Source organism: Coffea arabica, chromosome 1e, assembly GCF_036785885.1.
Source record: "Coffea arabica cultivar ET-39 chromosome 1e, Coffea Arabica ET-39 HiFi, whole genome shotgun sequence".
Lineage (NCBI taxonomy): Eukaryota > Viridiplantae > Streptophyta > Magnoliopsida > Gentianales > Rubiaceae > Coffea > Coffea arabica.
This window is the reverse complement of record NC_092311.1, coordinates 39,108,877-39,180,965: the sequence shown is the minus strand read 5'-3', so window position 1 is coordinate 39,180,965 and position 72,089 is coordinate 39,108,877. Positions and strand designations below refer to the sequence as shown.

Here is a 72,089-nt window from a genome sequence, read left to right as displayed (position 1 = left end):
ACAGATATATTTGATCCAAAAAATCATTAGATGTAATAAAATTACAAAATATAAAAAATTACACTATAACTCTTGATGCAATTATTTATACATGCTCACGTAAATAGTGACTGAATATAACATCTCTTTGTACAAATGTGTGCAAGTAATTTTTAATCATATATTCCACTGCTTAGGAACAATTGTCCTCACAATTGTTGTTGTACCTGTCGCAGTATTCCTTAACTAAAATAAATTTTCATTTCACGTATATAGTCCCACGGTGGCTTCTAGATTATTCTTAAGGGGAGGTATTCAATTTTGAAACCATAACTCAAAATTGCGAATTTGAATAATGTCGTTTTCATTCATAAATGAAATGTACATGAAAACTTATTTATTCAATTAATGACACTACTCTCCAGCACATTCCTAGTCAGCAATTAAGGAGACGGGGACGAGTAGGCCATTATGGTTTGAATTTTGTGTCCAGCTCAACTGCAACCGATTTGGATATGTTTCGCACGGATGAAGTTACAGCAATTGAGTTGCCTCTGCTGAAAAATTGAAAGTCTCGTACAAAATCATATCAACTTTTTCTGGAAGGTATCGTTTTGTTGAAAAATCGCTGAAGCCAGATCCAATCAGGCAATCACATCTGAGTTCAGCTTGTTTCACCTAAAGGCAGAAGATTTTGTCCCAGAAGAAAAGAATAGTTGTAAAGATAATTTAGAAATTCACCCAATTCTTTATTGTTCCTATTGATCTTCAACTAGTTAGCATCGTCTCCATCTCGAAAACTTCCATTTGGCTGGTTGTTTATGAATAATTTATAAAATGGTTATAGAAGAATGTATTGAACATTCTTTTACAGAATTAATCTTATATATACTGACAATATATACACTGTTACGATTGGATGCATCATATATGAGAGCAAATTTTGGATTCAAATTTAAATTCAAATGAATCGTCATTCATTCAATTATAATGATATATATACTGTAAGTACATAGAAGATTAATTCTTTTTATAACCAACAGATTCAAACACAGCTTTTTTGCCTCCTATTTTTTTTCGTTGTTTTACAATTCAAATGGGTTAGGATACTCGGACGAAATATTCAGGTTAGTGTCCTTGCCAGCTATGGTTACAATTCATTCACAGAATAATGCATTTAAATAAAAATTAAGTGCTACATAGAGAAGATAATTTCGTCATTATCTTCACGGAAGATGTATTCTTTTTTTAACAATCATACATAACCAACTCTTTTGCAGTGGAAATATCTTTCTTTCCTGTCCTTTTCCGTATCCCGACTATTCTTTCTTTATTGTCCTTTTTAGCTGAATACGGTCCCATTCTTGTATAAAATGGTCCAACTCCAAGAATTGGACGAAATTAATAGCATTAGTATGAATTCAAGGACGTCATCAAATTTTCCCAAATGAATAGCATTAATATGAATTGGACCAATTACAGTAGTTATCAGTTCAATATCTCAAAGATTCTGGGCATGTTTTACGTAAAACTGAGAACTATTTTAAAGATAAGGGAAAATGATCGGTTTCATCCTTCACATTTCACACAAATATTCTTTTCGTCCCTCACTTTAAAAACGAAGCAATTTCGTCCTTGACATTTAAAAACTGAAGTTCTTACATCCCTGAACCCAAATTTCAATATGAATCAAACCACCAATCAACCTGATTACAAATTTTGGGGGTGTAATTGGTAGATCACTTGGTTAACTCAACTTGATATTCATGTAAAATTTAATGAACCAAAAATAAAAAATAAAAAATTATAACATAAAAAAGAAAGATTAATCTTTCCTACATTATCATTTTATACACTGACGGTTTTATGTACCGCCATATCATTTCAATTTAAATTTAAACACCAAATTTTATATTTATGATACACATCTAGATTCGCAAGCGGATATACTAATGATGTATAAAAAGATTTATCCAAAAAAAAAAACTCTACTATTCCAAGATAAAGAATGGCCTTTTATGTTATAATTTTTATTTTTTTGATTTACTAAATGTCATGTGAATATGATGAAATTGATCGAGTGATTTATCAATTATATTTCCGAAATTTATTACTAGGTTATTGAATGGTTTGATTCGGATTGAAAATTAGGTTCAGGGATGTAATAGCTTTAATTTTTAAATGTCAGGGACGAATTTGCTTCATTTTAAAAGTGAGGGACGAAAAGAATATTTTTGCGAAATGTGAAGGATGAAATAGGTCATTTTCCCTAAAGATAAACAGGAAAATGTCCTGAATTTGGCATGAAAAGGACTGCTTGACCAAGCATATGAGAAATTAGCCAGCAAATCCTAGAATATGTATAGGACTTTAGGTATGTAGAAACTATGATAGAAAATTTATGTCAAAGAGAATACATACTTTCTTTGTTTTCAATATTTTGTAATCTTCATTAAGGACAAATCAAAATTTTCTCACTAGTGGACCCTAATCATATTATTGATTTTTATTCTTAGCTGTCACGTTTATATTCAATTCAAATCAAGTGAACTTCATTGTTCATAGTTGAAGCAATTTAAAAGAAGTCCTGACGGTAAAAGAGTAAGCAAAAGTAGATATCATTCTTAAAGAATAAAAATTTACTTTGGATATCCTCGAACTTTTAATTAGGAAATTATTTAGTTCTTAAATTACAAGACTTTCGCTTGAAATCGTCTATCCCGGATTTTGTCTGTCCTATCTTTATTTAACTACCATGTGTATTGTAATGTTGGATTTATCTTTCAATAGAATTCTAAGAGTCATTGATTGTTGGATTTATCCACAATAGAATCCAAAAAGTTATTAATCAATGCACGCGATAGTTAAATAAAGACGGGACTAACGGGACAGAGACAAAATCCAGGACAGACGATTTCAAGTGCAAAACATTTTGGTTATATCTTTTGAGCAAGTAAATTCAAGGAAGCAGTAAGGATTCAAGTGCATAACTTTTGAAGTTCAAGGAAGCAGTAAGGATTGAAGCCCTAAAGATAAAGGGAAAATGTTTCAACCCAATTAAGACTACAGAAAAGTATATATCCTTGTATCAACATCCTACTTTATTCTAGTCATACGTTTACTTGAGAACCAGAACAATTCTAGGTTCCGTTTGTACTGACCTATTTTTCAAAAATAAGTTTTTCAAATACATACAAATACAAACAATTCAAAAAACATTTCATCCATACAATATATCAAATATTTTAAAAAATATATGTATTAAAAGTTTTTCATATACACTGCTATAGTAAACTATTTCAAAAATACCCCCAAAAACAGTTATGTGTCTTTGTATTCCGTTTATCTAGGATGATTACTACATTAGCCTTTGATCTAAACTGAACTTTTTAATTTGAAAATGACAAACCTTCACAAAATAGTTAATTTGGATGATAACTAAGTGACAGGTGCCGAACCTGTGCAATAATAATTACTAAAAAGTCCTAATTACCACCTCAATTAAATAATTATAGAACAAATCCAAGTACTGGAGCAGGGACCCTAGGTGTGCAATGGGTTACTTGATTCACCCTGTTCCCGAAGAGTTTGCTTGATCCGATATACCGGATTTGTCTATAAAAATACTAATTTTGCGTACAATGGCAAGTAGGGTCGATTCCACAGGGAGCAGGTAGGAAATTATTTCTTTCCAAATCAGTAGAACAAAATTGGGGGATTTTCAATGGGAGGCAAACAAAAATAGAATAAAATAAAACAAACAAAATTCAAAACTAACTCACAAAGCACAATTCACTAAAAATAGCAATTAATAAAAGTTCTACCCAAAGGATCAACTGCTCAGGCACGGTCCAATTAAATGCTCATCGATGCAAAGATATTTCACCCACTTATCACTAGGTTGGTTATAGCCATCAATAAGCTCTGACAACCAGCTCTTCCTTACTTTTTCGACAGTCAAGGTACGACCATTGACTGCTTCTCTAATCAGATAACAACCCTAGGTACGACCGTAGGAATTTAATTACCCAATTGCATTAAAGCTAGAAGAACCCAACCCTAACCAATAAACACGCTAAGAGGGTTCATTTAAATTAGATCTTGCGTTTCCCCATCATAAAGCCAATTATGGTGGTTACCACGGGGCGCTAACTAAATGAACAATTACGGATTCTATTTAATTAACGTGGCAGTAGGCTATTAAATTAAATCAAATACCCGGCCGTTGATATTCAATTAATCAAATACCCATGAACAATTAATTCAGGAAACGCACGAATAGCAATTAATTGGAGGAAATAATGAAGATTCGGTTAGATCTCACAGATATTATGGACCGCGCCTTCGCGTCAACCTTTGGGTAGAGGAGGAAATTAGTCGCTCCTCATCGTGTCAATCCCGCGTGATTTAGTTGAGTACATTCAATTGATTTCCGAAGAATTGGAAAAACACAAGAGGAATCTCACGGAATTTAGAAGAGTCAAAAGCAAACAGTGAAAAAGGGTTTTCGTTGTACAGAGCCCAGATGCAATCCGCAGAAATATTCAATGTCTGGCCGCTAGCCGCTAGCCGCAGGCGAAACGAAAGTAAAAGAAAGAAAGCAGGAAAAAGCCTCTGACAGAAAGTAGAAAAAAAAGAATTAAAAGCTCCGGTCTTGATTCTTTTTGAATCCTCCTTTATAGCCGCCGCCCACAAAATAAGAGTCAAAGAAGGAAACGTCTGGTGCAAAGCCTAGTGTTGTCTCCAGAGTTCTGATCCCACGTTTCGGGTTCACGTGGACCACGGTCCGTCTTTCGGTTTCGTCCGCCTTCCAAGGCGTGGCCACGCCTTGGAATGGTAAGTCTTCTGGAAATTCATCCCGCAAGATCATTTTTCATGCCTACCACCTACAATTCACACAAATATCGAATATGAGTGAAATTCCAATTCTTAGTACCGTGAATAGCCAAAATTAGGACAAGATAGTAGTGCAGAATACGCCAAATAACCGTTCTATCACTAAGAATATTTTGCTTCTAGTTAAGAATGAATTGTGCAGGGGTAAGTTTAATTGACGTTTATACTGTTCATTGTAATTCTATGGAGCATACGCCTGATTTTGGATATGTTTTTAGCTTATTGGTACATAATATAAGCTTCTCATGCATGATGATACGTCCATTGGATCTTTCAAATGAGTTTCTTTGGGACAATTGATAATACTTAATACACCCAATTGACGATTTTAATGCACACACTTAAATTTTGAAACCCTCTAATTAATTCTAGTCACTGTTGCAACTTAATTTCAATTTCATAACATATTAATGCTTGGGTCTCTAACTAACGAGTGCAATAAAAGATTAGGTTTTGTCTCCGTAAAAGATAGTAATGCTCAAAAATATCTTTTAAGAATAAAAATTTTTGCCCCCTTGAAATCTTTAAAAGCTTCAAGACCATCTACTTAAGTTTCATATGTATAAAGTTCATCATTCTTAAAGCAAATGTTCTGGTTTTGTCTTTGCCCATCTACAGACAACTTTTTTTTTTCCACCTGTTAACTTGAAATTTCCCACTTACACTCCCTCCCCAATGTCATTCTATCCATCCCTCCCCCTCCCCCAATCCATCTACAGACAACTACTCCTTAGCATAAGGACAAAGATTTGAAGAATTCTGAATTTCAATGTTTGTCAAATTCCAATTTTTCCATAAAGAGGAAAATAAGTTTACGTAAAAAGATAGAATACACATGCAGAAATTTAAAGCTTCCAAAAGATCCTCTAATCCAATCCCCATCTAATTGTAGTTATCTCCCTCGGGTTTACTTGCAATAAGCTACTCTTTTGTACTCATATCAACCAAAAAATAGATTAGAAAATTCTAATTTCAGCACTTACAGTCGTAATAAACAATTTTGAGGACAAAAACATTATGGCAGTATAATACGAGTGATATTGGGGAGGACAAACGTGACAAGCAAATTGAGAATGCTAACAAGTAAAAGCACAATATGATGATTTCTGAAGCACAAAATGTTGATTTCTGTAGTTATAACAAAACTTTAAAATGGTGCATGTAATCTAGTCTAGTATAAAAGCATGCATGGATGGGAATGGGTTTGGGACAGGTGCAGCTGTACTTTTGTACATTCACATATTATTTGATTTACAAAGTTTTTTGTATTGGTGTATATGGATAAAAAGAACACAATTTTGTTGTGTGGGTGGAAAAATCATTATATATGGATAAAATGTTTCACGCATATTTGGATACAACAATATAATATAATTGTACGATATATCTTGCAACAGATATAACAACCGAGTAGAATGAAATTATACCTTACCTCAAGTCTGATAGGAATAGAGTAGGCACCACTAGGGGTGCAAACGAGCCGAGTCGAGCCGAATTTTGGCCTAATCGAGTCGAGCCTCCAGTTAATTTTGTGAAGCTCGAACTCGAGCTCAAGCTCGACGAGCTCAAAATGTCAAGTTCGAGCTTAAAAAAACAAATAATAATAAATTTATTTTTTTTAAAAAAAATAATTATTTATTTTTAAAAATGAATAAAATAATAATTTTTTAACAAATAATAAAATATTAGGGATATATGTGTAATTTTACTATTAAAATAAAAAATAAAAAACAAAAAATATATATATAATGTTTTTGAGCTCGAGTTCGACTTAATTAACTCGACTCAACTCGAGCTCGATATTGACCAAGCTCGTACTCGCGGCTCGATTCGTGAACACCCCTAGGCACCACAGAGGTCAAATCAAGATAATTTCTAAGGCTTGGTCCCTGCGGGTATTTTCTAAAGATTGTGGCGGTGAAAAAATGGTTATATGTAAAGTACATCCACCCCTCATATTGATACCGACATATATTTTGTGCAGAATTGTTTTTATAATAGCCAAGATTCTCACTAATCTTTTTTTTTTACTCTTCTCAAGAAAATATAATACTAAAACATCATATAAAACTTGATTATACTTAAAAATTTTAAATGAGAAATAGGAAAGATCAACTACAACTGAGTTCCTTCCCCTTATTGGATCGGGGAAGGAGGAAGGGAAGAGTAAAAGAAAAAATATGAATTCTAAAACTCATTCCATTAGCATAACCAAGCTAAACATTCAATGAGTTTTTACCAAACCCTAATTCTATTAACTTGTTTATAATACCAATTGTAATAGCGATTGTAGATTTCGAACCAAACAGCTCCTAACATTTGAGGAATTTTATGTAAACTACATACTAATTAGACAAATCCTATTTACGTGCTCCTACCAATTAGTATATATCTATAATCTTAAAACGCACAAATACACACTTAATCCACAAATGTGGATGCGGTTGTGTCCTAAGATGAACTCATTAATATCGGATTAACCCAAAGAAATTTTCACGCCAGGGTTATCATCCCATAATGACCTTTAGATAGTCCTTCTAAAAATGGTGGTATTCAATTCTTGGCTCCATAACTCTCATTCATGAAGCAAAACAAGAATCAAATTTATTTATTCAATTAACTACACGATTCTTGTGAGAGTCCCCCGCCTCCTCCGCCTGCCAAATCTCTGATTTCTCGAATTTATCCTATCAGATCTAAATATTATTCTGAAGCCTTAAAATTTTTATATACTAGATTTGCCGGTTAAAAACACGCACAGATCTTAGATCTTTGATCTTAGAGAATTTTTTTATTAAGCTACATTGATTTATATGCACTATAAAAAATTTTAGGGTTTTATAGTGTTATCTTTTATTATTTCTTGAGATTTGAAGGGAATCCCTTTTGTATTTATTGCACGAAATCATTTTATTTATCACAAAAATTAATTACACTATTCCCGTGGACATAACTTGTCACCAATTAAAGAGGCATGAGGACAAGTAGGCCATTCCGGTTTGAATTATTTGTCTAGCTGAGTCGGAACCGACGGGGAAATGTGTCACATCGGTAAAGGACTATTTTTGAGGGAATGGGTAAAGGACTACAACATCAGCATTTGAGGTGCCTGTATACGGTGTGAAGGCTGTGTTGATAGGCTAAAAACTTTCGTAAGCGACTTAAAATCGATCTGCGATGGTGATAGGAATCAAAATCATTCAAAAATTTATCAAAAAAAAAAAATTGAGGTGCCTATGTGGAAAAAGTAAGTCTTATACAAAATCATATCAATGCAAGAACTTTAGAACAAATCAATTTGGTATTCAACTTTTTCATGGAAGTGTTTCAAGTTTGTGTACATTAACCATTTTTGAAGCAAAATCCAATCACGCCTAAATTAAGCTTGTTCTTACTGGTGGCAAAACGGGAAAATTGGTTAGCTTATTTATTCAAAAGTTAGGTAGGTACTCAACAAAAGATTTTCTCTCCCAAATGAAAAGAATAGATTTTAAGATAATTTAGAAATTGCCCTCATTGTTTATGGACCCTATTGATCTTGAACCAGTAGAATTGTTTCACAGACCAAGTTGTTGTTTTTGTCTATCTTTTAACTGTAGGTTATTTTTCAATTATCTTTTAGGTCATCAGGGTTAGTGAATTCGGTCGTGACACTTTAGTGCCAATATCGATGACCTTACCAAATTAAGATGAGAAGACAACTCAACTGGGTAAACCGCATCCCGTGCAATAACCCACCAACCACACGGAGGGATAAGGCGCACCAGACAAACCCTATGCGATGGGCAGATGTCCCAGGAGAGTTTCGAACCCAGATTGATAGGAAGGCATGACATCAGTTCTACCATCTCGGCTAACTCAAGGGACACAGGGAAGCCATTTTAATAACAAAAACAATCAATATCCAAAATTACTTCCCATCCTATTGAGTGATGATTATAATAATTATACAATTGAAGGACGTGACTGAAATTATTCCCCGAGAAAAGTGTTGATACGAATCTAATCAATTACAGCCGTCATTAGCTTGGATTCCTTAAGGATTTGAGGCATGTCTTTTTCATGTAAAATTTGGAACTGCTAAAAAAAGGTAACTAGGAAAAAGTCTTGAATCTGGCCGTTTGATCAAGCATATGACAAATAAGCCACCATTGCCAAAACCCAAAAGTATTTGGCAAACATAGGACATGGTAATAAAGTCAGAACACAGGACTTTAGTTAGAAAGTATGTTACAAAATATATGTTAATGAGAACCAAAAAAAAAAACCAATTCGCAATTTCAAGGATTGGTAGATGCCGAAGTCGCGTTGGCAATAGCTGCTAGAGAGGAGAGGGAATTAGCAAAGAATCTAATAATTCCCAATTGTGTCTTTGAAGATGATGCGTCTTCAGTAATCAACAGGATACAGGACAAGGAGGATGATTACTCGGCTATTGATTTTAAATTTAAATTTAGTTTTGCAACTATGTATTCAATAATATATATACTGTTAGTGAAGTTTTGGAACGGGGACGGTCATGTTTACGGTCATGATTGGCTAAACAAAAAAATTGTAAGACCTAGATCACTGTATGTAGATCAATTTTTAATATCATGTTTGAACCCAAAAAATTTGTTATATATTTACTTTGTATTTACATTTAAAAAGGAAAAAGTTACTTATACCTTGAAAAAATGAATGTACATTCCGTGGAATTGGACAAAACTGGAAAAAAGGGTTAATCTGAAAATTGTTTGTGTTCCAAGTCCTTGTGAGTGAATACAAGATTAATCCTTTTTCTTTTTTCTTCTCACTTTTCTTTTTCTTCCAAGTTACTTCTATTTTTCAACTTCTCATTTTTGAGAAAATAAAAAATTTCTCTGTCCATGAGTTTTCCTTTATAAAATTTGTATTCTTTTTTAGCCTAAAATTTGTATCCTAAATTTGTATCAATTATTTTTTTCTACAATTCTGTATCCATTATTCATATAAGAATCAAATTTTAATTGAATTTGTGGTGTTGTTGTCTCTTTTACAGATAGATATTTGACATTAACTTGTCTATCTTATTTTTTTATTTTTTGAGAAGTTCTGAATTCAGGATCTTTTATTTACAATTCTTCGCATTTTACCACCCAATCCAACCCTCTTCCTCTTTCTTGTATTTGTTATAATGCATCGTAACAAAAAAAAAATTAGGATGTCTATTGTCTAATTTACAAACATGAAGAAATTATATGTACATATTTTTCTTATAATCATTCAATTACAAATCAACTTCATTTTAATTAATTTCATCTATTTTTCAATCGTAGAAGCTAATGGAAAAAATTTTATTCGGTATCCTTATAATTAGACATTTCAAAATAAATTATTTATTTTTTACAATCACGCCTACGTTCCGATTATTTGGGCATTGTTTTGTCCCTTTGTTCTTTGATGGATTTTTACTTATTAGATTCTTTTCTTTACCATTTTTAAAAGCAATCAAATATTAATGTACAAAAGGGTTTTGTTAACGGATGTCCAGTGAAAAGTGTTTATTTTTTATAAGATGAAGTTAATTTAGAAATGTATCTAAATATTGCGGGCACAATATATATGAGTGTGTGCATTTATATAGTAAATTTGTATAATTTATGTGTTCTAGTGGGACATTCGTTATTGATCTAAAAAAATCGAAGTACCAACTTTTAATTCTCAGGATGGGTTAAATGCACACCCCTAATCCATTAATGACTTATACCCCTAATGCATTAATTATACTAGATATTTGGGCTCATTTTATTCCCTAATATATGAAAGGATTAATTTTATATACACTGTCAGTGTATATACATCATTAGATACGTGATACATGCGAAACATTTGAATTTGAAATCCAAAATTTGTTCATGTGTTATCTCTCCAATCGTGAGAGTATATATACTGATAGTATATATAAAATTTACTCTATATGAATACCTGGAAAAAAAAAAAGGTTTGGGTGTGAGGTTGGGTGTTTTCCATTAATCTACAAGCTACTGCCAAATCTTTGATGAAAAACAACAACGGTACAATACCATGTGCACCAGATGTCATGATTGAACCTTTTTTTTTTTTTTTTGAAAGAAGGCGGTTCTTCTCTTTCTCGAACATGGACGTGAAATGAATAATTTGATTCTTGTGTCTTCAACATTGGTTGCCATACCAGAAGCAAATACATGGTTAGCTTGCAATATGACTTGGTTTAAGATCAGACTGCATACTGAAAGATAAAATTCACTTACAACTAATTTAGAAAGAAGTGTACATCTTCCTTTCATGCAAAAAAAAAAAAAAAAAAGGCATAGTTTTTTATTCCTTTTTTCCTCCTTTGCAAACTTTTTAATTGAACTTCCAAAAAATGTATGAATCGAAGAATATCACATATATCTTGATGCAACTAAATCTACATGGTTCGTGTAAATGATAACTGAATAAAACATCTCTTTTTACATGTGTATACAAGTACTTCTTAATCAGTTACGACGCATTAAACATTGTTGTCCGTATCTCTATCCCAGTATTTATTAACTTAAATAAATTTTCATTTCAAATACATTGTCCCATGGTGGTGGCTTTTAGATTAGTTTTTGCATAAACAGAGGCATTAACTTAATTACTCAACTAATTACACTACTCTCCCGTACATAACTGCTTAGAAATTAAGGAGTAAGGGACAAGTAGGCTAGTATCATGGTTTAAATTTTGTGTCTAGCACAAATGGAACCAATTTGGATATGTTTCACATGGATAAAGGACTACAGCAATTGAGTTGGTGGAAGAACTGAAAGTCTTGTATAAAAATGTTAAAAGGTTTTAAAAAAATATGTTTCACAGGGATAAAGGATTCTAGCAATTGAGTGGCCTATGTGGAAAAAATGATAGTCTTGTACAAAATTTTCATATTGGATGGACTGATTCATATCGGATTCACCCAAATAAAGTTTTCAATCCAGAATTATGATCCCATACTGTCCTTTAGATAGTCCTTTGAAAAACGGAGGTAATCGTGAATCAAACTTGCTTATTCAATTTAGCTCAACCATTCCTTGTGAGAGTTTTTTCCTTTTTCCCCTCGTAAATGGGATTCCTCAAATTTATCTTGTCAGATCTAAATTTTATTTTGGAGCTTAGTACGAGATCTGCTTGTTGAAGACATGCATAGACCTTAGATCTTTGATCTTATAGAATTTTTTATTAAGCTGCAGAGATTTATATGTATTTATGAAAAAAAATTAGTGTTTTATAGTGTTATCTTTTATTATTTCTTGAGATTTGAAGGGCACTTTTTTTTATATAAAAAGGGAATTTTATTAACGAAATTGCTGAAAATTTACACATAATAAACATTCACTAAAAAATAGATTTCCAATTTAATAGATGCAAAAACCTGAAAAATTATAAATAGATCTAAAAACTACAAGAAATTTCAAAAAGTCTTCTAATAAAATAAATCAATGTAGGTCTCTTCTATGCGTGCATCTTGCAATCATCAGATTTACAAGTCAACTTCCCTTTGTGTATACTACAATCCTTTCTATGCGTGTTGCAATCGTCATATCTGCTAATCAACTGTTTGAAATCAAATCTTCTAATCAACTGCTTTAAACTCCCATAATAATAATAATAATAATAATTGTTGAAATAGACCCAAAATCTAAAAAAAAAATTAGATCTAATAACCAAATCTAAAATAAATTCATATCTAACAACAAAATAAAAAAAATTATACAAAAATTTCGCTAGGAACTCCAAAGAGAACAGAAAATTCTTACTATAATTTCTTAGGAGAAACAAAAAAACTCTCATTGAGAAATTTTAGAAGAGATTTTATTTTTAAAAAAATTAAAAGCGGAGTCCATGGGAGGGAGATCACCATGGTCTCCCTCCGAAAGAGTAAAGTTTTTTGAAAAGAAATTAAAAAGTAGAGAGATGTTTGAATGGAATTCCTTTTATGTCTATTGCTTGAAATTATTTTTTTTATCAAAAAAATTAATTACACTATTAATAATTAAATAAAGTGGCACAAGGACAAGTAGGCCATTATGGTTTGGATTTTTTGTCTAGCTGAATCGGAACCGATTGGGAATGTAGCATATGGACAAAGGTTTACAGCTTCAGCATTTGAGGTGCCTATGCGGAAAAAAGTGTAAGTCATTTGTACAAAATCATATCAATGCAAGAAACTTTAGATCCAATCAATTTGGTATTCAACTTTTTCATGGAAGTGTTCCAAGTTGTGTACATTAACCATTTTTGGTGCCAAGTCCCATCACTCCTAAATGAAGCTTGTTATGACTAATCACGAAATGGAAAATTGTTTTTTATTTTTAGTTCAAAATTTAGGTAATTACTCGGCGAAAGATTTTCTCTTCCAAGTGAAAAGAATAGTTCTTAAGATCATTCAGAAATTTTCCTAATTGTTTATGGTCCCTATTGATCTTGAACCAGTTAGAATTGATCCACAGACCAAGTTTTCGTTCTTGTCTATCTTTAATCGTAGGTTATTTTTCAATCATCCCCGAGTTCAACCGAGTTTAGTGAATTTCGACGTGACGCTTTTAGCTTCCATGCCGACATCCTTTCTTTGACTGAAAAATGAAAAATTTATTTACGAAACTTGTTAAAAATCGTCCAGCACCATTTGCTTGACAAAAGCAGATGGTGAGCTCCAAAGGGATTCAATCGCCTTCAATGGAGAAGTTGGAATAAGTAATGCCTTCGCATATAGAATAGCTTGTCGAGCAGCTGCAGCCTACCAATTAAGATAAGAAGACAAATCATACTTGAGTTAAAGCATTGGTGAATATAGAAAAATTATCATCCATAGGATTTTAGAATTAAACAATAAGTGCTAGATAAGATGATTTTGACATTAGCTTGGTAGATGATGTGCATTCTTTAATAATCATAGTCCATAGATAATTTCTTTAATAATTCTTTATGCTAATTTCTTGTTTTTTTTTTAAATTTTTTTTTGGTTGAGTGCGGTCCCATTCTTGGATTGGATAGTCCAACTTCAAGATTTATTATTATCGGCTAATGACATGCAATTTTTCTAAGCCCAAGATCTATTTAATTTTCAAGTGAATTATCCATATATGGGCCACTTTATTTTGACTTGAAAAATACATGATATATTTATGATCCAATCGACTAATTAGTTTTCTAAAATTCTAAATTGACCTCTACGGAAGCAATATGGGAAGCCATTGTAACAACAGAAACAACCAATGCCCAAAATTACTTCCCATACAATTGGGAGAGGTTTGCAATAATCATACAATTCAAGGACGTGGTTGCAATTGTTACACAAAACTGTTGATAAGAATCTAATCAATTACGGTCGAGTCATTAGCTTGGATTTATTAAGGATTCGAGGCGTGTCTTTTTCACGAAAAGGTAATTGCTATTTAGGAGCCTTAAAAAAGAAGGTAATTAGGAAAAAGTCTTGAATTTAGTACAAAAGGGCGGCTGGACCAAGCATATGACAAATAAGCCATCAATTCCAAAAGTGACGTGCTAATAAGTCCAAACATAGGTATGTTACAAAACACTCCCTTTGCTCCATTTAAAGTGTCATATTTTTTTTATTTTGAGATATTTCAAAATATTTGTCATCTTATCAAAATTAAAGTTAATTTTGATTTCTTTTTTCAATACTATTTCCAACTTTTTTCAATTTGAAATTTGAATTTTCAAGAGTAATTTTGAAAAGATTGGAATTTCAAAATACGACAAATAATTTGAGACAGAGGGAGTCTACGCTAAACGATAAAATAATTATTCATTCCAATTATTGATTGCTATACGACTCTAACCTAAAGTCCACTTTATGCTTAGCATCACTTTTATATTCGATTCAAATCAAATCAACTTTGTTCTTCCATCAAGCATCTTAAATCAAAGTCTTGATAGTAAAAGAGCAAGCAAAAGTAAGACTACAAAATAAATAAAAGGTTACTTCTGATGTCCTTGAACTTTTAGTTAGGAATTTATTTATTTCTTAAATTACAAAACTCATAGATTTTTTTTTTTTTTGGCTAAATGGATGCAAACTGCAAGGAAGCAACTATAATTCAAGCCCTAGATGGAAAATGACTTTTTAATTACATACAACATGCCACAAAAAAATTAGAATTCAAACCCTGAAAGGATTAAGGAAGACATTTTTTTAAACCTTAAAAAGGAAGATTTTTCAACCCCAAGTTTAATTATAGTATCAAAATGAGTTAAATACCAAAAACACTCCTGTGGTTTGACTAATATTCACTTTACCTCCCTATGGTTTGGAAACCTACAATTTGACTCCCCATCGTTTCAACTAAAGTAAAAGTCTGACGGTTAACATCTAAACTAACTTCTGAAAGAAAAATGTCAAAATTGCCCCTCTCTAAGTCAAATCCTTGGAAGAATGTTGCGTGCATTTGAGAATTGGTAAAATACCAAAAACCCCCTTGTGGTTTGCCAAATGTACACTTTACCTCTCTATGGTTTGGAAATCTATAATTTAACTCCCTGTCGTTTCACCTAAAATGAAAGTCTGATAGAAATACCGTTATTATAGATGTTTTCTGTTAGACTTTCACTTTAATTGAAACGACAGGGAGTTAAATTGTAGGTTTCCAAACCATAAGAAGGTAAAGTCAATATTAGTCAAACCACAGGGGGGTTTTTGATATTTAACCCTATCAAAATCCTACTTTATTCTTCCGCTGCTACGTTTACTTGAGAACTAAAACGGATATATGTGCATCTTCGAACTCTACCCTCTTATATTTCTTTAATCCAGAGTAGCTCAACTGATTACTATATTGAGCTTTTGCCTAAACGAAATCATTGTAGTTGCTAATGACAAAATTTGAGTAAATAATTAATTTCACTGCTAGCTGAGAAACCGCGGCTTCTAGTCAATAACTAGTGAGACGGCCTGCGCGTTGCGCAGGAGCACTAATATTTCCCGTGTTAAGTTGCTTAATTTTTAGCCATTATATATTTTTTATAATATAGAGAGTTATATAATTATTATAAGTCTGATTTGAATTATAAAATAATAGTGCGGTAAATTGATTGGATGAATATAGTGTTAATAGTTTGTGAAGTATGGAGGATATTTTGTAATATAATGGTTAATAAAGTACAATAATTGAGACAATGCAGTGTCGACATTTTGTGTGGTATGATTTGTATAAATTATGTGGTTTGGGTGAGATAATTATAAAGATATCCATCTATATTTATGTATATCTCTATTACTCACTAAGTTCCATAAAGATGGGCCTATTTCCTTTTTTTTTGCACAAATTAAAACATTTAATCAATATAATCACAAAAATTATTTTTCTTTCATATTTTTGTATAATGTCGCTCACTAGTATTAGATCATTAATCTACATTAAGAGCCATGTATTATTACATTGTTTTTGAAATTTACAGTACTTTAATTTTTTTAATGTAAGAAACAATGTAATTAATGTTGCATGTTTGACTAAAAGTATAATAAAAAAATAGCATACAACATTGCTTTTCAATTTAGAGTAATTTAAAGCCATTAGGAAAAATGAATATATACACATTAAATTTAGAGCCATTAGGAAACATTTTATAATAATTATATATATATATATATATTAAATATGGATATTTATCTAACAATATAAAAGTGAGAGTTGCCCCATGAACAATTTTTTTTGTCAAGCAGTTATCCTGCAATTGTTATTGGATGCACGGACTATTAGTAAATAACATACTAATTATTCTTTTTTAAAGAACGAAAAATAAGAATAAAAACAAGGGCATTAAAAATTTGTAATAATTATATAGAGTAATATGGATATATAGACTAATATATCTTTATAATTGTATGTTTTAAAAAGTAGTAGGATTAGAAACCATTTTTAGTCGATGACACCTTAATCGATTTTGGTTAATTGTGATAATAATGTTGGACTTCTTTTCTTTTCCTTTTTTTTTTACTGCTGATAAACTTTTGGGAATCATTTAGTCAAAAGCTACTGCTGAACATGCTAAACAATTACTGCATTCAACAATTTTACAGAGCACTATTTTATTTCATTTTTTTTGCAATATATGCATTCATTTTTTTCCAAACAATTTTATTTCATGTCGCTGTAATAAAATCCATTTTTTAAAGTCACTAAAGCCAATAATAATTTATTAATTATATTCCTCAATAATTGTGTATTTACAAAACACTCAACATTATTTAGATTGTTTCTTACATTAAAAAAATTAAAGTACTGTAAATTTCAAAAACAATGTAATAATACATGGCTCTTAATGTAGATTAATGATCTAATATTAGTGAGCAGCATTTTACAAAAATATGAAAGAAAAATAATTGTTGTGATTATATTGATTAAATGTTTTAATTTGTGCAAAAAAAAAAGGAAAAAGCCAACAAAAGCCAACAAATTTGCCCTCAAAGTTGCCCAAAATTACCTTATAAATGCTTGACAAAAAATTCACTATTCATAAGCCAACTCCCTCCGAAAAATAATTGTTGTGATTATATTGATTAAATGTTTTAATTTGTGCAAAAAAAAAGGAAAAAGCCAACAAATACAAAAGCCAACAAATTTGCCCTCAAAGTTGCCCAAAATTACCTTATAACCGCTTGACAAAAAATTCACTATTCATACGCCAACTCCATCTTTTATTTCCAAAATTGCAGGATAATCGCTTGACAAAAAAAAAAACTATTCATAGGGCAACTCCCCCTTTTATATTGTTAAAGATTAGATTATTTTACCCATGAATTAGTGTGTTTTATTAACTTATTTTGTCCTACAATTTTTTCTTCAAGATAATCCAAACCAAATGCCACAGGAAGTACGTGGCTTGGTGTTGGAAATAATCCCACGGCAAGGCAAGGCACGTGGCTTGGTGTTGGAAATAAATTTGCTTTGAGCCATCTGGTCTGTGGCTAAGGAGGTAAGGCAAAGAATTTTAATGACCAAAACGCCCCTCAAAGTCATCCAATGCCAAAAGCGAATTTCCAGCAAAACCATTGCCATCCAATGCCAAAAGACCAAAACGCCCGTCAAAGTCACAAAAATAGCAGCATAACCGCTTGACCAAAATAGCAGTATTCATTCTCCAACTCCCCCTTTTATTATATATATAGATTGTGCGAAAGGGAAAGATAGATTGACTTTCTTGCAGTTTATTTGTAAGGTTTTTCTAGCGGGTGTCTACTCATCAACACACACTTTTTTTTTTTTTATAACAAACATATTTCATTAATGGATTATTGGAAATCGTCCAGCATAATTGATATATATTACTGTTCTAATGGCAGATAAAACATGCACTAAAATTGTAGATCTGTAATTTAACAGATACAAAAGACTTGAGAAATTAAAAACAGATCTAAAAAGTACCATAAATTTTAAAATCATCTTCTCATAAAATAAATTATTGCAACATACTCTGTGCATGTTGTATCGTCAGATCTGCTGATTAACAGTTGTAAGCTCCAATAAAGATGATAAGATCTACCGATATAGACCCAAATCTGAAATAAATTCAGATCTCAGATCTGAAGTAAATTCAAATTTAAACAATAAAACAAGGAAAAATAATACAAAATCTCACTAGGAACTCCTAGAAGAGCAGAAATTCTCACTAGGAACTCTAGGAGAAACAGATATCTCCCTCCCGAAGAGGAAGGGATTCTCATTAACACACCTAATATTCATCTAATCTAACATATATATACAAATATTAACGATTATTATCCTCTGTTGCTTTTTCTATTTAATTTTGCCTACCCTCCTTTGTATTTATTTACTTTCCCTAATTAATCTCATATTTCCAAAAATATAATACCTGAAATATATCTTACTCAATTTGGCCATGCTTGGTACATAAGTAAGAATATCCTTATGCGTAAATATCTTCACCCCCATAAAACCTTCAAAAGTTTTATAGTAAAGTTAAGATGTGTATAAGATTAATTTGAATTTGAACTTTGGTTTTTTGGACATGTGACATGTATCCAAAGGTGTCAGTATATACACTATCAGTATATACAAAATTAACCGTTAAAGTAAATATTTCGATTTGGTCATTGCCAATTTACTTTCTACCACTCCGCAGCATAAACACAATAAACTGAATAACTGTATATTTCAATTTCTGTCAAATTTTAGATTTTTCTAGAAAGAGGAAAATGCATACTTAAAAAAGATAGAGATGCAGATAAGCAGAAAAAAAAAAAAGCACAGTTTCCAAGGCAGTAGTGCCAAGGATAGAGACTTGAAGCTAATCTATCCAACTGATATTCTAGTCCGATCCCCCTCCAACTAGAGCTATATCTCTGTTGGGTTTAATTTGTAATAGGATTCTCCCATGCCCTATGCAGTTTAATATCAATCCAAAAAAAATTAAAAAAAAAAACTAATCTACAGCACAAATAATCGCAATAGACAACATTGGATCAAAAACATTATGGCAGTATACTATTTGAACAAATAAATCGTAATAGGAAAATTGAGAATGCTAATGAATAAAGGCATAGTATACTTTCTATGATTATAATAAATATTCAAAATGGTGCATGTAATCTAGTTTTATTGTATTGTGTACATAAATAGGAATAGGATAGACACTAGATATGTTAAAGCAAGAATATACACTTAGTCCCCGGATTTTTTTTTTCTTTTATCTATCTTATGGTGCATGTAGTGATCCGATTTTTCTTTGGGTGTCAATTGCAGAAATGTCCTTACAAATGCTCCCCTAATCTTTCAACTACATTAGTTTGCCACCAGTCTTTAACTTTTCCTATTTCAATACAAGTAAACCCTATAAACCTATTACACACTTTTTTTTTGCCTGTTTTAAAATTGTAATCAATCTAACTTGTATATTTCTTTCCCTTTTTCGTTCTAGTGTAGACCATATTTATCACTCTAACTGTACCATTTTTCAGTCTCTACAGAGAAAGAAGCATCGAAAAGCTTATACACATGATTAAATGTGCATAATGATAAAATTTTATGAAAATCTCAGGAGTAAGTCTTAAAGTAGTAGTATTTTTTAATAGGTTAGAAAGATGTGAACATGGGTTTATCTCTATAAGAATGGTACGTGCAAAGCTGTGAAGTATGAGAATGGGAAACCATAATTGGGGTTTGAATAAGATGACCTTTTTATTTTTTTATTTCTTTCATTTTCATATATTGAGAAAATAATGAAAATGTGAGGTCTTACGTCTTTGAGTCAAAAAATCTGGTCGGTCATCGAATTATTAACCTTTACACTTTCAATGCTTTAACTATTATACGCATACTTTAAAATGTATATTTCTAACCATTCTATCAATTTCAATCATTACTCTTAATGAAATAGACCTCAAAATGACGTAAGTTTGATAATTTTCAATCCTCCAATTACATCTAATCACCGTTGCAGCTACTACACGTCGATCAATAGTTCACCATTATTCTAGTGTTATCAAATTTAAATAAAATTATACTTTTAGACTCTTTTTCAACTAAATCCCAAATTTGGACTCGGATTTCTATGAATCATGCTAATTATGAGTAGATTTTTGTTTGTGTATTGTGCATGTTGTAGTTTCCGTTGGTTTTAACAGCTTGAATGGACAAACGGATTAGAAATATACGCTTTTAGGAGTTGAAGGGTTAAAATATACAAATAATAGTTGGAGGGCTAAATGTGTTCTGACTTAGTAGCTTGAGGGCCAACCAGATAATTTGCCCTAAACTCTTTTATCATTCTTGCTAGGAGCATTGTTTGCACCTACCATATAGTATCATAAACGTAATAGAGTTTAACCACCAAGCTCGGAATAGACTAGTTATTTCTGCTTTAGTTGATGCCGATTCGATAATAAAAATGTACTAATCCCAACAATCAAATACTAAAAGGATCATTTGAAAATTACAACTCGAGATTCATGAGAAAAATTATGCTAAGATGTGAAAATGAAAGATAGAAAGAGCACTCTAATACAATTCCGAAAATAATAAAACAACAATATGATGTAAACTTGGATGGTTGTAAGAATCAACCCTTATTTTCTTCTATCTTTTTCATTTGGTAACTGGCCAAAGATTTTTCTCATTATAATGTCCCGATCTGGTTATACTTTTCAAACCATGGTACAAACAAAAAAAGTTTTGGCAAAAATAAAGTATAAACAAAAAAAAGAACAAAAGAGAAAAACAAAGAAAAAAAAGAGATAAGTACATTAGCTAGTACAACAACACATAATGGATAGATACAAGCGACCATAGGTACAGCTGCTGTCACCCCACATGCAAATGAGAGGTTAGGCCGTAGGAGTACGTACGTATCATAATCAATTCATGTGTACCCGTTTAAAGGCGTCTTGTCGTGGACTCGGGGCAGGGACGGTTGCAGGTGCAACCGTCCCTGCCAATTTTAGCTCATTTCAACTGCGCGTAACATTGGTTCAACTGCGCGTAACTTTTTTTTCACAGGATGTATTTTCACAACAGATAGTGGTGGGCCCCATACTTGGCACGAATTTCGAGTTACATGGTGTTATTTCAGCCGCACAAAATTTTGAGGGCCAATTTTCAGCCGCACAAATTTTTAACCGTGCAGGGACGGTCATACTGATGACCGTCCCTGCCCCAAATCCTCTTGTCGCACTGTCCCAACAAAAAGGTACCCCACTTAACCGTACAAAAAACGTGGGCCAGAATTTTGCCTGTATATCTCCTAACTTCCAAGAATTTTCTCAATTTTCCTCCAACACAAGTCCATGCAATTATTGCAGTGAAAGAAATGTTCAAATGAAATTGGATCACTTGTCCAGTCCTGTTTGGATTGTGGTTTTTGGAAATTTTTATAGAAAAATGATTTAATGTGTCGTGTCGTGTGTCTTTACAGCATCGACCACGATTCGACTCTCCTTGAATTATCGTATTGGGCATCCTTGAGAGCTTTGTTCAGCCGCAAGGGATTAATCGAATCGAAAGTCCGAACACTCTTGTATCGAAAAAAAAAGTGTATGAAATAAAAAAAATAATTAAAAAATATGTTTACGAAAAATGTAAAAATTTTTCTACAAAAAATTACAATCCAAACATAGTAAAACGATCGCGATTAGTACTCTTTTTGGCAGAGTATTAGTTGCAAATTGACTTAGAATGCAATGAAAATTAAGACTAAAAAAAGGTATTTGAATAGTATCAAATTAAGGTATGTGCGCATCATTTTCCTTGATTTATATAGGTCAACTTTAGTTCCATTCAATCTTCTTCCTATTTGATAGAGTATTAGACAAGAAGTCCAAAATTTTCCTTTGTTTATGTCTTTTCACTTATGCATGAAAACTTAAAAGCAACAAATCTTATTGTTTAGTCTTCTCATTTAAAAATAAATCAAGCTTGAGGCACATACTCTTTAACTGTTTTCTCTTATGCTTGTACTTAAATTAAAAATTAAAAAATTATTTTTGTATTTGGACTTTCTTAACCTTAAACGAGCTAATCATTTTTGCAGAGTTAGACTATACATTTGTTTAACATCATGAAGGGCAAAAATGACAAAACAAATAATAAACATGTTTTGTAACATCATATAGTAATTCATTAGTAGCCTATAACTTCATAAATATTTGGCCTCAAACTTTAAAAATAGCAGTGTCACAAGTATTAATAGACATTAATGACAAGTGTATAGTTAATTTCTCAGAGAGTGCACAACTTTTGTTTTTTTCACGTGGATTGTTAACTTGAAAGGTAACTGCCAGTTTGCCTTTTATATAGTAATGAATTAGTATATAGCATTATCCTTTCCGTATAAATTGACCATTAAATTAACCGTTCGTAACATCTTCAAAAATCAGCAGCCTTGGACAGCATATGCAGTTTGGTTGGCTGGTGGATATACCGCCCCTTCTGCTTCCAGTGCTTGTTTGTTAGCAGTAAAACTAAAAATGCTTTTATGGTATAACTCCTAGAGTCTGGCCCAAACAACTCTCAAAAGCCACTTTTGTGATCAGAATCAGCAGCAGGCAGCAGCAAGAAGCAAAGTTAAGCTGGCAACAGAGCTCTGTTCTTATCTTGTCCTGTTGATTACAAGTATATAAGCAAGTAAGTCTGCACAGAAATTTTGCTCAAGAATATAGTTTTGAAAGCTTTTGCAGCTGAATTTTGATGGTGGGCTGTTTCTGATTTGCGTAATTCTTGGTGGGATTTGTTCAAGAAATTTGTATAAGCAAGTGAGTTTGCATAGATGCTTTGCTCATTTGTTCAAGATTATAGTTTTAAAAGCTTTTTCAGCTGAATTTTGATGTTGGGCTGGTTCTGATTTGTGTAATTGTGGTGGGATTCGTTCAAGAAATCTTGTGAAAATTCAATTGTTTTGGTTCTGGGTTTTCTGAGTTGGTTCTAAACGATATCAATTGTGAGAAGTTTGGTTTGAATGGGTGTGAGAGATAGGGAGAAGTTAAGTTGAGTGGTTGTTGTTAAGTTAGCTTAAATTTGGTACGCAGTTTTGGATTTGCCATTATTTGTCTTAGATGATGCTTGTGATCTATTGCAGATTTACTGGATTTTAGCTCGGAATTGACGATTGTAAGATTTCTGTCTTTGTTTCTAATTGTTCTCAGTCATTGTTTGTAGGATATTTATTTGTACTATCTTTAATATTCTGTAGTCTTTCCTTACTTATTGACTCTGGTTGTCCTTCATCATTACTTTATAGCTTAAGATAATTCTTAATTGTCTTTCACACGTAAACTCCATTAGTATAGTGCTATTATTCCTTACCAACCAAAAAGAAAAAAAGAAGTGCTATTGTCGCAAACGCCTGTCTCTATCACACAAATCCACCCGCATTCGCCCTCAGAGTGAGACAAGTAATCAAGAGCTGGAAGTTTGTCCATTTTTTATTGGTTAGGGAATTCAATTGGCTGAGGATATGGAATTCCTGAGATGTGCATTCTCCCTCTTTGTTTTCCTTTTACTTTCTTCTTTGTTTTGTCTTGGTTGTTGTTCTTTTCTTTTATCGTGTTAGGAGAGCTTTCTGAAGTCTTCATTTTTTATTTTGTTCTTTTGGGAATGCGGGGTATTAATGAGTCCTAGAATTGGTGTGACTAAAAGTTTCTTGGTTCAATTAATGGCTTCTTTGACTAATTGTGGAATCTACATCTCTTATCTATACATCATATCACTAAATCTCCTTCCCAATATTGGTAAAACAAAAAATTGAACAGAATTTTCTTTGATTCTGTTAGATTGGTTTGTACATTTTGAACGTGAGGCATGTCAAGTACAAGTCTTTGTTAGCCTGGCTACTTTGCTAGTTGGCTGAGGGTCTCTAAGTAATACGCCTTGATCGGTTGAATCTCCAGTAACGGATTACGCTTTTTCAGGAGAGAGATTTTTGTGAGCACTGAGACCTCAAGTTTCACAGGATTTCACTGGTTATTCAAGAATGAATACTCCCAAAATCAAGCGAAGAGTAGGTAAATATGAAGTGGGAAGAACAATTGGTGAAGGGACATTTGCAAAAGTTAAATTTGCAAGGAATTCTGAGACTGGGGAACCTGTAGCTCTCAAGATCCTTGACAAGGATAAGGTCCTCAAGCACAAAATGGCTGAACAGGTTGTTATTCATTTGTCTATATGCTTTTCTTCCTGGTTATACATCATGAAAACCTGTATCTAATTTGGCTTCTTGACCTCCTACTCCCAAATTCTGCCTCCCCCCATGCTGGCATCTTCTCATCGTGACCCAAAGAAACAAGAAAGTAATAAACAAGATTAATTGTATAAACCAAAGCATGCTAGCTGAATAGCTATCTTAACATTTAAGTGCTATACATTTTCATGGCTCCTTTTAGCACTTTTGCAGTTTCTCTGGTAAAATTTCCTCATTCTAACTTCTAATTTTGTATGTTGACTCGTGCAGATAAAACGTGAAGTAGCCACAATGAAGTTGATAAAGCACCCGAATGTTGTTCGCCTGGATGAGGTAGCTTATCTCGCTGTGTATCTGTGTGTGTAATTATGAGATGATGTTCACTTGTATAAGTTAGCTTATTAATCCACGTTTGTGTGCCTATGTGTACTTCCATCTTGATTGATATTGATACAGGTGATGGGGAGCAAGACCAAGATATATATAGTTTTGGAGTTTGTCACTGGCGGGGAGCTATTTGACAAAATAGTAAGTTTGAAGTTCTCCTTTTCTTCTGATATCTAGCATCTTCACCTGGGGAGGAAAAATTAGTAGCAACAAAATGAGTCTTTCTCATCTTGCTTTTGCATATTCCTTGTTTGTTAGGTCTAAATTACACATTTTTTGCTATCTCTCAGTTTGGCAAACATTGTAGGTGCCGTAATTCATTATGCAGGTTCTTTTGCTTTCATGTTTGTCCCTAAAAAGGTGGATACCTAACATATTTTCTGACTACCAGGTAAACCATGGACGTATGCGAGAAGATGAAGCAAGGAAATATTTTCAGCAACTTATTAATGCAGTTGATTATTGTCATAGCCGCGGGGTGTATCATAGAGATCTAAAGGTAGTTCACGTTGGTTTATCCAGCATGTGCTGATAAATGGTTGTACTAAGGATTTATCTTTTCTTTGAGGATCATGGCTTCAGTTTCCCGTGTCCTATGTTTCGTTCTCTTGCAGCCAGAAAATCTGCTCCTGGATGCTTCAGGGAATCTCAAGGTATCTGATTTTGGACTCAGTGCTCTTTCTCAGCAAGTCCAGGTACACATCACAGTACCTTTTACAGTTTTACAGCTTACTACCACCAGAAGATTTTTCCCTCTTTCAACACCTGGCACAGGAAACAGAAGAAAAAGAAACGAATAGCATTAAGTTTCTTTTGTCTTACAGTAAGATTTGGATGATATGAGATGCAATATACTTTCCTATTTAAGCATGTTGAGTTGTCTTCAACATTGATGACTTGAAACTGAAAATTAAACTGGTCCACATGGAAATCATCAGACACAGAAATAAAGTTCTATAATTGTTAGGCCTTCAAATTCCTAAGATGATCTGCATTTTCCAAATCATGATTTTTGGGAGAATCGTGTACACTCTTATACAGGCTGGGTATCCACCTACTAATCAATTCCATGTATTTCTGTTTTAACTTTCTTCTCATTTTAGTCTGATCCTTCTATACCTCACATCAGTGCTTTTAAAATTCGATCTTTTGGATAAAAGACCAGGATTTACAAAATTAACAATACTTGATTGAGTGTGATTCCACAAACTTCTTCCATAACCTCATTTTGTTGGCTATGTCCAGGAATAAGTTTGGTGCCAGCTAGATTATATGCCACTTTTTCCTCTAGGGTTTGAGTGCCAATCAATTTTGGAGCATGGTTTTGGAATTTTCTGACACAGAATAAAGCAGAGCTCAGAAATATTGGAATTTGTATAGATGGAAAGCTTTAATGTACTTTTCATTTCATCTTTTTGACTCTGATAAACAGTTTTTCATTCTCTGGTTTGTCATTTTCAATCTAAACAATTTTTTTGGCTTGCCAGAGTAAGCATGAGAAAAACTATGACTTCATCTATTGGGTTTTTATTGTCTGTTATCACTCACTGCAAGTGAAATCTACCATTTACTTAAAGTAAAAATAAAGGAAATTAGTTTTGTTGGAAAGTTTAAATTACAGTGGAGTAATATAGTTTTTGTTTACTCACAAAAAGTGGTCAATGTATATTTGCAATAATTTGAAGGAGAATAAATTACTTATTAAAGGTTGATATTGCAGGCTGATGGTTTGCTTCATACTGCATGTGGAACTCCAAACTATGTAGCTCCTGAAGTAAGATGGTGGTGAAACTCAACATGGGTCTATTATCTATATGAACATTTCTGTTTCCATTTAACAGAAAATAACTATTCGTCTTCTTAGGTTCTCCAAGATCACGGCTATGATGGGGCAACTGCAGATTTGTGGTCTTGCGGAGTCATATTATTTGTATTGCTTGCAGGTTACTTGCCATTTGATGATTCTAATGTTATCAATCTATATAAAAAAGTGAGCATTTCAGAAATTCTGTTACACATCTGTATCATCCTTTTCACGTAATGCTAGTTTCACCATGTCTAGTTTGGCATGTACAGATCTCTTGTGCGGACTACACTTGCCCGGCTTGGCTTTCATTTAGCGTCAGGAAGCTTATTACCCGAATCCTGGATCCAAACCCAATGACTGTACGCATGTTTAAACCTTCTTGATCAATATTTGTTATTCCTGCTCCCTTTGATACCCTGTTTTGATAAAATGTGTCGAAATGTTATACGCAATCAGTACTTCTTCTTTGTGTACACCATTGAATAATCAATTAGATGATTCAGTGGAACAGTTCTTTGATCTTCGTACCGATATAGATCTAGAAATGGCGAATTAAGAAAGGTGTTAAACCTTCTGGAGATTCCAGTATGCATCAACCAGAAAAATGTTGAGGAGCCATATAGATTTATGAGTAGATAAAGGAAATGGTTGTTTATATGGTAGATCTTTGGATTTTGCAGTGATTCAGTGGCTTGAAAGTTGTGTGCCTAATAAAAAAGGAAGGACTGAGAAAGTTAACGAATGTGACCTAAAATATATCATAAAAAAGGAGTTTGAATTGGAAACAGTTATAAACAGGTCTCTTCCTGCAGTATCCTTATGAAGAGCTAGATATGTGCTGCTTCGTCCCAACCTCTACCCATGCAAAGTTAACCATCTAGGAAGCAAAGGAACTTCTAGGGGGTTAGGCATGCTGGATAGTGGATACTGAAGTTCTTAGATCAGAAAAAGTTCATTTTCTTTTCCTATAGATTTCGATATATGGGGAGATTCCAGGATACAGGAAGGACATTTGAGGATACTTGCAGCAGGAAAAGGAGCGTGGTAAAAACTCAAGTTAAGCGTTCAATAGATGGAAGCATTTTGTTTTTTCCTAAAAGTACAATCTTCTGTGGATGTTGTAGTACTTTGAAAGGACCTCAATGCACTCGTCAAACTTTTTTTGATCTCTGATTCATTCCTGCTTATCGTCGTAAGATAATCTTTGCTTTAAACATTTTATGTTCAATATCTAAACAACATAAGAAGTACTCTTGCATCAATATACCAGCACAATTTGTACAATTAATGATGGGTTTTAGTTGATTAATTTTTGTCTTTTTGTATCTTATGGATGTCTTAAAGTTGACAACAAATTTGAACATATTGGGAATACTATACGATCTGTACATGTTGTGCATATAATTACAATAGAGCATATACAGAAGAGGATATATCTACTTACTATCTCTTTAAAAAGAAATAATTAATATCTTTATACTTCGAAAATACACCTTCTGCCCCATGGTAGTTAGCCTAACTAGTCTAAAGCCTACAGGTATGGCTGTTAATTCTATGGTTAAACTACTCGTGTTGCACATATTCGCTTTTCACCAATTTTCATTTTTTAGTGTCCATCATTTTCTTTTCACACTTTTCACATCTCCTTCTCCATCTGTACCTATAACTTAGCTGCTATGGCAGACATCAAACACCGACCACTTCCTGCCACCACTAATCACCGCCCCAAGTATTATCAAGTCATGCACATATAAAACTCCTTTTTTTTAATATGTAATCTGCAGTTCTCTGTGGGATTAACAATATTTGGATAATTATAAAGCAAACCCAGCCCTATAGCTGCTGCTTCTCCACTACCTTCATTATATCTCCCAGACAAATGATATTCTATTTTAAACTTGGAAACTGTGAAAGTTGGGCATATCTGATCCATTATTTTTTATGCACTCATGGAAAAAAAAGGTACTTGAGAACTTATGCTTGGATTTGATAATTATCGCTGCAGAGATTGTACTTTTCCTGTATATTTTTCAATTGGTTGTAAAACCAGTAAAAACAGCACAGATCTAATCTGTAAGTTGCAAAAGAAAATGGGCCAGATCTCTGAATTAGCTAACCCAAATTCGAAGTTAAGAACATCAGATTATAGTAACATCATGTCAGTTATTTATCTATAAGGTATCCTCATTTCTTAAGACAACCGCTCTAATCACTTTATGTGACACATGATTGCGTGCAGTGTTCTAATCTTGAAGCAGTTCTTGTTAACTGCATCAATTTTGAAGACTTGATGCTTCAAGCTTATAAATATTAAGTGAGAGATTAATAGTTTCAACTGCCAAAATCATCATGAAAAATCTGATATGCACATTAAGTGAGAAACAAGCTATTCTAGGCAAGTGTACACTATTATAATCATATAGCTGAATAAAGCTACGATATGGACTAGTGGACTCCATTGAGTTCGGAATGACACATAGTTACCCGAAACATGGTTAACAAGTTTGTAAGGAGTGACTGTAGTTGGATCTCTAGGAATGAAAATATTCAGTATGGTGTATGTCTTTTATTAAGTGATAAAAATCTTAAACAATGCTGTCCGTTAGATGTTACTCGTTGCTATCTCTAGTGCCTGATACATATTTGAGAACAATCCTTTTATGGCACTTATGAGTGGAGTGGAATGTTAGTCTTTATTCCATGCAAAATATTGCAATATTTAGCAACATGTACTTACAATGATTACCTCCAAGAGACTTGTAGTGCTATCTAACCTGTTGCAATGGAAATTACTGAAGTCTCTCTTTCTTGTATCTTATGCATTAACTAATTTTTCTCTTTTTGGTTCCATTACATGCAATGTGATGCATTAACTATTAGGACTTTTTCGTCCTTGTTAATTGATGATCATAAATGGTGCAGCGCATCACTATATCTGAAATTCTGGAAGATGAGTGGTTTAAGAAAAATTACAGACCACCGGTCTTCAACGAGAAAGAAGATACAAACTTGGATGACGTTGAAGCTGTTTTTAAGGATTCTGAAGTGAGTTTATATGCTGAACATATATTGAAACTTGATATAAATTTAGATGACTATCAGTAGTTTTGGCTGTGGATTGTCTCAGCAAGTGTATGCCCTGTTTTTATGATAGGAACATCATGTAACAGAGAAAACGGAAGAGCAACCAGTCGCCATGAATGCATTTGAGTTGATATCAATGTCGAAAGGTCTCAACCTTGGGAATCTGTTCGATGAGGTTGTGACTTGTGAACCTTTCTATTTTTCACTATTGCCTCTTTGCAAAAGCTTTAATTTTAGCAGGCAAATATGTGCTAACTATGTTTGAGAAAAGATGCACACTTAACTTTAGATTGCTGGACCCAGTTATCTGCACTCTAAAGTAGAGTCGTTTTAGCAGTGCTGTTCAAACTCCAGATACAATTCTGGTTACTCGTCTGTGATTGGCATGAGTTCTGAATGGCAATTGCAATAAGCTGCTTATAAACGAGCACATTTCTAGTGATTTTGGAATTTGGCATTAGCAAAAGTAATGACTTTATACAATTCAGAAATTGTTGTTGTGATTGTTATCAGGCCATTATTATCTGAACTCCCGCCTAATCTGAAATACTGATTGGCTTAGAAAATCGAGGATGTTTTCATTTCTGCCACAGGTGCACTTCATACATATAAAGTTTTCCTATATCAATTCTTATGTTTTTTTTTATTGAGCCATTTCTTACATGTTTTAATAAGAGACATAGTGTGGGTGAGAAGCTAGGTTTCTTGTTATACATCTGTTGGTTTGAATGATTAGTACTATAAGCAAGGAAGGGAATCCGGAAAAGGTATCTGATGGTAAATATCTATTGAACTAAGGGCTGTCTTAGAATCACACCAAGCTTGGATGGCTGCAGATGCCTTCCTTTAAAGTAAATCATTTAACAATATCTATTAATATTTGTATTCATTGACTGCATTGTAATTTAGTTTCGTGTAATGTATTCTAGAGTATATCATCCAACTGTCAAGACACACTTTGACAATTTATATCTATAAGATGAGTTATACCTGTATCATCGTCTGTTGTCAACTAAACTGGGCCAGCAACTGCTTTCAACCTCTAATCAGGCAATTTAATATATAATGCATGTATGTGTCATTGATCAAATTGTGAAGACAGGAGACTCTTGAAAATTTCTGCTGGGAATATATTTCATTCTGTTGCAGAATTGATGTTTTTCTCAATATTTTTTGTTTGGCTACACTTATTACAGGAATTCAAGAGGGAAACGAGGTTTACATCTAAATGCCCTGCCAATGAGATAATCAATAAAATTGAACAAGCTGCGAAGCCCCTTGGCTTTGATGTTCGCAAGAAGAACTACAAGGTGATGGTCACTTTCAAAACTAAAATTGATTCACATTTTTAAAAGTGTGGATGTGAATTTTTGGTAATTTCTTTGATATCTTGTGCTGATGATACATAAAAGGGAAAAGCTGAACTCTTTTGTGCATGGATGTTATGTTTAACCACAGATGAGGCTAGAAAACGTAAAAGCGGGAAGAAAAGGAAACCTTAATGTTGCCACTGAGGTATCTGAATACGTAGTGCCGCTTGGCTAGTTTGAGTTCAGAACCTGAAAGAGCTTTTCAGCTTGGATTCTAACTTATCCATTTTTAAATCAGGTATTTCAAGTTGCTCCTTCTCTTCATATGGTTGAGGTGCGAAAGGCAAAAGGAGACACTTTGGAGTTCCACAAGGTACCTTATTTTACAATTCTTTCCGTCTGCACTCCATTATTGATACCCGCATTGGATGGTGAGTTGGCTAGGATAAATTTGGATTCAAAACTAGAGCAGTGGTCTACACTCCTCTTTGTTAGTGAGGATCAGTTTGGTATTAACTGAGATTAGAGTACCGTGATGAAAGCTGAGAAAATTTGCCATCTCCCAACATTAGCGATGTCAGAAAAATATCTCAACTGGACTACTGAGCGAAATAGCTTGACCAGAGGTTCAAAAATAGTATGAGTTGGAGTTGACAAGAAATAGTTTGTCATGGTTGACATGCTGTAGCAAAGGCAAAATTTTGGATAGTGATAATTCCCAAAAGCGAATTTAAAAAATTAAAACAAAGAAAAGAAGAAAAGGGGGGCATGTAGAAATAGTATTAAAGAAGGAGAATAATCTACCCATGGCTTATAGAATATATATAAGTAGTCTAATGGAATTTCAACATCACGAAAAAATAAAAGAGAGAGAAGAAAAAAGAAAAGGAAACTTTTAACTAAACTGAAGTCTGCTTTCTTAGTTCTCCACAGCCTATAATGACAAGAGCATAATTATCTTTGAGCTAATCCATGTTTCTCCTGCCAAAACACTTGTCAACTATTTGGTCAAAGTTTGAACCATCTTAGAAGGTTATTCTTTTCCCAGATTTGCTAATAAAAAGCTTCTCTGGTTAATGCTTTATGATAGTTTGTAAATTACACATACACTTGTATCAAAGCCAGCTGCTCGAAAAGTTCTTATTACCTAATTACAGAGATTTCTACTATGTCAACTACCTATGTGTCCTTTCAATGCCATCTAACATTCCACTTATTTATTTGTTATTTGCAGTTTTATAAGAACCTTTCAACCAGCCTAGAGGATGTAGTTTGGAAAACAGAGGATGATATGCAAGCAAAGTAGATCCTTGCCAGGATCAAGAGTAGTATTAGCTCTTTTTCTATGCTTCCGACCAATGTTGTGGTTGTCTAGTTGTCATTCTTTGGTAGCTTTCTTTTGTGGGACCTTTTTCTCCCACGAGAGAATCGATGAAGAGGTTTTCTGATTGATTGTGTAGATAAATTTGGAGTGTCTATAGTTCCAATTGAGATGGTGTAATGTGTAGCCTTGAGCTCAAGTCTTAGTTACGAGAATTGTTTAGTGGTGGGATTTGCTGTCATATAGCCCATGAAAAAGAAACATCGAGAAGTTCTTTCTCTTGGTCATTGTGTTTAACTGAAATGCGATTTCTTAATAATCATACTGAATTTTTGTTCTGTCCGACAAAATTTAAGCTTGTCTTTGTTGTTTTATGGACTATAATTTCTCTGGTGTAAGGGTCTCTCAGAGCTTAACTTGACAACGAGACAGCAGGATAAAATATATGAAGAAAAGGATGTAGTCTCTACCAATGTAAGGTTAATGGCCAATCCAATATATTTGTGAATGGATCTTTGTTGTATCGAGGATTCAAATGTATGTGATTGCCAGTCTAGATGCATGCTTAGGTCTTGCAGCTATTAGCTGATAATTTGACATTATTGTCTTAGCTTTAGAAAACTGTATTTGTATGAATGGCATAGTTTGCTTGCCCCTCTGCGAATGATGCCTTATACATAGTAGTCAAAAGTGAATGTGGTTGTGATTTGTGACTAGTTCACATACCAAATTGCAGTTAACTAGTGCATCTACCTTACATCTGTAAACAAGAGCATATCAAACAGAAGACCAAGTTCTGTTTATTTTCTTCACTTCATGTCAAAAATGGGCAATTATATTCTACTTCTAACCATCACAGTTTTTTCAGAAAATAGTAACTGACGCCTCAATCTGAAAAATGGTTACTCTGTCTGGCATAATATTTACACGAATGTGCTTTCAACGAGCAAATCCAACAGCAAACGAAACGAAGACTACAAAAAATGGCAAAACCGCGGAGGTCGGTCAGCATTCATTTACATGTTCTAACAATTTATACACTCAACAGCTGGGAAAATACCAATATCAGGTAACAGAACTTGCTAATATACAAGAAATGGCAATTACGCTCTCTTTCATTTTTTCTTTCCCTTGTGCATTTTCCTCTCAAACCCTTTTTTCATTTCAAGCAGCCTTGCTGTTATGCTAGAGAGTCTCAAATTATACAGGATTTGTACACAAGTTATCGTGGGTGTGAGCTTGCTCTTGCATTCTTCTGAGGATGAGTAGATTTCTCGGCCAAAGTCACATTGGTGTCAAGCTTGGATTGGAGTGGAAGCCTAGGACTATCCTTGGCTGTGAGAAGCACTTCCAGGTTGGTTAGTACCTCGGGCATTGCTGGTCTGAGCTTAGGATCTATGTGGAGACACTGTAATGCAACACCCGCAGCAGCTTGGGCAGCTTTCTTGTTGTATTGACCACCTAACCTTGTGTCCATGATTCGTGTAACTCGCCTGCTATCACCAAGGAATGGCACTGCCCAATCTACCAAAGTTTCATCATTACCTCCAATGTTTTCATCTCCCATCGCTCTTTTTCCTGTTAACAACTCTAGCAGCACCACTCCAAAGCTGTACACATCACTCTTTGGTGTCAAGTGACCTGTGTTGTTAAGGACATCAATAAAATTCAATCCACCTCTGTTACTGAAGTATTGGTTGACAAAGCAAATTGACAAGATATGTTTAGCCTAGGCAGGCAGACATCGCTTCTGATAAAAGAAAATCGGTATATAAAAGATGCCAGAGATTCTGAGATAGTTTGAGTTAAATTCAGTTGTGCATGAGGATAGTGTAACTACTCGCTTGCTTGAGGGATTTTTTCCCCTTTCCTTTTCGTTGGCTCTTTTGAATGAATGGTTTCTTCAGTTCAGAAGTCAGTCTTGCATATCCACTTGTCTTGACCAATTATAAAAGAACAAAGCCATGAACATCCAACATATATAGTTATTCAGCAGGTGAAATTTGTCAATTGTCATGCGGAAATGTTCTGTGAAATAAGAAAGTATTGCACTTCTTATAAGCTTAAAAAACAATGATCTGATCTTTATGGCCAAAATTTTCTCTTATTTTAATGTTGTTAAACATACAATCTTCACACTGATGCAACATGTTTGGTAAGGTTATAATTTTAGGACTTAGGAGACATAATATATCAAAATTGAAAAATGATTGTTTACATTCAAAAAACAGTAAGGTAAAAAGCAGAAGAAACCTGTTGCTACGTATTCTGGTGCAGCATATCCCCGAGTTCCCATTACTCTAGTTGAGACATGAGTTCTATCTCCACTTGGACCATCCCTTGCAAGGCCAAAATCTGAAAGTTTTGCAGTGAAGTCCTGCAGAAGTTAGGCCGCTGAGTCATTTTACCTTGATTTGGTGTATAAAATGTTATGCTACATTTTACCTGAGATCAAACTGGAATCGAATAACTTACTGAGTCAAGTAGAATGTTCGAAGCCTTCATATCACGGTAGATGACATTGGCGCATAAACTATGCAAGTAGGACAACCCTCGCGCGACATCCACTGCAATTTTCATCCGAGTTGCCCAAGCCATAAGTTGAACTCCTTCTGCAAAAAGAGAATTTCTCATCCAGATGATATATCTTTTGGTTTATGAATAATGAATCATATAGAGACTATGGAGATGGTTGAAATGACAGGTTGGTTGGTACAACTATTTGATCAGATGGAAATCCAAAACTAGTCATCTTCAATCTAAATAGTAAAGGACTTATTGACATCAAGCAGATATAATCCTTTCAAAGTCACATTCGACATGCGGAGCAAACCAAAGAGCAAAAGAAATCCTTATCAAGCTGGCAAAAGTGAATTTAAAGACCAAAAAGTGAAGGAAATATACACTCCTACCAAGACTTCAATTTAAAGTCAGTCATAATTGAACTTAAAGTAGATGTAAAATGTTGGAATTATGCAACTTCACTGCAGATTTTCAGTACTAGAATAAATGAATTTATTGTTGAATAAATCTTCTTGTTAGGGAAAGTTTCACATTTAGTGTCTATTGATTTAAACTATTTTGAATTACAAGTATCTTTTGTTGAGATTTTTCAGCAGAAATTATGTTGATTTGCTTTCTGTATGCTCCATCGATAGAGAGCTGAAGATTTTATTACAAGCCTTTTTTTTGCAGCAGCAGCACTAAGTACAAGTGTTGTTCCTTAGTTTATACTCTAAATTCCAACATAAAATCTGAAGATAAGTTTGAGACAGATGACAACCAAAGCTGGTGAAATACATAATGAAAGAGACAGTGTCTACGAGGGGAGAATACTTACTTCTAAACAGATGATTTTCCAAACTTCCCCTAGGCATGAACTCGTAGACTAGAAGTCTCTTGTCTGATTCTGAGCAATACCCTATAAGCTTCACTAAGTTTTGATGGTGAAGCTGACCTAAGTAGTTGACTTCTGCCTGCCAATATAAAAGGACAAAACACCAAACTCAAGGGTGTGAAATCTGTACGGGGTTCTAGCAGAATCACTACAAAAAGCTTTTAAATCAACCAACTTACCAGCCATTCCCTGTGACCTTGAAAGCTTTCTGTCTTAAGCTTTTTAACAGCTACTACCATCCCACTTCCTGGTCTGCTTGCAGCCAAAGTGTGCTCATCAATCCATCCCTTAAAGACATATCCAAACCCTCCCTCACCGAGAATACTATCCGGTCTGAAGTTCTTGGTGGCAGTCTTGAGATCATTAAAATTATAGGACTTGAGATTGCTGGAGATAGATGGATCAGGTTTCGGTACTTGAAGAGGCCTGTTTGTACTGCCTGAAAGACTTTGCTGGTTGGGAGGAGTTGAATCCTGTTTCACATTTCCAGGTTCTGTTTTTGTCTCTGGAAAAGAAAATGTTATCATATTAAGTGCAAATGCACACTAATAATCATCCTCCATGTTGAAATCAAAACTTTCAGCAATGAAACATAAAAATAATCTCTATGCTTCTTCTGATCAACATCTTTGTACAGGGGACTATACAAATTTCAAGAATCATCAACATTGGAAAGAACTTTCATCATCAAATCGAATGTGTACAATTGCACTGTTATCCTGAAAAGAGACTGCTGCAGCATGCAATAGTTGCTCATTATGTATTTAACATGATCACAAGTGATTAATTTATGAGTTGACATACTAAAAATATTTACAGGATACCATTGCTCATCTCCTGGAAAGTTACACTGGTAAATAATTGAACAGAAGCGAAGCCATTCTCTGGAGTCTTTAACGTTCAGATATGACTGCAGCTCAAAGTAAATTACTATATCATCTCGATGGCATAAGTGAAGGGATGAACTGTAAAACTTTATAACTGAGAACAATAAAAAAGCTTTAGCTCCATATAATCCTGCTTTGTGATGACAACCTGGGGTCTCATCAATTTCAATGTCCAAGCTCCTAGTAGAACAGTTGAAAACTTGAAAACCCTTGCTAAAACTGCTCTGTCTTAGACAGTCTTTGAAGCTATATTCACTGAAAGAAACTTAAAGCCATCTGAATATATGTCCAATATTTAGTCTGAATTGGTCCTCAAATTAGTAACTGTAATACGATACCAAGCTAGCTAATTATAAACGCAGGCAGCTCTTCTTCCCTGATACAAATCACCAGTAATTTGACTGGCCGGTATTCATGTACAACTTTTGCAGACGTCAAAGATATGAGGTAAAAATCAGATTAGCTGAATCTTGAAGTGGCAGCTGCCCCTTCATGCCCCCTCTAACTCCGTCAATGCATGCAAAGAAAAGGCAAATGCAAAGCAAAAAAAAAAAAAAGAAGTAATCATGCTTGGAGAGTATCAAGTTCATAATAGTCTTACCTAAAAACTGGCTAGAAGAAGCATTAGCTAACTTTGCAGGCTTTCCTAAGCAAATTCCCATAGTAAAAGGCAATTCTTGGCTTTTGCACCCAATAGCATCAATTCTCTAAGAAGTTGGAAACTGACTGGAGGGAAAGCAATAAAAACAGGTACAAAATGTTGCAAGTTAGAGACTATTAAACTCATTGAATTTGTGTTGGAACTGGGAAGATGCACTCTCATTACTCTTCCTACTCTCCTTTGGTCTTCAGTCAAGATTGAACAAATATTGTAGTTTGAAATTTGTTCACACCAGAATTTGAGTTTGGATGTTTCTCACTTGTAGGCTGTAGCTGGTCCCATTTGAAAATGCATCTATGTCATACTGATATTAATAGATAGACAAGTGTCTGTACTTTGACTTGGAAATGCCTGTAATTCTGACAAATAAAGATGTTTCAAAAGCCAAAAATGCTGACCAACCTTTGCTGTTTACTTTAATGAGTTCAAATTGGCACTAGTTCAATATAGACCAATTTCCCATATTTAAATTAAGTTTTACTCATCCAATGCCGTCTCTAACTTGTTGCTGTGTAAGTCATAATATCACTTTTAAAACTACAAGACAATATTTCTTTAACACAAGGAATCAAAAGAGGTAGGCAGGTAGAGCCTGTAAATCCAATACAGGATAATATCAGAAACCTCCCTTGAAGTTTCTCCTAATATCACTTGGCACCCTGAAGTTTTAAAAATATCACTTATCTCCCCTAACAATTGTAAAAAGACTATATTAACCCTCACTTGATACATAATTTGCATATCAAATAAATGGTGCTCAAAAAATTTTTAAAAAGAAGAAACAAAAGTCGCTTTCTCCTCTTTATCCTTTTTTCAACATTCTATTTTACTCATTTTTTTGGATGACTATGCGATTATTTATTTGTAAATTATAGTAAATTGAATTTCGTTTATTTTTCACTTTTTGTGATTGTGATCGAATGGGGCATGATTTGTAGAACCCAAAAAATTTCACAAAAAAAATATATAGGAGATAAATTTCATAAAACCAATATAGATAGGAGAAGAGAAATAAATCAACTAATCACACACAATAACAGCCTCTCAAATTTTCACTCTTGTCAACTAACAACAATAATAAGAATCCCTATTTATAGACTAGATGACTCGGTAAATAAGTCTCATAACCATAAAAAATGTTCTAATAAATTACCAATTCCTAACTACTATAACTTGACTAAAACATTGCTAAATAAAAAATTTAGAAACTTCTATTTTTAAGTTTGATTTAGTATGCTAACATGATTTTTTTTTTATTTATTTTGAGTTGATTTTCATAATGATCAATACGATTTAAGGGATTGGACACGGGTTGAGAAGAAATTGGAAAAAAAAAGAGTAAGGTTCATAAGAAATTGGTTTTGAGTATTTAAAGTTAAATTGGTGTTATATATTTCTTTGCAAATATCCTTTTTGTTTTTCAAAATTATATTTTTATGAACTATAGCATCGTAACGTGGTAGTATTACTGGAGATTGTTTTTTAGATGATGGTTTTCTTGGAGTAAACAAAGTAGTTCAACAGTATTTTTGTGTATTGTTTTTTAGATGATGGTTTTATTGGAGTAAAGAAAGTAGCTTAGGAGTGTTTTTGTTTAGCGAGCAAAAGGGTAGTTTAGGTTTATCAAAATTTTGTTACACAAATAACAAAAGTAAGGGAAATAAGTGACATTTTTAAAACTTTAGAGGCGCTAGGTGATATTAAGAGAAACATGAGGGGAAGTTTCTGATATTATCCCAATCCAATACTTATAAAGCTAATGATTTTATCCATCTCAAAAAAAAGGGTCCCAGGCACTCCGCCATTTATCATTTGTTCAATACTGTCATAAGCACCCAAAACTTAGATTCTCTTTCCTTTAAAAAAAAAAAAAAGCATAGATTCTCTAACCAATTAAATGCTAAGTTTATTTCCAAGGCCTAATTAATGATCTTTTTGCATAAATTTTAAGATTAATTTTTTATGTACTGATAGTATAATGAGTTTTTACACTAGCAACTTTGGATGTATGCCACATGTGCATGATTTGAATTCATATTATATGTTATGATCTAAACTTGCTAGTATAAAAAACAATTACACACTGACAATATATAAAAAAGCTATCCTTATTTTTATAAATAAACCTTATATATACTGATAATGTATATATTATCATGGTTAGATGCACGACACATATGCAAAATTTGGATTTCAAATTCAAATATATAATAAATATATATTAAAAAGACTCTTAACGTTGTTTAACATTGTAAAACTTCACCTAGAGAATAATGAATAAGTCCAAAAATAATAAACAACCTTGAACCACAAAGGTTATTACTTTAGTCCATGACTGGTAAACAATTCTTACTCACGTGGCATCTGTAAAATCAGCGGTATTAGGGCCTTCATCCATTATTAGTACTATAACAAGTTAAGATTAGTTTAAAGGTAGAAAAAATGAGCTAGTTGAAGATTCAAAGTAGAGAAAGCTAATGGTGAATACATAGACAGATAAATTTTGTCACCTAAAATATTTTATGTCTTTATGTCATTTCATGAAGCCAAAAAGGGTACATTACCTCAAAAATCATTGGCCTTCTTATAAATTATTCTCATTAATTTAAAAATGTGATTTGGTGCAATTGCATTGTCTAAGATTTCAGCCAAGAATAGAATATTGCAATCCATATAAGAGAGTCCAAATTCTTATATGTTTCCCTCTTCTTCTTGTGGTTGTGTTGTCTTTTTCCCTTCTTTTTGAGTCATCACAAAGTTAAAATGTCACATAATGGAGTGAAAAGAAGTACAGTGCCTTAAAAATGAAGGAAAAGAGAAAGAAAGAAAATAAGGGTACATTACTTATTATTCCCAAGTGATTTTACATAATGCTAGATGACCCCCTCTTAAAGTTTTAAAATAGTCATATAACTCCCTTGTGATTTTATGTAAAGTGAAAAATGAATGAAATGCACAATCAATTATGGGGTTCATACCAAATGTATTTTAAAAGTGCGTGTGATCAAATCTCAATATCCATACAATTCCCTTATAATTTATATAAATACCACTTTATCCCTCAATAATTTTTGCATTTATCCGTGTAATCTCTCTATACTTTTTTATAAGGTTGTTAAGTCATTGATTGATTTAACATTGAAGTAAGGACAATATTGATATTTCAACTAACGATGTTACATACACTATCTTCTATCAAATTTTCACTTTACATAAAATTATAGGGGGCGAAGTAAATATTCTGAAACATTAGGAGGGTTATGTGGCAATAATGAAACCACAGGGGGATTGTATGTAATTTACCCACAAAATAATTGGTTAAACTTAGCAAGGAGTCTAAAAAATACTTGTCCATTCTCTAATTCAACTATCATCCGAACAAAAAAAAAAAATTCTTCTGAAACATCAAAAAGTTTTACAGGACAATAACTCTTAGACGTAAAAATTTACCAGAAAAAAAAGTCAAATTTCGACCATTCCCATAGACTAAATAATTTCTTTTATGAAATTAAACTAGTATCCTTCTGAAGACCTCCTTTATAACATATAAGATTAATTGACCTCATAAAGTTATCCTAAGAAATGTAATAGAATATTTTTGAAGATGGATACCCAACGCCGCCATCCTCCTCTATCGCCGATACCCTATCGAATGTATTTTTTTTTTAGTATTTCTCTAAAATTTGTACATATTTTAAAGTGTTATTGAAGATGGTGTGTTTAACTAAAAAAAAAATTTTCCCTTTATGAAACATCCCTAAAACACGGGTGCCAAATGGTATTTATCAATACATAACAAATGAAACTATCAATTAATAAAAATTTTCCTTGAAAAAAAAAAAGAGATAACTTATAATCTGTTATTTGCATTAATTAATCATAAATTTGACTTCATAACACAAGTACCGTACTTCTTACTATCTTCTATGCGTAATGAACACAAGTTACTACGATAGGAGTTGAAAAGGTCGAAATTCTGCAGCTCATCTTTCAACCACCTGTCCTTTTCGTGGAAAAATCAAAAGTCTTCTTGGTAATTGATTAATGCAGGAAAGAAGCTAATCATCCAATTCAATCATTGACCAACCGCGGCATCATATGTTAAGATACCTGAATTCGAATGTTTTCAAGGTGACGTTATTTGATGGGAAACCAAAAGTCATGGGATCACGGTTTCTGTTACGAAGTTTCCTTGTATATGCTTTTCATTTTCGGCGTTGGTATATTTCCCTATTGTGTTGAAAGCGTTAAAGAGTTGGAGAAATTTCCAACTTTGTGAAGAAATTCAAAAATATTCTACTAAGGGGTTGATGTTGATGTGGTATTTCGGCCCAAAAGTCTTTGCATTCATTGAATAAATTTTTTTTAAAAAAAAAATCTTCACGGAAGTAGACTTTGCATTTTGGAAACGTGAAATATGTCAAGGTTTGAATTTAAAAATACTGCACAGAAATAGAACTCGCATTTACTAAATGCGAAGTGTATTAAAATTCAGATTTTAAAAAAGGATTGGATAAAATACACTGTACCCCCCTTGATTTAGTGATTTTTTCATAATTTGGATTAAAGTTTAATGTGACGGAAATGATCCTCTATAAAGAAAGCCAAGGAAATGTTGAGAATATTCTTGTTTAGAAACTAAAATGGGTGAAATGACTAAAATATATAAACTTAATATGCAAGACACTTTAACCTCTTATTATTTTATGTTTTACTACATAACCCTCTCATGATTTAGTGTTTACAACAAAAGCCTCTTATGGTTTTCAAAATATATACATAGCTCCCTTGTGGTTAATTAATAATTTTCAACTTTACAAATGGGTACTTTTAACATTTTAGTTGACTCCTTATGGAATGCAAATTCCGTGACGTTGACACTTTTGTCCAAATTATGAGGGGGTTATATATAATTTTTCAAATCACAAGAAAATCATGTGAAAAAGTGCTAAACCACAACGGGTAAACTGTGTTTACCCTAAAAAATTTCATGGTAACAGACATTGCATTTAGTGCATCCGAACTTTGTCAAGATTCAAATTTTAATAAAAATTCTTAGAATTAGACCTCGCATTTGATAAATGCGAACTCTATCGAAGCGCCATCAATACATCACATATACTAAATAATGCACGTCTAGTTACGCTAATTTTTCATTTTGGTTTTGTTAAAAGACTTCATTCCAAGTTAATCTAAAGCAAAGAGAGTTTTGTCCCTACAGGTATGTGGTTAAATTAGTTTAGTAGACTCCTTAATCCCTTTTTTTTTCTTTACCATGTTGTTAAGTTTTTTTTCCCGTATCTATATGTATTGAGATATGAATGATTGCGTCTGTGAAGCATACAATCCCACTTTCCCTGGGAGGAGAGATGGGTTGATGGGTTGCATGGTACGGAAGAGAGAATGTAAGTGAGATGTTCTAAGTTCGAAACCTCCCATTTACACTAAATAATAATAATATAAAAAAAATCCCACCTTCCCTAAAGAAAGAAAAACATGTATTTAGTGTGTACAAGATATTCATTCATTTATTAAACAAGAAGTCAATCTTGACTTACTATTTATAAGAATCAGAATATTTATTCGTGAAATAATAGTGCCTTAATTCAGTATTTGTAGTATTTCATCTTGAAGCAATAGTTCCACTTTTGCTCAATACCTTTAAAACAACATTGCTTTGCAATATAGATTTAATATATATATATATATATATTTTAGTCAACTAACAATTGCATGATCAATTCTTGAAGAACAGCGCATGTCAGGGCAAAACTGACTGTAATTGGATTTGAATTTATTTATGGTCTGCAGGTGTAAAAACGGATGTTATAGGGTTTAGGTTCTGGGGAGTACTAATGCGTGAAACTACTGGAACAGTATGTTGAAATGGGGATGAAAAGTGAGGCAAGCTCTCTGAGTAAGATTGACACTGCATTGGCTTCGAGCATGCTGGAATTAGAGACATCATTAGACCATTAGCAATTTATACCTTTGGTTCAAATTTAAATCAAATAGAGTAAATTCAAAGGTGTTTACAACTTAATAGATCTCGACAACACGACTTTCTGTATCCACTTATCTTACAGAAAAAATCAAATCCCATAATATCTATGTCAATTTTTGTCTGAACAGATACGAAACAAATCGCTTTTTAGATGATCCCTTTCTTTAGAGGAGAGTGATTATAACAATCTTTATCGTTACTTCGTTCATTAGACCATTAGCAATTTGTCCGACGTTTATTGGAGATGCATGGGAAATTTCTTCCCTCTTGATCTACAACTCTGCAACATAATTGGCAAGTTTCTTAAACATCATTGGACCACTGCATGGGACCACTGCATGGGGTTCGAAGAGTAAATTTTAGTTTGAATTGTCTTTTGACAACCTCCAGGCATTGATGTAGTTTGTTGACTAACTCATCACATCCAATTTTATGCTGAAATCTGAATGTATGATTAGAAATTGGAGGAAAATAACATACTGGCCTGCCCTCAAGCTACATATTTGGCCGCCCCAATGAAGGGAGACACGGAGGGGACAATCTAAAGTCATGTTTCTTCTATTAATCCCTAGTTGCAAAATGGTTGTCTGCGAAAAAAAATTTTACATTTTTTGTGAACATATCTTTTAATTATCTTTTTACTTCACATATATCAGATTGCTACAAAATATTTTTCTATAAAAATTCCTAAAAATAGCAATCCAAGCAGCAAGAATGATGAACTGAACTACTTTAGAGAGTTTTATGAAATGTAATAAATTTATAATTGAAGCAAAACAGGTTATAGACCTTTTTATTTATACCAACAAGATTTTCAGAACCAGAAAAGAAAATGAAGAACCAACAAGACTTTTGTATCAGTCCAAGAAACTCTGCTGACCATTGAACAAATTCGCAAGGGTGGCATTTTCAGTCAGTCACACATTTGACGTAACACCGTGTAACGGAAGGAAAAAACCGAAGTTTGTAGGGCAAAAGAGCAGCCCAAAAGCAATTCAATTACATGAAGTTACCCAACCCCAGTTTCCAGGATCTTACCAACAATTTCCCAATAGCTTTCTAGCCACTGTTGCATCCTCAAATTCATCTTCTTTCCCAACAACCTTATGTCTATTACAAACACCAAAATAAAAAAAATAAAAAAAAGAAAGAAAGAAGAATAAATGTAATAAACTAAAGAAGTAGACATCTGTTATGAAACAATTAAAAGTATGGATGTCCCTTTGTATTCCCAAGAGGATTAATTTATGATTTTATGGCTACATTATGTATAGAAGTTACAATCCATTAATCTATACATGTAGTGGAGAAACCGTTTCATAGGTTTCTTCATATTATTGTAGTAGTGGATGTTTAATAGGATTTATGTACCTTTAATCTTGTAGTACCTATATATAGAGGTACATTGATACCCTTTGGAAGGACTTTTGTATCTTGTTGAAATATAAGGATATCATTCTCCCTTTCTCTACTTCTTTCTCCAATATTTCACTTGATATTATAGTAGCTTATTTTATTAGTTTTACAACACGTTATCAGCACGAGTCTCTACTTTTGAGCAAAAGGTGAAAACGGAGGCTTTACCTTGAGTAAAAGTGAAACACGAGATTTTGTCCATGTTTTTTTTTTCGCCAACATCTGTCTATTTATTGAGGTAAATTTCTAACCTATAATTTTATTTCAATTTATTATGGTTAACCTTTGAATGATTGCAAAATATAAGTGTCTACTACTGAGCAACTACTAAATAAGAACATATACTCTTTGACATCTTTGAGGTAATATTTCATTTTTTAATTCTATTTATTTATCTTTAGAAATATTTGTTATAAATACTTATATTCTGATGCATTGAGTTTTGGAGATGCTATTATAGAAAATCAATTATATTTGAGGATCTACTTGTCCTTTGAAATATTTAAAGAAAAAGATTCGACCACTTGAAGATGGTCGTTCTTTAACGAAAAGATTTGACCACCAGAAGATGGTCATTATTTCAAAGCTTGGTATGATAAATTTACTTATAGTTGCAAGTACATAATTCTGCTATGTTTAGAATTATTTCTTAGTTGAAAATAATATTCTCTACATATTTCTCAAATATGCTCTTGTAGTAGCAATATTAAGAGAAATTTTGAGAAGTATTTTGTGCTTATTGCATACTAGTTCTAATCCATTCCCAGAAGTGAATGCGACTAAATTTCAATTTATTAGTTATGGTTGCTGCCATGACTATGATTTTGGTAAATATATATTTTACCATGACAAGAGAAAAAATTATCACTTGAAGTGGGATAATAATGATGAGAACAAGAAAGTAAGGATCCTGAAGATAAATGTCCCCAAGTACATTTGACGAATCAAAATTATAAAAGCATTTTCACATGAAAAATTTCTTTAAATACCCTGAAAATGTATGATGCTTGATTTAATTTATGATAGTAATTAACTTTTCTTCCTGAAGAAGAAATGGATGTTAAACATTTGGGATCAAAAAAAATTATGGTGATGATATTTGTCCCATAAGAATTATGGTGGCAATGATATGTGTCTCGCTAATAAATGCTACTATATACACTGTTTTTCAACAAAAGAGACAAACACAATCAGTGGTAGTGCTTAAGTGATTGAAAGTTCCGGAAGAGCCACTGCTATATTTCTCCCTATAGGAGAAAGTTTATCATAAATAAAGCACTACTTTTTACCATGTCTCGAATGAATTATTGAATTTGAATATCCGTCAAAATGGATATCAAATTGAGACACTAAATGAGACAATAATAGAGATCGTGTTTAGAAATCAAATGAGATAAAGGTTAATTATATCATAATAACCATTCGAGAGAGAAATGGATATCGCTATAGTTGTCTTCATTCTCATTTGATTTATAATTATCACCTGCAGTAAACTAGAAGTTTACTGATCCCAATGGATATATGATTTGACAAAAGTGAGAATATTTGAGAGTCGACAAGTATTTATACATACCCCCTTTATATTATATATTGCTCCAAAAGAAATTTAAAATTTATGTTGGGTATGAATCACCTTTCACAATTAAATATCGTAAAATATTGATGGGTGATCTATTGAATGATTTATTTATTCTGATGAGTTACGATTCCCGACATTAGGGGGAGGAAGAAATCAACCGAAAGGAAATCATCTAAAAAAATTAGATTTCTTCGATCCTCATACAAAATAACGTGAACTGGAAGTTCAAGAGATTATTCATTTGCAGAAAGTTGCAAACCAATTATCAGTTATATTTATCGACTCCAGAAGAGTCATTAAATCAACTATTCTTGCAGAAAATACTCTGGTTAAAATTGATGTCCCCGAAGGACATACACATGTGCTACAAATAAATTTAAGGCCGGCTTATCTAAATAAGGTGTAAATTGATTTCAAATAGCTCCGGAGATTAAATGAATGTCATGACAAAATTCAATCTCTTGAATGAATGTTATGACAAAATTCAATCTCTTGAAGAGGTTCCCTCCTGAAGAGCCAACTCCTGAAGAGAATGAAATCAAAGAAAATTTAATTAGAGCCTAATAAAATGTAGCACTTGATATTATAGAAGTTGATGAGAATTATGAATCTAAATCGATTGATGAATGTCGGTATAGAAATGATTGGCCAAAATGGAAAGATGTGATCCAATCTGAATTAGACTCACTGGTTAAAAGAAAAGTTTTTGGACCTGTAGTCCAAACACCTGAAGGTGTAAAGCTAGTAGAATATAAATGGGTATTTGTGATAAAGAGAAATGAGAAAAAAGAAATTGTGAGGTATAAAGCAAGACTTGTAGCCCAAGAATTTTCACAAAGGTCTGGATTTGATTATGATAAAACGTATCCACCTGTAGTGGATGCTATCACATTTAAATATCTTATGTGTTTTGCAGTACATGAAAAATTAGATATGCGTCTAATGGACGTCGTTACTGCATATTTATATGGAAATCTTGAAAATGATATTTATATGAGAATCCTCGAAAGATTCAACATGCCTGAAGCATGCAAATCAAATCCTAAAGATATTTATTCTATTAAATTACAAAGGTCTTTGTATGGCCTCAAACAATCTGAACGTATGAGGTATAACCGCCTCAATGAATGTCTAACTAAAGAAGGTTATACCAATGATCCAATATGTCCATGTGTTTTTATCAAGAAAAATGGATCAAATTTTGTGATAATTGCTGTATATGTTGATGATTTAAATTTGATTGGAACTCCTGAAGAGATTCAAAATAATGTTGAATATTTGAAGAAGGATTTTGAGATCAAGAATTTTGGAAAAACAAAATTCTACCTTGATTTACAAATTGAGCATTTGAAAAGTGAAATTTTTGTCCACCAAACTGCTTATACCCGGAAGGTATTAAAGCGATTTTATATAGATAAGACACATACATTAAGTACCTCAATGGTCGTCAGATCATTAAATTCTCCACGAGAGGAAGATGGAGAGATACTTGGTCCTGAAGTACCATATCTCAGTGTAATTGAAGAATATTGGAATGCGACGATTAAAAGATCTCAAATGATGTTTGCATCAGGGGGAGAAATTAATACACAAGAATAGTGTACTCTTTTTCCTTCACTAGGGTTTTTGTCCCGATGGGTTTTTCCCTAATAAGGTTTTAACGAGGCATATTCTTTATGTAATGGACATCCAAGGGGGAGTGTTATGAAACAATTAAAAGTATGGATGTCCCTTTGTATTCCCAAGAGAATTAATTCATGATTTTATGGCTACATTATGTATAGAAGTTACAATCCATTAATCTATACATGTAGTGGAGAAACCGTTTCATAGGTTTCTTCATATTATTGTAGTAGTGGATGTTTAATAGGATTTATGTACTTTTAATCTTGTAGTACCTATATATAGAGGTATATTGATACCCTTTGGAAGGACTTTTGTATCTTGTTGAAATATAAGGATATCATTCTCCCTTTCTCTACTTCTTTCTTCAATATTTCACTTGATATTATAGTAGCTTATTTTATTAGTTTTATAACAACATCAATATTGTCAAGAAGTTATTGCATAATATTAAGTGAAATGCATAATAAATCAAGCACTATCCATCTGGGTTCTTTTCTTGTTCATAGAAGCCATAGCGGTTTGGTAAATAGGTTTCAAATTTAATAATATCCATAAATAATGTTTGTTTATACCTAATTTTACCCATAGTCTTTTACTTTGGAATTTCACGCCGCATGATTCAGATGAGATTAGGCAAGCATTTGAGAACGAGATGCTTGAATTTGTCAGAGTTGCAGTTACGTGCAATCATGTTGATTCAGAAAGTAGGCCATACATGCCAGAATTGAGTTTGAAACCTATTTACCAAACACCACATAAATATGCATTCAATGTTATGTGCCACATCAACAGTATTTATAAGGGAAAAGAGTCTCAATGGTCCTCTAACTCTTACTCAGGTAAAGTTTTGGCCCTCCAACAATTAAATAAACGGTTTTGGCCCTCGATCTAACAAAATGGCATATTCGTGGCCCTTCTGTCAAATCCAGCAGTTAACTATGACGGGAAGCTTCATCTCGTGAGATGCGCGCACAAATATGAAGGGCACTATAGTCTCTTGGCCAAGACAGAGTAAAAACAGTTTCACCAACCATTTTTCCTCCAACAATTTCACCCCCTTTGCTGTAAAACCCTAGTGCGACTTAAATCAGAGTGTTCAATTCGGACGCTGCAGCGAAAGTGGTAATTGCCGGCGTGGGAGGGATTGTAAAGGCAGAAATGAAGTGGCGAATAAGGAGGAAGGATGACTACTTTGATCCGTACCTTGTTTACGGTAATTGAAATTGTTGTTTACTAACCCTTTTGGGTTTAAGATTTGTTTATATGTTTGGGCAATGTGTACTGGAACTTATTTGTTTAGTATATGCATGTGTAATGGGACTTATTTGTGTATATGTTTGGGTAATGGTGATGTTGGGAGGCTAAGTGGTCCAGTTTGTGGTCCAGTTTGTGGTCCTACTTTGTTTGTTGTAAATTGATAATGTCGGACAAAGGAGGTTACTTTGAAAGTGATGTATTTTAATGGCTGAAAAGGGACACTTTATTTGTTTAGGATCTTTTTTTTTTTGCCGAATACTGACCAATTCAGTATTTTATTTGTCAGCCTCTGTTTGTTTTTTGTTGACTGTTTTATCCTAATTGCTATTGTAGAGACTGATTCTGAATGATTTACTATTCGGATGCATCATGGGGGTAGAATTATGTGGGAACAGTATGTCTCGTATGCTAATGGAGAGGTGGACTATGTAGATGTTTGTAATGCCGAAAGAATGTCAACCATTGAACTAAATAAAATGGTGGGGAAAATGGGACATCGTAACGCTGCCATAATGTACTACTACCTTGAACCAAATAAGGATCTAAGAAATGGTTTAAGAGAGTTATGTACCGATGATGACGTTATCAAGTTTTGTGGTTGGACTTATAAGTACAAGGTAATGGAAGTCTATTGCAACCATCTAACAGCTGAAAAAATTAATAGTTGCAAGTCTCCCATAGTGATCCAACCAGCAGAGAAGAAGAAAAGTGGTGTTTTGATAGAAGAGTTGGATGAGGAGGGTAGTGTAGTAGAAGAATCTTTTTTTCACCTAGTTCGTAAGAGGAGGCTGTTCATTAGAGGGTCAACTGGAGGACAGAGTCGAAGTAGAAGAACAGCAAAGAGCCAGCACATTGGTGAGCAAAGTGGTGATGCACAACAGGAACATGAAGGGTCCTCAAGTGAGCAGCAACAGGAGCAGCAACTTGAGCAGCAAACTGAGCAACATGAAGGGTCCTTAAGTGAGCAGCAACTTGAGCAGCAACCTGAGCAGCAACTTGAGCAACAAACTGAGCAACAGGAAGGGTCCTTAAGTGAGCAGCAACCTGAGCAGCAACTTGAGCAGCAACTTGAGCAGCAAACTGAGCAACATGAAGGGTCCTTAAGTGAGCAGCAACCTGAGCAGCAGCATGTAGGTTCTTCAATTGGAGGACCTTCACAGCAGGGAGGAGATGCGGCACAAGAAGGATTGAGGTGTGAACAGGCTAATGAAGATAAAGGAAATGGAGGAGATGATGAAGATTCTGGATCAGAAAATGAATGTGACAGATTCAGTGGTGATGTAGAATACTGTAGAGATGAGGATCTTCTTGGTGATTTGACATTGCAGCCAACTCAGTGTAGAAGCACATTAGAAGAGGTGCAAAGTGGAGGACCTTCACAGCATGAAAAAGAAGCAACTGAGCAGGCTGCAACTGAGCAGGCTACTACTGAACAGGCTACTACTCAACAACTTGAAACACAACAGTCCTCAGAACAACAGCAAGCACAACAGAAAAAAAAACAAGTAAGGCGAAGAAGAAAAACAAAACAGCAGCAGCAGACCAGAGATTCTACACCTGAAGCAGATGCATTGGCAGAAGATACAATCCCAGATCATCTAAGAAGTGATGTTGGTTCATCAGAGGAAGATGAAGAACCTGAGCAGTATGCTGGCAGGTATAAAGATTTTTCTTGGGAAAAATTTAGGATTGATACAATGTTCGAGTTGGGTTTGAAATTCGAATCAAGAGCCCAATTCAAAGCTGCTATCCAAGAATATGAAATTAAGATGGGAAAACCAGTGTACACAAAGAAGAATGAACCAAAGAGGGTGAGAGCCAGGTGTAAAGATCCATGTCCATGGTATGTGTTTGCATCAGTTGAAAAGGCACTTGGCACAACAGATTTGGTGGTGAAGACAATGTATGACAAGCATGAAAACTGTAATCATGCCTGGAAAATCAAAAATTTGAAGGCCAATTGGTTGTCAAATAGATATATGGAGAGAATTAGATCCAATACTCGCATGCCAACTCGGGAGATTAGGCAAACAGTGCATGAGGAGTACCAAACCCAAATTTCTAAATGGGTGGCTTCTAATGCGAGAAAATTGGCTCTGAAAATGATACAGGGGTCGGCCGAAGCACAATATAAGAAACTTTGGGAGTATTGTGCTGAGATAAAGAAAACACATGAAGGGAGTACAATGGAGATAATGTTTACTCCATTTAGAGGATCAGGGGGTAATCCTAAATTCATGAGGTTATACTGCTGTTTAGACCCATTGAAGAAGGGATTCAAGAATGGCTGTAGGCCAATAATAGGCCTAGATGGTTGCCATCTAAAGGGGGTTTATAGAGGACAGTTACTAACTGCCATTGCTGCAGACCCGAATAATGGATGGTGGCCTATTGCCTGGGCTGTTGTGGAGAGAGAAGCAACTGAGCAGTGGACTTGGTTTCTCAAATATTTAAGTGAGGACTTGGAAATCGAAAATCAGTGCCACTATACCTTTATATCATATCAGCAAAAGGTATGCGAGAAAGCTTTGAAATTCAACATTTGATTCAAATGATGGTAGAAACTAACAGTCTATATCATGATTTCATTTTAGGGGCTAGACAGGGCACTTAGTGATGTTCTGCCTGGATGTGAGCACAGGTATCATGATTTCCTTTAAAACTAAGAAATTTTTATCAAGTTTTTTTTTCCACTGAAGTTTTGCAATTGTTTAACAATGACTTAAATAACTTTGTAAAAACAGGTACTGTGTCCAACATATGTATCGCAATTTCAAGAAAAAGCATCCTGGTTTGGCTCTTAAAGACAGGATATGAAACATAGCATGTTGCACAACAGTGGAAATGTACGACAAAGCTATGGAAGAACTTCAAACTTTTGATAAGGATGCATACGAATGGGTCAAGAAAGCTCCTCATCCTCGACATTGGTGCAAAGCATATTTTCCAACTCACGTCAAGAGTGATATGATAGTGAATAACCTATGCGAGTCCTTCAATGCCCACATTAAAGATGCAAGGGACCAACCTATCATCACAATGTTGGAAATTATAAGGGAATATCTTATGGAGAGGATCCAAAGAAGACGCGCTGCAATGGAGAAATGTAAGGGCTCCACTGGACCTTTAATTAATGAGATTGTTCAGACTAGAGTCAAGCATTCAAGTCAGTGGATGCCCATTTGGAATGCACTGCATGGCTATCAAGTCAAAGGTCCAAGAGGGGCCCAATTTGCAGTAGATATGCAAAAAAAATATTGTACTTGCAGATTATGGGAGGTTAGTGGAATTCCCTGCTGTCATGCAATTGCTGCTATCTTCATGCGAGAAGAGGATCTTTACTCTTATCTGGATCGTTCTTATAGCAGAGGCCTCTTCTTCCAGATTTATGAGAATGTTTTGCAGCCAATTAGTGGCGAGGATCATTGGCCCTCATCCACCATGCCTGTGTTGGATCCACCAATACCAGTTACTCAACCTGGTAGGCCTAAAAAGGCTAGGAGAAGGGATGTGACTGAGGGGAGAGATCATGGTAGAAGGTTGAGGAGGAGAGTTGTCATTCATTGTAGAAAATGCGGTGAGGTTGGTCATAATGCAGCTACGTGCAAGAAGCCTTCCAATGAAGAAGCACAACAATGTTCTAACCAGTCATCCGAAGCTCAACCGAGTAATCAGCAGAGGCAGCAATCAGTAGAAAAAGAGAGGACAGTAAGTGCATGCAATTGCTATTAATTTTTCACTATTTTACATCCGTCATGTACTTATTTGTGTCATGTACAATTTTGATAAGAATAAGGAACCAGGTCAGTCTTCTCAAAATGTGCAACAACAAATGCAACAGGCTAACGATGAAACTGGACAGCAACATCCACAACAGAGCCAACAACATCATCATTCGCAGCGAAGAAAAAACTCAGCTACAAAACTACTTACTGATGCCGAAAAAGGAGCTATCAATGCGAACTATGCTTATTTGGGTAAAGAACCCCCATTCGCAGTTGGAAACTGGAGGGGGAGATGGAGTGGAAGAGGCAGAGGCAGAGCAAAAGGAAGAGGAAGAGGAAGACAAGGTGAAAGAGAAATGAGAGGAAAAGCCACTGGAAGAGGAACTCAGCCATGATAGACTTATTTCTGTTTGACAAACTCTTTTTGTCTTATCCTGTGTAAACTGATGATGACAATTCATTTTGTGTCTAGCAGTTCTTCTCTGTTTTTTTTGTCTAGCAGTTGCTTGTTGGTAACATGCTGATTCTGCTTTGTATTATAGCAGTTCCTTTTGATACTCATTGACAAGTGATTAATATGATGTATACATTATGGCTTTATGTACTCCTTCTTACACCATTATTATACCTTCTTTCTAAGCACAATACCAAACCAATTCATTGAGTCGAACAAATGAACTTCAGCACTTTTATTTAATAAAAAGAGATGAGCAGATATTTCATTAGAACCAGCACAAACACAGATTTGATTACAAGGTTTGCGGAAACATCGTACAACTACAAATCAAAAATTTACATTAAAATGAACAATTTGGATCATCTTCTTCCCCTGCAAACTTCAACTTGGTAAGGGCCAGGTGTTTGCAAGCACCTTGTATTTGTCGAAAACTGACAAGATTTCCCTTTTTTTGGCCCCAACTCATCAAAATTAAAAAAATCAATATCCATGTTAAAAAGAGCAATTTCCCTAGCAACTTATTAACCCATTTTTTGCTGCGAATGTCTTTCTCCAATTCTTTAACTTTTTCCTTCAATTTTGTTACCTTTCTTTCATTTCTTCTTGCTATTTCTTCATATTCATCTCTGTCCTTTTCAGTTGCATTAATCTTTCGAAGAAGGCCAGGTATAATTTCTGTAGCCCGTCGGCACATCTCCTCATCGATCCATGCCCAATATCCGCAGCAACCTTCAGCGCACACAGCAAACCTTCGTCCAGGATTTTTTGAAGTCCATGAAGTAATCACTCTAGTCTCTTTCTCACATCTGCACACCGGTAGAGGGGAACTGCTCATTCTTCGCATTTTCAGCTCCAACTTTGAATTGCTGCAGACTTTGTTGCTCTAACTTAAGGTAAGAGAAGAAGCTACCTTTTTACTCTCTCTTTGTTTGGTCAACCATCCTTAAGAGACTATAGTGCCATTCATATTTGTGCGCACATCTCACGAGATGAAGCTTCCCGTCATAGTTAACTGCTGGATTTGACAGAAGGGCCACGAATATGCCATTTTGTTAGATCGAGGGCCAAAACCGTTTTTTTAATTGTTGGAGGGCCAAAACTTTACCTGAGTAAGAGTTAGAGGGCCATTGAGACTCTTTTCCCAATTTATAAATGGAACTACGTAGTTTTGTATTGGACAGGAAAAATAAATATATATAATGGACAGAGGATCTCACCTATTTACCAAACACCCCCTAAATATACATTCAATGTTATGTGTCACATCAGCAATATTAGTAAGTGGAACTACGTAGTTTTGCATTGAACAGGAAAAATGAACAGATATAATAGACAAAGGATCCCGTCTGGAGCCTATAGGGTATTGAAAGAAAATAACTATCTAATTTAATATTAGAGAAATTACTTAGTAGTAATCTGTATTTTTTTGACAGTCCATAACCATAAACAAAGTAAAAGATTGTCACCACTTCCAAATACATATTTTGAGAAACCCAAGTTCAACACTTGAACAAATTATCCTCTAGCAACCTTAGGGTTTATTTTGGAATATATATATATATATATATATTCTGTTAGATAGATGATTTTAACCTGTTAGATGAATGTGAACTCCATATCTTTTTATTAATTCTAAAAAATTCTCAGGCACGAAAGACTTTTATTAATAAATATAAATGGGGAACCTAGCAATTGCTGAATGCAAGCTTGACCAAGTTCACATTCGGCACTAAAGTCAGCCCCATTGTAGAATTTTTTTTTTTTTAATTCCATCACAATCTTAGAATTTTCTCTCCGAGTTGTGATTTGCTTGCATGAAATTATCACTGATTAGCAGTTTGCATCCAAAACTATCAATCCTAGCACTTTAGCACCTTATACTATCAAATTCTAACACGTTGTTCAAATCATTTGAAAACCAATGAATCTTTCTCACTATTTTGTAAATCAAAGATCTTTAGTACTCCTAATTTGCTTTAGGAGAAAAATAACAAAAAAATTACCCATGATTTCATAATTCTCTTATTCATTTAGGGGTAGTAAAGTCTTTTCAATCAAAAGTACCAATAAAAAGCAATTGATTTTCGATCAATTTAAGTAAATAAGTTACTTAATTGCTAAAATTGATAGTTCACGGTGCAAATTGCAAATCAGTAATAGATTGAGGGTGCAAATTGCAATTAGCCCTTTTCTTAATGGATAGTTTGGCTGTAAGTAATAACTCAAGTTTGGGATTTAATACGGCAAGTAATAACTCAGGTTAAGGATTTAATGTCCAAGCAATCTTTACTAAAATGATTCACTTCTTTAAAGTTCCAAAATAATCTTGAGAGCAAAGGACCAATATAGTCCTTCAACTATCTCACTAAAGCAAAAAAATTCTTAAACTTTGTTCTTAGCTAATTTAGTCTGTGAACAATATTTATGTGGCTATTTTGATCCTTATTTGATTGAACCACCAAATTTGTAAACTTTCTCCATCAATTGCTGGTCAACAAAGGGGCAAAATAGGAAAGCCACCCATAATGCTGTTTTAGGCAAACCTTAACACCTAAAATTGGTGCTCCAATCCTTTGTCATATACTTTGCTTTCCAATTGTTGCGTTTGGCAAGAAATCGTGTCAAACTTGGTATATTGCCATTAGGGTATGCTGAAAGGAGCCCTAATTTTTTGCCTGATAAATGTCCATTTTTTTGGAAAAAAAAAATTAAACAGGGTTGTTTAACAATTTAATGAAAAATTGTTGTGACATTGAAATTTGAGTTTTGAAATCAACATCAAAGTGAAAGATAAAAACCTCAACAATGTTTAGCTATAAAAGCTCGGGGAAGAGGCAATACAGGTATTAGAAATTCTGAATATTACGAGATATTACAATTGCAAGGTTCAGGATTCGAAATCCGTGCCTTGCAGTTTGGAAGCGGAAAGAGTGTGAGGAGAGGTGGAATGGTGTGTATATATATATAATATATTGCAAGTGTCTGCGCTTGTATTGCAAAATTTCTTTTTAGTTCATCATTCTGATTATACATACATGGAGACATTAGACTTGGGGGGGAAAATGATAATGCCTACCAGACTTAGTATTCAATTAGAACATTGCTACTACAAATAAGACTTTAGAACACAATGAGATCTGGTAAACGATAGAGCTTTGCTAAAACAAAATTGATTCAATTAGCATTCAAATTTTGACTAATTTTTGTCAAATTGTTGGAGGGCACAATTTGAAGGATATCCTAATACTACTATTTATATTTGTCTTTCGGACCTCACTTAACAAAAATATATTTTTTTTATGTCAAAGTACTTGACATTTGACATATGCACCTAAATTTTTTTTTCTTCTACCAAAATAGTATTCAACTAATTCTGCTGTACATTTTTGGACCAAAAAATGTCTTTCTTTTTTGGGTTACGTGAGTGATAACAAAACGTGTTTTCATTATTTGACTTATTAATAAATGGTTTAGTGACCATTACGGCTAATAAAAAGGTTTAGTGATTGATTTAGAGAATTTTAAATGGTTTAGTGACCATTTATGCCCTTTTCTTCAACAAATGGGAAGACTAAGAAAGGAAGTTGGAAAAGGAGATATAGTGAAAATCAAACATAAATTCTAAGACAAGAAACAAAAATCATCAAGCATTGAATTGTTGTGAAACCATTATTCTACTCACGTCTTTTACCATTTCATCAGCTGTTATTTTGGACTACCATTTCATTCAACCAAAATAAAATACACATGAAACTAAATGATATATCCCTACCATCAGACATATTCAATAAAAATTAAATTCGTCCAATTACAAACCATAATTATTTATTTATTTATTGTGGTCCTAAGGCATACTATTTCAACAGAAGAGTTATTTCACAAATTTTATGTTTGCTTGACAGTTCAGAAAGAGAGGGGCAAGAAGACAATAGATAAGTGAGGAATCACTAGTCCTCTTTTCAGGGGAAAAAATGGTAAGAAGACAGCAATCATCAGCATACTTTTCTTGTCCTTCCAATGTCAATCATCATTCAATCGAAATGAAAGTAGTGCACAAATATACTTTGCTCTTTTCGACCAGCTTGAGGCTAATAAGAAAAAGCCTGCCTCGCCTAGGAAGTAGGGGGAAACCCAAAAAAAGAAAAAATACAAGGGAAAAAATTGAAAGAAAAAAATGAAAGAGGTGGCGAAAACCCACATTACAATCAAAGGTTAAATCTATTTCCTACTGCAAACTCGTATTATACAAAAGACAATGGAAATCAGTATAATTACATCTGCTATAGAACCAGGTACCATTTTCAAGTTGCTGGAGCAGCTCTATCATCTGGCCCGGCAAGCATGATCTGAAAATGAGATATATTCAGGTTTTATTATTCTTGTAATGGAAGCCATCTTTGGAAGAATGTTAGTAACAAGAATTGATCATACAGGTTTTTGGTACTTACATTGCAATCGAAGGCAAAACGCCTGGCAAGCATGATGGCTGCATTTCTCTCTCTTTCCGATTCAAACGCTAATACGAAGGAAAGCCCTACTTTTGCTTGCCAAAAAGCAGCTTGGGCTGCGGCGTTTCCGCCACCTCTAACGCCACAAAGCTGAAAATGCAATGATAATGATTAAACAAACAATCATTAGCACAGTAAAATAGAGCACAGATCACATCTGGGGGAAAAAAAAATGGATTGAAACTCCAAACAAAAATGAAAGAAATGTCGCAACAAATAGTTTTGGAAAGGTGGAACACCTATGCCGCAAAAATGCCATGTATATGGTGTGGATTAAGCACCAGACTGTGCAATTTTAAATGGATAAAACAGAATCTCATGCTGTAATTACAACTTTGCATCTGTACATTATGGAACCCGCTATTCAAACACTGAACCTTTCATAGGATATTTTTATGCTGATATATTGTCTGTGCTAAAATGCCAAAAGATGTTTATGATACCCTCTAAAGAGGGATTATTTATTATCCAATTTAATCTACCACATTCATCTTGATGCAAGAACTGAGAAGACATACAGAGGCTGACAGCCTGGTAACAAAGACCAATATAAAGCCGTCTCCAACAACAGCATCTGATATTTAAAGTCAGTGGCAAAACAAATCCACCAAGGCCAAGTCCCAATCCTTGATAGCCACAGAGAATTTGTATGGCCAGAAATTTAGTGGGTGTAATACACTGTCTTTTGCCTTCTACGACAATTGACAAATGATCTTAGTTTTAAGATACATCTCAATGGGCCCAATTTCTTCAATCAACTCTTCATGCACATTGTGTTTTAGCACATCTACTCCTTCCACGATCTCCTAGCATATTCCCCTAGCACATTACCAGCCTAAAAGCTGTCATATGGCCTACAACCCAGCTTTCTCCTCTTGTTTACGTCTGTGAGCAATGGAGCCAAGATTAAAGGGCGTGCACTCTTATATATCTTGGTCATCAATCTTCACTGCCCTAAGTCGTGCAGAAACAAAAGAGCACGGTCTAAATTCTAACAAGGTTGGAATATAGTCCAAATTTGAACTGATTCTGATTTTCATATTGTTGCTGAGACTTGCTTTTGGACATCTCTAATTTTAGGATTGATCCTCCTTGCTAAGCACTGGGCTTAGCCTTGTGTATAGTTTTAACTTACTTCAAGACTATTTTGCAAATTTTCACTTACCTTTGATAAGGGTAGCAGTTTAAGGCGATTGGAATCTGAGGAGTTTGTTTCAAGTGGTGTTCTACTATTACTACATAATTTCTGGCCTCTTGTCCATTGTTTCATCCAGTGCTTGTACACTTGCAGGATTGTTCGCTTCATTAGACTGCTGCATCATTATCATCTGTTATTTTGAGGTCTTAACATAATCCTTTTTCAGGTCCTTCCTAGTCCAAGTTTCATAGCCACTATCTAATAATTCCTTCCCAAAAGGACCCAAAAAAAGGATTGGACCAAGAGATACTCAGATTTTGCAATGCTTTTTTTTTTTGTGAAAAAATGTCTTCATGATACAACTTTCAAAACCACGGTAATACGAATGGTATCTTCATTAAAATAATGGATAAATAGAATGGATATACCTGCATTGAAGTGGAATAGTATTCTTTTGTCATTGTAGTCTTGCCCTTATGAAGTTTCATTCTCATCTTTCCAATATGAAGCACATGTATCGACTGTGATGAATGATCTAAGCCATTCATCTGCACAATAACTACCTGCAACCAGCACAAATATTTTAACAATGTAAATGTGATAATTGCAGTGACAGGATATAGCAACAAAATTTAACATTAAAATGAAAAAAGAACTAAATTGAAAATGTGTCAGAGTAATAAGAATAGTCCCACAATTGGACAATTACATACAAGTAATAGTGTATAAAGACTAATACAATTTTCAGGCCATTAGAAAATGATATAAATTCTGCATTATCAACAATATCATCAAAGTTAAAATGCATTTTTCCCTAGCTGTGTACAGAGACTGTACCAGCACATCACAAGCTAATCAACAAACCCAGTTTTACGTGTAGGCCATATATTTGCCATATTCTTAGACCATGCTCCATTTTCCATCAACTCTCTAAGACCATGTAGAAAAAAGCCTTGATTTGATATGTAAACAACCATATATCATAGTGTCACATACGCACTAAAATAATGAGAAAAACTGGGAAAGAAAAATGTGGAACCCATATTGTAGCTCGCTACACAAGCAAAATAGCAGAGGCAATAAAGGCATCTAATTTAATTGTATTGAGACAGAGGTGCATGCTATTTTAGTTATGACAACAAAGACTTGAGACGAAAAGTGAATAGAGGTATCATTCATCACACAAAGTGCTTCTATTAATGTCCTAACATGATACATAGTGAAAATAATCCAGCATGCAACAGAATAGATGAAAATGAATGCATTGGGATATTCTTATGCTAAATTATTACAATGTAATGTGAGACTTTTTGACAGGAATTTAGAGTTTCAAGGAAAACAATATTGAGTGTGTGCGTCAAATTAGATAGTTAAAACGAATAAGTAAATACCATTGCAATAGACATAGGCAGCACATAAGATTTAATTTAGCCCCAACTGGATAATTAAATTTAGGCCGTGCATCTACACAAGGAGAATTATAGCCCTAACAACTAGCTCATTGTAATTAAAGAAGTTTGCATAGTATTTCTGTTTCTATAGACGGCAACTAGTAACATTCCAAGCTCTAGAGAACAAGCAGTGCTTATATGCTTATCTTCTTTCCGGAGAGCAAGTAAAACATACAGGTCACTCCACTTCCAATTAATACTTTGACAACCAAGAATTTTGTATAATAAAAATTCAGGAACCAACTAAGTTTTCACTCCCTAGCTAAGACTAAATAACAGGCATTACTTTCTTTTTATTTATATTGAAGTTATGTGACACATGCCTCAGAGAAAATATTACCCACGCATTCTTTATATGAATGGGAATCTTCATACAACAACATTTAGCAATATGTATGAATAAAAGTTAAGTGGTGCATCACCACTTCCTCCATTTTCCTTGACATGGGCAACTAGTCTTTGCATACATGTGAATCATAAGTAACTATATGTATAAACCATAAACATTCTCCAAACTAAACATAATTTCTTGTGTGTTTGCAAGCACTTAAAATGTGTACCAATACATTCTATGACAAAACAAAGTTCTAATCCATACTAGAGTATGAAAAAAATTGAATGGAACAAAGTCTATAATGTCTCACTGCACTATAGTTACCTAAAATTAAATTGAGAAAAACAAGTGTCCACTTTTACATTAGATTAGATGGCACTAATACCCATAGAAAAGGGTTCTTGCTGTATTGATGCAAATACATAGTAAAAAATCAGATCTCCAATATTTCATAACATAGCATCTTCCAAAATTTTCAAGTCCTGGAATTAACTGTATACGCTGGAAATACAATTAGGACGGAGATCCTATTAAGATTAACATGTTGAATTCCCACAGACAGATTGATTCAAGTCATGCCACAGAGTAAAACAAGTAAACTGATCACAACTTTATTGAAATGAAAGAAAGAATAACCTACATTAAATTCGATATCATGCCTCCGGACCAATGCTTCCACATAGTTCCCTAATCCTGGAGCTGTGTTACAAATATTGAATCAGTAATATTGCACACTTGACCTGAACCCTAAAATGTAGAAAGAAGTAGCATATAGCGAAAAGAGTGAACATAAACTTGACTTGGCTATTCCGGAAAAGGAAAAGGCCAAAAAAAAAATCCCGTAATCAAATTACATATTTAAAATCCAGGATCAAGAACAGACCAGGATCAATAGGACCAGTAGTTGCCACCGTCGTCATTTGGCCATCTGATATTATTTCAGCATGTAAAATTCGACCAACGTCAAAAGGCTCAGGTGCATAAACTGATTTAGTGGCGCCTGTTTATATGCAAAGTTTGTTAATCATATTTCAGAGATGAAGCTATAATCAAGGTAACTATAAAGGACTGTAATGTGAAAGAAAATTTGTGATATAAAATGAGTTGATCCTGCTATCAGAGTGAAAAAACAGTCATAAAATAAGGCCAAAGGAGAGAGACCATAAGAATTCTTGGTTGAATCCATAATAGACTCCTATTCATCAGTATGGGGATGCAGTTCCAACTAAAACGGCTTGCAGTTCAAATAAAATGGAACACATTTTTTTGGAGAAATTGCAATATGTTCCATCATCCACTTTACCATACTGTTGATTGTGTCGATTTGAGCTTTCAAGCGTATTCACTCCTATACTTTAAAATATAATTCTTCAATTTCAATGTTACAATTTTGGCTGCTATGTCTACAACCTAATAATAAAAATTGATCAATCAGCATAATCCAATGCTACTTTGATCAATAATCTGGGTGCCTAATTTCTTAATGAAAGTAACGCCTTGACAAAAATGGGACAGAAGGTACCATGAACAGATTCACAACAGTCATAAGACATGCATATTTTTATAAGTTGCACTTCCAGTGTGTAAGATGGGATAAATCAAAAGGTATTCCAAAAGCCAAACCGTGCATTTCTTCACTTGAGTTAGCATAGTAGAAAACAGAAAAACATGAGAATTCAAAACATTTGAAGCATGATGTAACATCAAGCACCAGCTTGAATACCATTGACTGCTACATATGCATACAACCTAAAAATCAGATAAGTCCAAGGAGATAATGACCAATAGACAGAAAAACTTTAATCAGAGGCCAGGAATCTTCAACTAAAACCTTGCCCTTAATTAATAGCAATCATCATTAGACAGTTGTATAAGATGCAGCAAAACCATGATTCTCAATTATGGCCAACAATAATTCAGAAGTACAAAGTTTCCAGATGGAGGCTCTTATTTATCACATCCAACATGTCACTAGTTCATTTCCCAGTACTGGAAGGCAACCTCAAAACATAACAATTGTCAACACTAAAGCAGAAGTACAAGACTTTTAAGACCACATTGAGAAGACTTTTAAGCACACACTTGAAAAAAAAAAACAAAAATGGGGGGAAAGACACAAAACCCAAACAACTGAGAAGGAAACCACGTTAATCAAGAAGAATAAAAAGCAAATATTGGGCACCAAAAATGCATATATCTACCAGACCAGCATGTGTCTTGTATTTTGGATTACAGATCTTAAACCTGCAACTCTCTTGTAACAAGAAAGAACTCTTTACATAGTTACATGTGAAATAAAGGCTTTAACAGGTATACCTGAAATAAGTTCCTTTTTCCCAGCTTCAGATGATAACCGGTACCACTGAAATGAACATTCTGACAATTCTAGAGCTCTCTCTGAGCATGGACATATCCGCAAATATGAGCCCAATGCTTCAGTGCCATCTAATTCATACATGTTCTCCTCACTCCTTTTGTTCATTGCCAACTTCAGAAAATGACAAAGAAAACAAAAGAAAATGTTTTAGCTAGCAAACTGCCTTTTATACCATGTTAACCACACAATCAACAAATATAAGTTTTAACCCAGAACTTTACAAAAACTAAAAATGAAAGATAGCTAATCGAGGTTCAAATTGCGGGGAATGGATTTGAACACCACTACATTATTCTTCTATATTAGCTTACGGTTAAACTAGAAACACCATGCAGATTTTTGTAACATGTTTTCAACTTTACAAGGCCAAGCCCTTATGCTCTCTGGCATTCCATTCAACTTGAAAAAACTCACATATTTTGCCTAAGAAATCCAACAAATAGCTTCAACTAAGTATTTCCCTTTTATATTGCAACTGCCAGATTTTGAATACAAGATTATATTCTCCTACTAGAACTCCTCAAACTGTATCACGCTTCCAAATTGGAAATCAATTATCCATTTTAGAGTTGATTATCAATCAAGATACAGTGACAACAACGGAAGTAGCCCAAGTTTTTGCAGCTCAGTAGAATTTAAGTCTCCCATTCCTAGTTCTCTGCATCACTAATTCATGTTTTAGTCAGATAAGAAGATTGGCAAACTTATTTAAAATTATGAGCCAACTATACATAATCACCCCTTCAGACAACATTTAACAGATGTTCAACCCACTGAGAATCTGTCGACAGCTTATTACAGATTATAAATTAGAGCAGTAATTACTGAGAGCATTTTGAGCGTGTACTAGTAGGTGTACATCAAGCAGCAACACCAAATCACTCCTTTTGAGTTCATATTTCTTCTTTTCTTCTGTTAATATATACCATTCCCCGATTTATCATTTGCAAAGGAGAGATGAGCGAATTAAGAACCTCTTTCTGAAGCACCAGTGAATGCTTCGACTTTTCTACAAGCTGAAGCCTCAATGCCAGAAGCTCCTGTTCCATGTCCATGACCTGTGAAATTGGTAATTTGAAATATTAATCATGAGGGAAACATGACAGACTTCTAACTAACCCTGCCAGACAACTTCTCTGTGGAAAAACATCCTCTAGAAACTCAAGCAGACAAATGATGAAGGTACAAAGAAGAAGCTAAACAATCTTCAGACCAATTCATATTCACGTGAATGAAGTAATAGTCAATACACGTATGGTGCAGAAAAGACAACAATTTATAACGAATCTTAAGTTTATTTATTTGGGATAAAGGAAAAACTATAAAACATTGATATGACTCCCATGTACAGCCCCATTTTACCAAAATTGTCTTGGGTTTCTCCCGTATCTGATACATGAAATGGAGCTGCATACTGCATGCATGTCGAAACATGTGTTTTGCTTCATTTGGTTTGGAGTTAGTTTCAGGAATTGTTTTGTAAACAACAATCATATTGTGATTTACTATATACCAAAAAGATGGATGAATGGTTTACCATATGCAGCAGTTACTCTTTTAGCTGAAACAAGGAATTTTCTATGCCATCAAAGATATACCCAGAAGAAATGAACAACACATGACAGACATGAGAGAATGACAAGAAATGTCATCTAAATTGCAACAAATTCCAACCCAATGTCCTGAACAAGACAGAGTAGCGTTTAATGATCAAATTTAAATGATAAAAGAGATTATCATCGTGTGAAACCAAATTCATTCAGTTAAACTATTTGGAGATTTTTGCAAATCCGACATACATTGTGGTTGACTTTTAGGAAAAAAAGGCTACTTGGCAACCTCTTTACTGCCAAGAAGTAATCACCAAATCAATCCACAACTGATGTCTTGTTATTAGATAAGGGACTACCAACATTTGTTAATGTTGCAAAAAAAAATCCCCAAAGAATTTTGTCTAAACCACAAAAGAGACATGATAAAGTGGTGAGCCAATTCAAGGTATCCTCTTTCCTTTTCTTAGATAAGAGGGAAAAAAATGACTGCAACACGAATTTGTTTATAAACAAAACTACACTTATGCAACACATGAAAGAAATGTAGAACAAGAGGAGATAAAAGAAATTATGCTATCTAGACACAGTGGAACAGAATTAACAACCTTACTAGGCTGATGAAGCATTTTAATCCGTCTAGCCTCTTGAACCTCCTTCATCAACTCATCTATGTCCTGATTACAAAACAAGACAATGCGATTACAAACGGTACAGATCACACCAAAATTCTACACAAATAAAGTGCAAGAAAGTGAGATAGTTTCAATAGGCAAAAATTGCTTTTGTTAAAGGATTTAACTTCTTATACATGAGAAGAGTAAAGAAGAGCCTGATGTATGGTTCAAAATCAGATTTCACTGCCAAAAAATTATATGTATCTTGATCAGTAGTGCTCGTCGCCTTTTGCTTCAGTTTTTCTTTAAGCTTTTTCTTTCCTTCGGATGACCAAAGTTATTTAACATTGGTTTGAAAGCTAAGGTACATAAAGATTTTCTGCAAGGCCTTTCAAACCTTTTTAACTGCTGAAAACGACGTTCTGAACAAGAGGGAAACAAAAATTACAAAAAACAGATTTATAATACTTGTAGTAGGACTTGGTAAGATTTTAAGATCATGAAAAGTACCCAAATATCCATCTCAGATATTTGACACCAACACGCTATGGCTAAGACACGTCTCTTGGGGTGTATCTAGAAAAAAGGATATCTTATATTGCTTTATCCGTGAGCACATAGCTGCATGATACATGAGGATAACCATGCAGCTTCTGGTTTTGCTACTGAAAACCTGCTGATTTCCAAAGTCCACCAAATTTCCCATTGTAGCTCTTTGCTAGGTGTTGATGGAAATTCTATGCTACTACAAAGCCTTTAGCACTTCTAAGATGTTCAACCTAAGATTACCTCCCAATCATACCAAGATGAGCTTGTTGAGAATGAGGAAAAGTATTAACTTATGAATACTCAACTCCTGTAATTGAACAAGAAGTCCCAATTCTATAAATTTTGGACATAGGTGTTGTACTTGAAACTTGTACTTAGTCAATGTAAAACAGGCAATTTGGTGTCATTTCCGGAGCCCATATATCAGGCATTCATGAACTCAATCATGGTCCTACTTTTCTTATTACAAATCAATAGCAAAGCACTAAAAGTTGAAAAGATATAAATGCTCGACAAGTATGGAAACAAGAATACAAGGAAAATATAAGTTTTTGGCAGATAGTAATTCCAAGGAACTTTGAATGAAACCTGTTGTCCTGAAGCCCGGGATATCCGTTCATGCTCCTGAAGAGCCTCTTCAACTCTTTGTACTGCTTCTCTGGCTTTCTCAATCTCAGCCCGAGCAAAAGCTCTTTCTTCATCAACAAGTTTTTTAGCATCTTCAGAAGCCTACAAAGCTTCATGTCATCAACTCAAGCCAACAGCAGAACAAACATGAAAGAATGACCACATAAGTAAATGATGAAAATAGGCCCCCCCAGTCTTTTTTAAAGTCATGCTGGAAAACTTCTCCTATTCCCCAAAATTGCCCAGAAAAGCTGCTGCATACAGTTTTAGTAAACAAAGAAAAAGAGGAAAGGACGATCAGCACATGAAATTTACTCCAAAATAGCTAACGATGATGAGCCAATTACTACAAAAAACAAAACATGCAAAGAAAGACACTATGATATGACAGCCTGGTATTAGCCTACTACATGCATCATGAGCATCCACCAAAGCATCATTCTAATCCACCAAAAAAATATCATAGAACTTGTCACCATTCACAGAAGATAAACAGGTCTTCTATCGATTATTGGCTAAAAGAAGATCAATCGAGTTACTGAAAACCATCGGTTGAAAATAATAATTTTCTTAATTATAATTCTGGAGTTTCATCTATAATCTACAGCAGTTCAAAGGTTCGTACTAGATTGAAGAAAGAGATTCGATTAGGCAAAGAAGGGTAAGAATGCTACCAAGTTGAATCCTATAAACACTTAAAAATACACAACATTCCTTAGAACAGATCTACCATCAGACAGCAATAACTTTGGATGATGGTCGACATAGCTTGCTTCCACAACTGGATAAGCAATTATGGACATTGAAAAGACTTTCAAGGATGAGTCTTAGATATTTTCTGTGGGAACCTACTAAAAAAGAAGGATAAACTTCGCTTGTTAAATTAAGTTTCGCTAAATTTGAATTGCATAATAGTGAAAATCCCAACATTTCAGGGATATTTCATTAAAAAAATCTTCCTCCATCAAGTCATGCATTTCAGGCCTACATGTCATTTGTTCACCTTCTTGTCGTCTGTATTACCACATACTTTATACATTTAAGCAATCATACATATAGCATTACTGCTAAAAAAACATTTTCAGGTTCACACTGGACCCAGCTACCACTTAAAAACATATTGGTGTTCTTCGGACAACCTGTACAAAGAGAACAAACATGCTGAATTTTGACTTTACACGACTTCACTTTTATCTTCTCTATCAATAGAACTTTCTTCAAAAACAAAAGGACATACAAATCACCTTTAAGGGAGAACACAATAATGATAGAGTAGAAACCTAGACGTTTGCAAGAAAATCATTTATCTTAAGAATTAAGACATGATAAATGGATTGATAGAAGAATTTTACGGAAAACAGTATCATTAACAATACAACACTTGAACTTGATTTAAAAGCTAAAACTTCAGATTTAAAAAAGCTGATAATCACATCTAGAAATTAGTAATTGATATTAGTCCTGAAATGCTTTTTGAGACTTCCTGGCTCATGCAATACTACATACTTAAATTATACCTGCTTCAGAAAAGATGCAAGCTTTTTGACTTCTGCCTTCTCCTGAATTAGCTCTCCTTCCCTCTGGGTCAACTGAACAGCTAAAGCCTCAACCTAAACATTTCCAAGTGCAAAATATTAGCAACTTTCAACAATAAATTAGCATATACAAAACAATATGTCACCAACAAAACAACCAACCACCTCATACAACCCTGTATTGGCATCTTAGTAATGTAGACCAAAACGAATATACAACAGTTCTTAAAGCTACATAGACCAAATATTGGATCACAATAGTAATTAACTAGAATTTGAAAAGATTAGATGCTAAAAGAGAACGCCATCTTACCAAGGAAAAGGAAAAAGACCCAAAAAAAATGCTCTTCCAAAATCAAACATTTCTCAAGTAAATGAAAACAGCAAGAAAGTGAGAGACGGTGCAGAAGCACATAAGCAGCCCCAGCAAGATTAGATAGATCTTCTGCTTCTTAGTTTAGCATGAAAATACAAGCTCTGAGCAAAAGCATCTGCTGTCCTCTCCCTAGACCTAGAATTTTGAGAGAATTTTGCTTTGTTTTTGTAGGAGTAAGAATTTAAAAGTACAGAAATCCCAGTGAGGTAACAAAAAACGCTTGTGGCCGGCAATCTTTATTGGTGAAATATTCCACCTTTTCATAGTCCAAAGTTAAAATTTTCTTATTTCTAGAAGCAGCAGTATTCCTTTTTGTTTTAATTGGGTTCTTTAAAGATACTTGAGTTAATCATAAAACTTAATGAACATACCCTAATCCGTAGAATGAATATAGACAGCTTGCTTGAAATTCCACATAAAGTGGAGATGATAAATTTCCATCTTTAATAAATACCTAATGGAAATTTTGAAAAAGGTTATTGGAAGATCGAAAATTTATAAGTAGAGTGTAACTTTTAGAAAATTTGCAAACAGCGAATGGGTTATTGTTCATGAATTAAATTAACTAATAAATTTATTGCTAAATGACTGAATTCCTTGTAACAATGTGCACCCTGTTGAACCTGTTGAATAGAAATGTGCAACTTAACAAATTAAAATGTGTACTTTGGTGTATATAGGCGTACATTCAAATGTGCATATTTAAATCGATACATGTGCACATATGTATGCTCGAATGTGCATATACAAGTGCTAGTATGTGCAGATAAGATTATTCATAATTTTACCTACAGCGACAACATTTTTATAGTTTATGAATGGTAACCCATACCCCATTAATTAATTTCCCAAAACTTGCACCCTACTTGTGAATTTCCGCTCTTCCTGTTCCCTTATTCCAAATTTGCCCAATACTTAACAGAATTCAAAAGCATAAGAACTCACAGGTATATTCATACCTACATCTTCACAAACCAGCACAAAATTTCACCAAAACAGACCAAATTTTTTCCCTTTTTCAAAAGCAGTAGCTAATAAAGTACTGTAACAAAAAGAAGCCCAAGAGATTTTTGTTTGAAACTGAAAACAGAAAATGGAAAACAATTTTGCGATACGCAAAGCTAAAGCATTATTTAAACATGTAAAAAATAGTTTCCCTAAAGCAATTCAGAAAAATAGCAAGAATTTCTCAAGATATGCTTTGCACATGGCCCATGAGATTCTTGGGTATAACTGCAGAATTCTGTTTATGTCTTGGGGTCTTAACCAAAACATCAAGTTATAACAACAACGTTCTATATAAATTTGCACACAGACATATATAATTTGCAGAAAATCTGTACCCTAATTTTTAGATAAATTTCACCACAAATGCCCAGGTCATGTCAAATCCATGTCCATCCTTCTAAACATGATCAGGAAATACCACAAATAAAAAAAATAAAACAGTAAAAGCCACAAATACTGACCATAGCAATAGCTTCCTCTACATCTTCTTTGTTTTTGCCAGCAACGCGTCCTCTTAGAGCTTCAAGTGCATCTCTAAGCTTCTTTAACAAGACATGTTTCTCCAGAGAAGCTGCCTCTCTGAGTTTTGCCTGAAATGGATCAAGGAACATCTTTCAATGTCATCAAAGGCACCATACTTCCTTAATACTATTGCATTAAAGCTGGGCCAGGAAATTTGAAAACAGAATCTGTTTTAAAGAATGCCCCCCCCCCCCGCCCCAACCCCAAAAACAAGTTTCCAAGACAGGCACTTATAAATTACCATCACTTCCCCATGCACAACTTGTTGCATCTTCAAGTCTACATGTTCGTACCTTTACATGAACCAATGCAGGTCATCTAGAAACCTAAATATTACAAACTACAATTCCTTTAATGAACATCTCATGCAATACGTCCAAACTAAATGGTTCGAACCATTTTTCCATAATACTCGTGCAAGTGCAAAGGAGCATCACACCCTCCAAAAGTCACTGACAAACATTAATTTGGGTTGTTCAAAATATCCCATCTAACACATCAACTAGAAAGAAAAATGCAATAGGATATTCCCAGATAGTAGAATAGACATTATATGCCAATTTATGACGATTCCAACCTCGCAAAAGTTCAAAGTTAGTCCGGTTGCAAAGGCAGTTGTACCACAGACAATAGAGAAAGAAAAAACTTAAAAATTTCCATGACTCGTATCAAAAAAACCTCATCAGACAACTTGGCAGCTGCAGCCAAGCCCTTCTCAAACTTGCTGGCCAAATCCCGAACTGAGAGGCGTTTTTGCTGCTCCAGCAACTGGGCGGTCTCCCTTGCAACCACCTCTTTCATAGATAAAACTTTGGGGTCCTCCTTCACCTCCACAATCTGATTGTTTGCTCCAATCTTGTAATTTGGAAACCGACTAGAAGTAAACACCACATCAGCTGAAACTGGTGGGACTGCCTCCTTTTGCATTGTATCTCTAAAATCACGGCCTACCCTCGTCATAATTTCAACTTAACTACAGAAAATGCACCCACAAAAAATTATAAATAAAATTCCAGTACAAATACAACACTAATTATCCAATAATCTCCCTTAAAATTTTCCATTCAAACAACACTAATTACCCAATAATCTCCTAGAAAAAACCTTTAAATATACATTAGCGCAAACTAGAATGTGGGTGTGTGAGAAAAACACTTCAGCAATTAATCTGAAATTTTAAGAGTAAACATAACCATGCTAAACACCCTCACAAATGGGAAAAAAATACAATCTTTACCACTGATTCATGCCTATCAAAGAAGTAATCTAATAAAGCCCAACAAAATCAACAGGTATACAATCAAAAGACACATGAATATCCAAAATAAGTCATACCCAGAAAATAATCACATCAAAATACGAACTTTATGCAGATTAAACAAGAATATTAGTTGGAAAATATTAGAGGAAAAAATTACTGCATACCCAGAAAAGCACTTGACTTTAAGGTAAATTTTAGAGAAAAAAATAAACTTGAAAGCTAAGTGATTACCTCTACCGCACAGAGAAATGGAGGACCACAGAAGAGTAAAGGCAAAGGAAGAGAGCTAAGGGAGAAAGGAAGAGAAGGAACTAAACTTACAGATCATGTAAAATATGCAAAATGAGAGTGGAAAAACTGGAAACTTAAGGTCCTTGCTTGTAAATAACGTGATTGCTTGATCAGTTGTTGCAGCAGCAGAGCAAAGGCAAGTTTGAATAGACTGATGTTTTGACAGAGAAAAAGAGACAGTATGAAAGAAAGCAAGAGAGAAGAGAAGAAAAAAGATGGGTTTTGGTAAATTCTCACTTTTTGTAAAGTTAAAGAGAAGCAAAGGAAAGGCAGCTGCCCAAACCAAACCCACCCCTTTTTAAGGGGAATCATTAACCATAACTATTTTGTTTATAGTAATTCTTGACATTAGTCTCCTGTTGTTCACCCTACAAATTGAAGAATACAGCAATAAAAGTTTTTCAATTTTCCTTGGACTAATTAACAGTGATACAATAGTTTTTAAAAAAATACATTTTTTCCTAATTTATGCTTAATT

The 72,089-nt window shown here is 33.9% G+C and overlaps 3 protein-coding genes across 10 annotated transcripts; 1 reads left to right on the top strand and 2 right to left on the bottom strand.

The window, feature by feature from the left end:
- The first annotated feature begins 22,713 nt into the window (after nt 1-22,713).
- On the top strand, nt 22,714-32,808 carry LOC113703577 (CBL-interacting protein kinase 32-like). Of its 7 annotated transcripts, XM_072055757.1 has the most exons (17): nt 22,715-22,997; nt 23,110-23,125; nt 23,449-23,480; nt 24,281-24,513; nt 24,820-24,882; nt 25,006-25,077; nt 25,328-25,435; nt 25,551-25,631; nt 26,657-26,710; nt 26,801-26,926; nt 27,013-27,102; nt 29,666-29,788; nt 29,898-30,002; nt 31,024-31,137; nt 31,286-31,342; nt 31,436-31,510; nt 32,372-32,808. In XM_072055757.1, the coding sequence occupies exons 4-17, from the start codon at nt 24,343-24,345 to the stop codon at nt 32,441-32,443; spliced, it is 1,311 nt and encodes a 436-aa protein (XP_071911858.1). In that variant the 5' UTR covers nt 22,715-22,997; nt 23,110-23,125; nt 23,449-23,480; nt 24,281-24,342; the 3' UTR covers nt 32,444-32,808. The 7 variants fall into 7 exon arrangements, with proteins under 7 accessions (XP_027080798.1, XP_071911879.1, XP_071911872.1 ...); XM_027224997.2 differs by lacking the exon at nt 23,110-23,125 and having other exon boundaries at nt 22,714-22,997; nt 24,322-24,513; XM_072055778.1 differs by lacking the exon at nt 23,110-23,125 and having other exon boundaries at nt 22,714-22,997; nt 26,801-26,879; nt 26,999-27,102.
- Nucleotides 32,809-33,350: 542 nt separating this feature from the next.
- LOC113703605 (probable serine/threonine-protein kinase PBL3) lies at nt 33,351-37,629 on the bottom strand. The gene is made up of 6 exons (XM_027225032.2): nt 37,344-37,629; nt 36,035-36,360; nt 35,799-35,934; nt 34,934-35,070; nt 34,712-34,835; nt 33,351-34,099 (listed from the first exon to the last, which is right to left on the bottom strand). Exons 1-6 carry the CDS (start codon nt 37,402-37,404, stop codon nt 33,681-33,683), a joined length of 1,203 nt encoding a protein of 400 aa, XP_027080833.1. The 5' UTR covers nt 37,405-37,629; the 3' UTR covers nt 33,351-33,680.
- Nucleotides 37,630-57,442: 19,813 nt separating this feature from the next.
- On the bottom strand, nt 57,443-71,868 carry LOC113703560 (stomatal closure-related actin-binding protein 1). Of its 2 annotated transcripts, none has more exons than XM_027224972.2 (13): nt 71,552-71,868; nt 70,738-71,032; nt 69,999-70,127; nt 68,136-68,228; nt 66,580-66,720; nt 65,434-65,502; nt 64,250-64,333; nt 63,215-63,386; nt 61,782-61,898; nt 61,539-61,597; nt 59,542-59,676; nt 57,916-58,065; nt 57,443-57,813 (listed from the first exon to the last, which is right to left on the bottom strand). In XM_027224972.2, exons 2-13 carry the CDS (start codon nt 71,017-71,019, stop codon nt 57,769-57,771), a joined length of 1,476 nt encoding a protein of 491 aa, XP_027080773.2. In that variant the 5' UTR covers nt 71,020-71,032; nt 71,552-71,868; the 3' UTR covers nt 57,443-57,768. The 2 variants fall into 2 exon arrangements, with proteins under 2 accessions (XP_027080773.2, XP_027080765.2); XM_027224964.2 differs by having other exon boundaries at nt 71,642-71,868.
- Nucleotides 71,869-72,089: the final 221 nt, after the last annotated feature.

Coding starts and splice junctions, on each gene's coding strand:
- LOC113703560 (XM_027224972.2), bottom strand. CDS start 71,019: ATGACGAGGGTAGGCCGTGATTTTAGAGATACAATGCAAAAGGAGGCA. Junction 66,721..68,135: donor TTGCATCTTTTCTGAAGCAG/GTATAATTTAAG, acceptor GAAGCTTTGTAG/GCTTCTGAAGATGCTAAAAA. Junction 59,677..61,538: donor GGCATGATATCGAATTTAAT/GTAGGTTATTCT, acceptor TGCTGGTTGCAG/GTAGTTATTGTGCAGATGAA.
- LOC113703605 (XM_027225032.2), bottom strand. CDS start 37,404: ATGGGAATTTGCTTAGGAAAGCCTGCAAAGTTAGCTAATGCTTCTTCT. Junction 35,071..35,798: donor GGAAAATCATCTGTTTAGAA/GTAAGTATTCTC, acceptor CTCTTTTTGCAG/AAGGAGTTCAACTTATGGCT. Junction 34,836..34,933: donor CGAACATTCTACTTGACTCA/GTAAGTTATTCG, acceptor TAACTTCTGCAG/GACTTCACTGCAAAACTTTC.
- LOC113703577 (XM_072055771.1), top strand. CDS start 24,343: ATGAATACTCCCAAAATCAAGCGAAGAGTAGGTAAATATGAAGTGGGA. Junction 24,514..24,819: donor AGCACAAAATGGCTGAACAG/GTTGTTATTCAT, acceptor TGACTCGTGCAG/ATAAAACGTGAAGTAGCCAC. Junction 26,927..27,012: donor TTATCAATCTATATAAAAAA/GTGAGCATTTCA, acceptor TGGCATGTACAG/ATCTCTTGTGCGGACTACAC.